Source organism: Haemaphysalis longicornis, unplaced genomic scaffold (genome assembly GCF_048455015.1).
Source record: "Haemaphysalis longicornis isolate Haplotype H1 unplaced genomic scaffold, Haemaphysalis longicornis Haplotype H1 scaffold_4, whole genome shotgun sequence".
Lineage (NCBI taxonomy): Eukaryota > Metazoa > Arthropoda > Arachnida > Ixodida > Ixodidae > Haemaphysalis > Haemaphysalis longicornis.
Genome location: NW_027526361.1, coordinates 90043126 through 90108505, shown reverse-complemented (window position 1 = coordinate 90108505; position 65380 = coordinate 90043126). Strand labels below are relative to the sequence as shown.

Here is a 65380-nt window from a genome sequence, read left to right as displayed (position 1 = left end):
AGGTCATTTCATTTTTAGGGCGCAGCCCTTCGGCGCCCGGTACCTGGGATTAGCGGCGGCGTAGGCATCCGTTGGCTTTCGCGTATCAAGGGAGCGAACGAAGCAGCGAAGGCAGAAAGAAAACGGAGAGGAGCGGCTGGCGATAGAGTGAAGGGGGAGGGCGGCCCGCTCGGCTCGGCTATGGTGTCATCTCTCTCACTGCCTCCCCCTCACACTTTCGCCATGTGTCGCCGCCAAGGACCGCTCTTCCCCAGCACTTTCCCCAGACGCTTCTCCGTGCGCAACTAGACGAAACACGTCACATTTGCGCGGCAGGTTCAAACACGATTTCAAACAACATGCTAGCCGGCGGCTGCGACGCGGTGCGAGATAACAGCACAGTAGCACGCACCGCCGTGCGTTCGCTGATCAATCACTTCCTTAGACGCAGCAGATAGGCGCTGTGACCGAGAAGGGCGCAGTTCGCGCTGTGCACAAATTTCGCTTTAGGCAGCATAGTAATTGTCAGGGCATGTTTTAGGGGCGAAGCTCCTAAAGCCGTGGGTCTGTCCATCCATTGTGTCTCGTGGTACGTGACCGCCTAGTTCGATGACTCACTCGCAGGGGGCGCTGGTGGGAGTGACGTCATGATGATGTCACTCGCACGTGACTGACACTATAAAAGGCAATCGCTGTTGACGCGCTTCCTCTTTCGCAACGAGTCACCGGATGGAGGAGGTGGTTGTTGACAAGGCTGCGGAGCGGAGGGCGCGCAGGGCGGCGGCAGCGCGCGCTCGCCGACAGGATCCCGCCGTGCGCGAAAGAGAGGTCGAAGCATCTCGTCTAGAAAGTCGCGCTTAAACCGCGCTTCGGCAGCTTCGGGCTGAGCTCGCTTGATGCGTTTTGCAGCCGCCTCGCGAGCTCTCACTGCATCGGGGTTTGCCTGCCGATACGAGCGCTTGCTTGCAGCCTCACGAACCCTACAACAACAACAAACGAACAAGAGCAAAATAAAAGTTGATTTGTACAATGTACGCACACAGTCTTACGTCTTTCTTAATGATGTAATGGGCGAACTTTCACGGGAGAGTTACGGTCACCAATGATCTCCCCCTCTCGAGCTTCGCCCCACTTATCATCATTCATTCCGTGGATATGGTGTGATTTTTTTTCTGTCAAGATCCCCTCCATTTTTTTTTTTTGTTTTTACTTAATGAGCATGCCGCGAAGTGCTTCCCCCAAGAAGCCGATAGAGCGTCGCGCCAACTCCGTACCGACGCCGGTCGAAGCAATAGGCCCTGTTGTGTGCTGCCACCTGGAAAATATGTAAAATTGGCCAGCGGAATAACTGCCACCACCCTGATACCAAGTCAATTCAGCCAATCCCAGAGGAAAGAAAAGGCGCGAGCTTTCCATCTATTTTAGGCATAGTTTCAAACTAATATATCCTCTACGGGAGCCGCGCTTTAACCAGCGTACCGTACGTCATGTATACAGAGGCAGTGTTCCATTTTTAGTAAGGGTGGTCAGCAAGCTGGAAAGTCACCTGTGGCGACAAAAAAGCACATTGTTGTAACTTGTAGTATAATTCCCAAAGTTTTTCTGTTTATGTGACCGCACAGCTATGAAGACGTGTTCATTAAACAATTAGTTTCATGGAAGACCAAAAAAGGAATCAAAGGCGCTTCTTTTGTTGCGGTTCTTCTCGTCAGGAGCGAGAAGAATCCTTGTCGCAAGCCAAGACAAGTAAGAACGAAGCTCTGCCAGCTGTTATGGTAACCACCATACCAGCACGGAACTTGATGGGAAGTTTACCTTCTAGTATATGCTAGTTTTAAACCCCGATTCAAAGCGCTGCCTGCCTGCTAGCGCCGTTTGATAGCTGACCGATTTTCGCACATTTTTTCCCAACTGTATGCGTGCAAGCTGTGACTCTACCGGGGCGTTAAAACTCCCTAAGTTTGAGGAGAGAGAGGGAGGGAGGGAGATCTTTATTTGCCCTTCAATAAAGGATTCTGCATTGCTGGGGTGGGGCTGCTGCTAGCAGTCACCCTCAAGGACTGCCTCAATGTGTTGAGGGAGGGCCTCCCAGTGCGCCTTTTCTGTGGTGAAATGTTTGTCTGAGGATGGGTACCGGCCGATGCATTCGTGAGCTTTCGGAGACTGATTTTGAGCTGTTTTGAGGGAGTTGGTTTATGGTTACTTAGCAAAGAGGGGAACAGCGACGTGACACTTCCTGACCGCATCCACCGTGTTGAGGCCAGCGGACCCAAATTTGCCGCCGAAGGAGAAAACATTGCGCCTCTGTTGCTTAGCTTGGTGAAGCAAGTGCCTGGTGCTAAAATCAGATGAAGTGATTGCGTATTTGGCATGCTCATTAATCATAAAAGGCTTGTATTAATCATTGCCACAGCGTGAATTTCTGCTTTGTGTTGAAAGGTACATGGACAAGTACAGAACAGTTGCGTTTTAAAATAGCATAGGTTTGTCAGTACAAGAATTCTTAGAACTTTTAACGGTGTACGTGGAGTCAACATTCCAAACTTGTCAGGGGGAAAGACAGTACAATACAGCGCTTGTACTGTCTTTTCGTCCGTTAGTCCCCGTCTCTGCGCTGTTTTTCCCCCTGAGATGTCAAACCAACTAGCCCAATCCCAAGCTTTCCCAACTTGGGATGATAAGCCATATATTTAGACTAACAAAATTTGCGTTGAACCTTGTCTAGTACCAATTTTCGGGGACAGTTTCTCAGCGTACCTTGACCTCATTCTGCATAACCGCATAAACAATTGTGAATCTCACAAGCAACTGAAATCTTCCGTTATGTTGATGAGTTTTAGGAATTTTTGACACCGACGAAGCCGGTCTGGAGCCGTTAATATTTGAGGTTTTAGATAAATTTCGTCGATGTTTAAGCCACTTGATCTAAATTTGAACTTCCCCTAGGAAGAACCATCAAAATGTTAGATCTGAAGCATCATTTTTAGCACAATCCCATCTGCTAGGCCTATGAGCTACGTGCCAGCAACCCACTTCCACCGTTTCATTATTCGCATTCTAGAATATTGAGACGTCTATAATAACAATGTGTTTTGAAATGCCATAAACAAGTCATGTTTTCACTTTATGCAAGACAACTTTTGTAAACAATTGTTTGTCCGGCTTAGGATAGCGGGTTATCATATAGATGTTAAAACGAAATTAACAGGACTGCCAAGCAGCTGTAGAACGCTATAAAGGTGATAAGACAGTTGTGATTCCTCACATGTATCCGATAGCCCACAATTTGAAAAAGATAGGAAAACGAGTTAGTGTGAGAGCTCTGTTTTCTGCGCCCAAAGAACTTTCCGCCTTGTTGATTGATTGTAGGGTTTAACGCGCCGACGCGACGCAGGCGATGAGGCGCGCCGTAGTGGAGGGCTCCGGATTAATTTTGACCACCTGGGGATCTTTAACGTGCGCCGAAACGTCGTACACACGGGCGTTTTTGCTTTTTGCCTCCATCATAGAAGCGGCCGCCGTGGCCGGGAATCGAACCCACGTGCTATAGTTGTAACGAGCGCAACGCCTTAGCCACTGAGCAACCGCAGCGTTCTTATTTTATTAGAACAACCACGGCGTGTTTTCCTCAGTGTGTTTGGGAGTTAATAAAATAGAAAGAATGGTGCAGTCTTGCTGCGTTAGGCACGAAAATCGTTTTGTAATTTGCGTTGAAGGCGTCGTATATTCGGCCCCGCCGTCCTGAGCGAAAAGTAATGTAGGACAAACGGGAAGATGCCTTAATAAAAGATTAAGAGAACATCACTCGAATGTACAGCCATGAACAAATTTACGGGCCACAAAAATGGCAATTTTTGGTTATTTCGCTTGCGGTAGCAGCCCACGAACTGCACCATGCATGTGAAACGTTGTATAATTACTAAAGTATTGCAAAAATACGTCAAATAATATTCAGTGGGCTGCCGTGTCGCGGAGAAATAACCCAAAATAGCTGCTTTCGTGGTCCGTAAAATTTTCATGTTGAAGTGGCCACTTAGGTCTTTACTGTCGTTATTGCAGCGGCTGCGCCCCAATCTTTCACGAAACAAATGTTATTGCGAAAGCCAAAGAGAACACAAATAGAGAAATCTCCCTCTCACAAAAAGAGATTCATTTTCTGGCCCACAGATAGTTCTGCACGAGTTCGTTGTGCATGGCGAAGCTGCTGCGGCACGTCTGCTAGGGTTATCTGTAGCAATCATGCCAGTCCTGTTCTTCTTTTTAATTTTTGACTCTCCAGGTGTAGATGTGACAACCCGAAAAATAAAATTTAGCTTCGAGTCACCGTTTGAAGTTGTACTTTTTTCTTCGTCTTTTGCATCGTCAGTTTTGCGCATTGTCCCTACTCGCAGAGAAACTCGTGGACAGTTTACTAGGGGCAGTCTAGTTATACATCTAAAAGGCGCCAATTCCATGAGAATTGGAATGGCACCACTGCCACAACCTCAGACGAAGACATCCCTGCATTCACTTCAAGTGCAACAGCAAGCCGCATTTTTCTAAAGGACTAACACATTGATATCATACACATGAGAAATATAAATGAGGTACATAAAGCAGTCGGGTAAACAATGTATTACTGGAAATATTTTAATTCGCACAAAAGTTTTTTTTTGAAAATTATTCAGCTAGGAGGTGGTGCTGGCGTCGTTTTGAAGTTTAGAGAGTAAAGCGCGCTTCGCTGAGGAGACTTCGCATGATGTCTTAAACATGGCCGTGTTCCCGTAAATCGAAACCGGGCTGAAGATAGCTGGTATACGTTCCTGCGTGACTGCCAACTTTGACGTGTACTGAGGCAATTAGAACTCAGCCGTTAATTTTTTGATGGCGCATTTTACGCTTCATTCCGCCTTTGCTAATGCCAAATTGCTAAAATTTCAGAAAAAAATGTTTTGAGGCTATTGCTGAAATTTCCGGCTGAATGTTTCGTGGCTGAAATTTACCTCAGAACACCATTGTCGACCGCAGTCGAAGCTACAATCAACGTTTGGGTGAATCAGACATCGAAGAACTCTTCCTCACAACGTGTTTTTGCCGCAGCGTTCGCGTATGACAATTATTACCAAAGTTGCGAAGTCGTAGTAAACCTCTGGATTACAGAAATTAGGCGCCAGTAATGGCCCATGGACTTCTACTAAAAGATAAATAAAAACACCAAGAATACCCGCCATGATCAGGCTACCTAGGACCATCATGAATCTTCGTAAATTACACATCATCATCTTGCTGCCAAGTTCCAATGCTCAGTGGCCCGCCTGAGTGTGTATATATATATATAGCGAATCAGAAAATGGGAAGTGAGGGGCTCGGTGAAATAAGACAGCTAATAAGAGTTGGCAGTCAAGAAAACCTCGGAAAGCAAAGGGGAGGTTGTGGTGGGTCATAGAAACAGATGAAGAATTTTTTAAGTCAGAAAGAAATGGGCGAAAAAATGCCCGCCGGGTGGGATCCGAACCCACGACCTCCAGAATACCGGTCTGGTGCGATATTCTGGGTATTCTGGAGGTCGTGGGTTCGGATCGATATATATATATGTATATGTATATACATTTATATATATACATTTTACTTATATATTTGAAACGAATATTTACAACGAAACGTGTTCGGTTTTTTTTTTAGTTTTAAATAAATGTTACCTTAAGGCCCGCGCTAATACAAGGGATAAAATCGACGCCTCGTCGGATCTCGTCTTAGCGCAGTGTAAACGAACAGCTACACGTAGCGACCTCACTTGACGCCCGCGAGATCTTCATTTTTGTAACTTTCCCTAACCACGGGCAGATGGCGACACCAATGCAACTAATTGAGTAAAGCTACCTTTTCTTATCGACTGTGAGGATCTCAAGGCTTTTTGCTGGCGCCGCATTGAGGCAGCGGCCGCAGAGGCGGGACGGAGCGAAGCAATTTTCTGCGAATGGACGGAGCTTGGGCGTAGTCCACTTGACCTGTGGTAACACAGTGGCATACTATGGACGCACGTACACAATAGTTAGCAATTAAGGTGTCACGTGGAAAATCGAGAAGGCCGGAGTTTATCCACGTAACGATCACAGGAAGCGATGAATGGTTGTTGCGGTTCAAGTGGTATTAATGCGTAGCAGTCTTTGCCGAGTACCCCCACAGCCACGACCGTGTAACGCCCGCACTTCCACAAAAATGCGCATATCACGGAAGTTCCGCCTGTAATTGCTAGAACAGCGTAAAAGAAAACGACTGGTTGCACGAAATTTTGAAATTACAAAATTAGAAACTACAGAAACTACAGATTTAGGGAAAGGTGTAGCTGTAGTCGTTATACTCGTAAATGGGGATCGAAAGAAATTTTGAAAAAATAATAATAAATAAAATATAAAATAATTACGGAAAACGGCAAACCGTGGAACGCCCTGCATTTCTACAATAAAGCAGATTTCGCCAAAGTTTCACATGTAACCGTTAAAATAGCGTAAATGGAGGATTTAGAAAAACCAAAAGATATGGCGGTGAAAAACCGACACTGAAGACAAGAGGCATGAGAATGCTACACATTGGTAGATGATTCCCGGAATTTCTGGGGGATTTCTTCAGATTAAGAACACTAGAAATCCTAAGCGTTCCATATGATGTAGTGAAGGCGAAAACATTCGTCATGTATTGTGGAACGTATATGCCGATATTGTGTGACCGCCATGCTTTCTAGCTCCTATTAATATAAACGGTTCAGAGTGCATCACCGAATACGCTGCACGTGCCCAGTGCTGCTCATGCGTCCTCTCATCATCATCATCAACAACACCATCACCATCACCATAATGATCATAAACATCATCTTTCCTTCGCCACGCTTGCTTCCCCTTTCTGTGACAATGAAAGAGGCTTGTACAATCACACTTGTTACCCCTACATACAAGAACAAACCCTTTCGCTAGAGAGAGAGAGAGAGAGAGAGAGAGAGAGAGAGAGAGAAACTTTTTTGAGTGACCAGATAGTTTCCCACAAGGTAGGCTTCTTCTTTGTCAGCCATAATCATCGAGCTGTGTTCCGTTCTCGTCTGGCATTACGTAAAAATGTGGTTCGAATCCCGCCCAGCGCGAAATTTGCCGCATTTTCTTTCAAGCCAGTTTGTCACTCTGTAGGCGCTCCTCTGATAGATTTGGTGGTACATTCCCACTATTCATTGGCCTGCGTTTTATCCTTTCAGCAGTCAGCCATTTGTCTTGCCGTCCGTCGGCCATTTTGTGCGCCACAGGCCCGTACGAACACAGTTAGCGAACGCTATTTCTTTGCGTCGTTCTCACTGCGCATGCGCCGTATGTTAAGCCGCTTCTGCGTTTAGCAGACGGAAGCCGAGCGGACGCTATTTCAGCGAAATAGCGTGCGTACGTGAGGCCGCTTGCGTTACCAACATGGCGGCAAGTAGCCCGGCAAGCATCCACGATTCCGCCTTTCTGTCGACAGTAATTTGCTCCCGATGAACCAAGTTCTTTGCCCCTGTGTTTTTAAATACGTCGAATGCGTAGCACATCGCCCCTCGCGCAACTCCGTATCGTCGTGTCATCGCTGACTGCCCCAACGAAGCTTCGTAGCCAGGCCAGCGACCGAAGCGGTGTGTGTGTGTGTGTGCGTGCGTGTGTGTTGTGGGCGCGTTCGCGATGAAATGCGACGCTGTGTTTCTGCGGGTGGACAGTGCTTCCCATGCACTGGATTATCTTTCTCGAGCGACGTACAACTCAACCTCGCATCGGGTATGTGCAGTGTGCGTGGCTAAAAGCCCTCTCGGCTTGAGCGCCAGAGTTAAGTGACTTGCTGCTCCACCCCGCAAACCGCGCGCGAGTGAGTGCCGAATTTACGACGGGCAGGAGGAGGAAACCGATCGCCGGTCGATAGCAGTTCAGACTTGCAACGCATGTCGTGAAGTTGTGTTCGTTCGAAACGCCCCTCTGGATTGTTTTGAAGTTGAATAAAATGTATGCGTCAAACCCGGGCCTTCGGTTCAGGGCGTTCTGTGTGATTGCACGAAAGAAGTTCCGCGGGACTTCAACGGTGTCTTAATGGAACGTACTCAGGTAAGAGAATATTCATGCCGTGCTGTGGCCGTGTTGCATTCCATACTAACGGGAAAGCGTTTGTTTACAATTGTTTGGATAATCGTAAAATATCCAAGCACTCCGCTCGCAGATCAGCCGGCGAGTCATTTCGCAAAACATTACACAGATGGCGCCGTATGCATTAGCGTGCTAGAATGCCTGGATGCGCACGCCCGCCCGGGCGGGCACGCGCATCCAGGCACCCTACACTCTAAGAAAAAAGGGTAGAAAAAGGGAGGAAATCGAGGCTTTTCTTCCCAGGACCAGCGAGATTCTTCCTTTAGTTAATAACACGTAGCGCCCTCTGTACGGTCTCGACGAAACACCGAAACAGGGGAGGAAATATTCTCCCCTGTCGTCTGCAATCTGCTGTCGGCGCCGACGCCGAAAACGAAACCGTTCATCGTTGCACTGTGGCTTTCGCCGATCGGGCGCATACGACGACTATGAGCAACACCTCCCCTGTGGTGTGCTGCTTGCTTGTTTTCTCGCTGTCTTTCTTTTTATTATTACCATGTGCCCGCCACGCTAACGCACGGCTCGCCAGCCGTGTGTTTGAAGCACATTCTGTGGGCACCGCTGCATGCTTGCTGTGTGCGACTCGCCTGCGCCCTGTTCAGCGTTACCACTGCATTTGTGGACGTTTTATACTGACGCCCAAGGGTAAAAGAGGTCAGCGATGATAGCTAACTGCCCCTTTTTTCGTCAACGAGCATGGACCGCAGCATATTGAAGCATCAGTTACCAACAACCATGGAGGAAAGAATACTTAGGAGAGGCCCCTAGCACCACAATGCATTGCGAAAAGTGTGGAGGAAGTCACGTGATTTTTCTTGAGCCCATGGACAATGTTGCTTACTTGTTTACAACTGCGGCGGCTAAATTTGGGCGAATAGAACGGACAAATTTTTAAGGCGCTTGGTATGTGGCTGCTTCGCTACGCTTGCAAACCAGCGCAGTCGCTACGACAAACGTTTTTAGATTAGGCCAGTTTGAAAACTCTGCCGTCGGAGGCGTCTGCGTTCGCCATCGCGCGAGCCTGTTGCTATGACGACGACAAACGCTACTTTGCCAGGCTTAAGAGCTGAAAAATCGTCCTGCTATCTCAAAAACAAAGGCCGTTTTTCGATTGAAACTTTGGGTGAGGGTTAGAATGGGCAAATTGAAGGCGAAATCAACAGCTTAGAAGATGACATCGCACCGAGGAATTAGCGACGAAGCTGTTTTCGCTTCGAAGCGGGAGGGCAGGGCGACGTCATGTTAGTCAAATCAAACCGGAGACAGCAAAGGATGATGGGACAGAGTGCTGGGCTCCGTGAGCTCAATTCATGGCGGGACTCGGCTTCACAAATGTGACGTCAGGGCCTCTCCTAACCTTTTCTTTCCTCCATGCCAACAACAAGAGGCCCCCATTCGGCAACATCTTGGCTGAATGGTTGCCAGACCAGCGGTGCGCTCTACGGTAAAATAGCGAAGGCGAGGCAATAAGTATCATTACCCAAACATACCTGCCGCACTGTTTCGTGAAACTTTTTTTCTTCTTTGAGCTATTTTACTGCTTCTTACAAAACCTATAATCAATAAAAGTTTGCAATTACACGGGTTACATTTGATGAAATAACAAAACCCACCTAAGGCATACGCACTGCCGTGGGTTATCGAAACAAGCAACGATCTCACTGTTCCTACCTGCATTCTCGGCGATCAGGGTTATAAATACTTTGTCGTCGTTTCAATGTTAAGTTGTGGCTTGCGATCATGCGGACATGTGTAAAGTGTACTACATGTTGTGGTGTAATATACGTGTATTATGCTTGTGATGTGTGTTGCGTGTATTGTGCGTTGGCAGTGCCTTTAATGAAGTGTATGTCGCTGTGTTGTGCTATGTTTCTTCCCAACATGTGCCCGGCAACATGCGGCCTCCGTGATGTTGGTTATAATAATATACGTTATCCATAAAGTGCCCACTTATGGTGATGCTTAGTAGCTGCCCATCCCCACCCCTACTTTTTTTTGCGTCATCTATCGGTCATTTTAAAACGTTTACGATTGCTTTACCTCGAGCACGCTAGAGGTCGAGCATTGTCGAGGATGCTACAGTGACGGATACGTTTTTCGTGTTGCCTGCATTGCCTTTAAGCTGAGATTTACGATTGCAGACGATCCGCGTTTTGATGCATCGGTTGTAGCAAGGTAAGGCGACTAACAACAACTGGTTGTTCTCAAACGGCCGCATTGGATGCTTGTGATCTCGTGTGAGGTGAACGGCGGGGTTACGAGCCTTTCGGAAATAAAGGCGGCATTTTTAAAGCAATCAGTATGACTTCTACTGTGTTTACGGCGGCGCGTTCGCTCTGAACGCGTAGGCGGAGCGCGCAGCGAGACGAATGCAAGTCGCGCATATACGATTGGCGACATCACTTGCTAACCGTAATTCTGGTGCTCGGTAGGTAATTTCTTTCTTATTTTAGCGCATTTTAAGCGCACACACACAGCAACCTACGTATTTGTACTTCCTCGATCCTCAAACCGATCAGCTCGCTAGGCCTTTCTCTCATGACAAGCCTTGCTTGGGTGACGGTGCCAGGGGAGGGACGCTCCTCCATTAGCTCACGAAAGGGGGAAATCTTCCTCCACTCCTAGGGGTAGAAGCAGCTCCTCCCTCTTAAAGGGAGAATATTTCTACCTTTTAGGGAGCAATATATGATACATTCCTGTTTCACCCTTAAGGGAGAAACTACCACACCCCTTTTTCTTAGAGTGTATAGCGTGCCGCTACGCATAACTGGTGAGACGCTCTACTAAAACTCCGCTGGCGGTGTTTACGTAGCGGGACGCAAAAATTTAGCGTTTAGCGTACGCAAAGGCAACAAACGCTGTACTAAAACTCTAACAACCGATCTTATCCTGTTAGAACCTTGCGCATACAAATTGGGTATCGAATGAATAGTTGCCGTTTGGGATAGCTGCGCTAAAATACCTGGGTTTGACAGGGGTGATTCTTGCCATGTCAGTACATACAAGCGCGAAAAAAATCAGAATAGAAAGCTGAGTATGCCGAGTAAGTGTCAGTTTGTCTTCCCTTTAGGTTGTTTTCTAATTCTGCTTATGACAATTCAGTGTAAGTTAAAATAAAATGAATTGAAAATTTTAGTGGTTCACGCTTTACCGTTGTTCTGGATATTTTCCGCTACGACGGCAAACATCGATTAGAAGTAAACCTGTTGTAGGTTGACATTCTAGTCAAATACTAAGAACTCAGTGGCTGTGATTCTGCCACGTGAAAAATCAGGAGGCGGACGTGTGACCGCAAACATTTCAAACAAAGGAAATATATAACTCTGAATACGCCTCACAAGCAACGCACTTTTTTATAAGGCGTTTTTATATGCCAAGCAGAGTACTCCTTATAGTGGGCGCGGTGGAAATCCCGCCCACTGCTCTGTGTCACAGCCCACTACCTTTGGAAGGCCGCCCATCACTCCGACTGACCAGTTTGAAATGCGCGCCTGAAGAACTAAAACTGGCACCGTGCGAAAGCAACGCTAGTGGCACTGATTGACCGAATAAACTTTATTGAAGTAAAGATGGAGGAAAAGGGGAACGGGAGAATCATAGGTGGAACCCTTTGTCCAGTGCTCCAGTGGCTTCTGCTCCCGTCTTCGCCAGGCTGATTAGGTCCTTTTGGATCTGTAAGTCGGGGCTGACGAGGGCGGCCTCCCGGGATTCACGGGAAGTCAGTGGCGGGTTCTTTTGGTGTTGGGCCCCTTCCCAGAGTTGTGGGCTTAGAAAGGTACTTCCGGAATCCCCCGAGAAAGTTCACAACATTACGTGAACCCCTGGACACGAGGGACTGCCGGGTGACGAGGCGGCGAACAAGCGAGCGTGCGACTTCACTCACCACCCTTCTGTGACTGACGCCTTACGATACCTTAGCACCACTACGTACGGGGAATACCTACAAAATACCAGAGAAGAGCGGGCTACATATCCAATCCCGCATCGCGAACTAACAGCAAGTGAAGCCCAGATACTACGTAAGATTCAAACGAATATCTTCATACATAAATCTCGCTGGGCGATGATTTTCCAACAATGGCACCCCGAATACACAGAAGACTGCAGGCTATGCGGAGAGACTGCTGCCCTCTTCCATGCCACGTGGGCCTGCCCACGCTAGTGACAGCAGGCCGCACCTCCCGCCATCTGGTTAGGTGAAAAGGAGTCTGAGTAACAAGTGACTGGAAGTCCCAGATCGCCACCTGCGTGCAAACCTTGGAGTCGATGATTACGCTTGTCGCTTTCTTATTTTGTTTAAGAGCTTCTACTTTTCACCGTGCTTCTTCTTTTCTTCTTCTTCTTAAGAGCTTTTTTCTTCTTCTTAAGAGCTTCTACTTTTCACCGGCACCACAATATGCAGTATTTTACCAGGGGTATTAAATTTTTGTGATGAAAATTTGAAATTCTTATTTTTTTTGTCCCCTCCTCTGCCGTTCTCAATATGTCGACCTCTCAAAAATTATTGGGGGGAGGCCTCATTAAAATCATCAAATCAAATCAAATTAAAGTCTATTAATTTCATGGAAGTATACAAATACATTGGAGTAATAGAGAAATAGACCCAAAGTGAAGCGCTGCCGAGGGGACCTCTTTTTATTGAATGTATTACAAGGGATTAAAATAAGCTGTTTAGCCTAATTATAACCGTACAATTTACAAACAGATGTACCAAACCGGCAGCCATATATTAAAAGAATATTACTTTATACACTATCACAAAGCAGCGTTTATTTTATTGTTCAGGTTATTAGCAGACTAAAGAAAGAAAGAAAAAGAAAAGAAAAGAGAAAAGAAAGGTTTGACTCAACAATGACTACTTTATAACACAGAAATACCAACGAGAAAAACACATGACTTTACAAATTACCAATACATGTTACTTCACCAACAAAATGACCACAATAACAAATAAGACCGCAAGAACATTTTAACCAGAATAAATATAACGGCATTTACTTAACGTAACATCAGTTAGAAATCAGGAAAGCGAACTACGGTAAGCAGAAAAGAATTTATTTCGTGATAAATATACCAGGAAGTTTTCAGCAGTTATTTACACAATATAAACGAAACAGACACCTCAAACTAGGAAATTTAGAGGTTGATTTGACTGTTACCGGGAACTCATTCCAGAATTTAATTGCTCTGAATTCAGCAGTTAGTTTTTCATAGTTGGTGCGTATTTTGGGGAGCAAGAAGTTGTTCTAAAGCGCGAAACGGGTTTTGTTGGGTTCGAAATGGACGTCCTTCCTAGAATATATATGAAGCTGGGGTTATTTATAACATCCATTTATAACATCCAAGTTATCCTGCATATAACAGGGATGTACGTCTTTTCGTCCCGTCTTTGTGCAAGCAACTTTTTCTCTTGGAGACCTCCCTAATTCTACTGATTTTGGTGAATTCTTGTATGGTTACAATAGTAATATTAAATTTTATTTCCCTCTCAGTGTAACTGCTGTGCATAAAAGCAGCTTGAAATGGGCCCGCAGCTTAATGGAGCTCAAATGGAAATCTGTGGGTTATAATATCTCTCTATGTTCTCTCCATCGCGTTCATGAGAGCGCCAAAAAATCGATAAATTGGGCCTTATGAGGCCCAATTTCCGCTCTACGTGCGCAAGCGCGTTGTGCGCAACCGAATCCAGGACAATTAATTTAATTAGGCGCATTAGTTCCCGTAGTGTAAATCTCCCGGACAGACCTCTTTTCTCAGGTGAGGAAAATACTTGCTTCTTGGGACTGCCCAAAGCAACAAAGACGAGTTCTTAAAGTGATACTTAACACAGTTCGTAAAATTCGGCTTTGTGGCTTCGTTTTGGAGTTGAACCGACGTAATTCCTTTTTAATGCTAAAACATTAGTTAACTATGTTGGTCGAAAATACGGAAGTCATGGCACACAAAACGGATGACGGATGGTACAACAAAATGGCCGACGCACAGCCCACCAAGTGGACGATTGATCAAAACATACAAAAACCGGCCAGCTGGGAAATGTAATTACAAACTTCACCCAAAGGTTCAAAAAATAGAGAACTCGGTGCTTCAGATTCAGTCCGAAATCCTTCCCCAGGGGTGACAGGGGCCAAGCTTCGAAGCATTGGTTTTTCAGCGAAGTCGGTTCCTCACAAATTTACTCTCTGCGGAGCACCCGTGTGGTTTAGAGAGTCGAGGGTTCCAAGGGAGCTATTCAGGTATTGTAGAGCTCGCATAAACGTGCCATGATTGCTTAGAGAGACAGCACGTTTCTCCGGGAACATCATATAAACCGAGTAATTATTTGAGTCGCGACAAAAATTTAGTAAATTCGACTCGCGATTGGACTAGAAGCAAGATCCTTCGGAACGCGGGGCGATAACGGCAGTCATGTACAACTACAGGCGAAAATTTAACATGGTACTTGCACAAGTAGCACTTACAACACTTGCCAAGCCCGTTCCCGCTTGTATAGCGTGTATTTCGGGCTGACAAAGGCGGTTGACTAAGCCTAGGTGTCATAGTAACCGAAAGAGCAAAAAAGCAAAGCCTTTTCTTAAGGGAAAGAAGTGAGGAGGCGAAGCTTTCGCCAATAAAACAGAAGTCAAAGTCAAGCTCCGAAATCCAAACCTCTTCCACCGTGTCGAAATGGCGCAGTCGCATAGACGCCGGCTTCATAACGCGAGGAACCCATGGATGTATTCCGACCACGGGAAGGCACGCTTTTTCCTTGAAACGCCTGGTGTGCCTTTGGGGAAACCCACTCTGTCAGCTGGCTTTCCTGCAGTGCGTTTTGGGCGTAGCGGTGGGGATTTCGGACTTTAACTTTCGACTTTGAAGACATTGGCTTTCGACCAGATCAAGCTTCGAGTTTCAACCATCTTTCACTTCACCTACGATCATCGTCATCGTCTGAGCAAGTGGGCTTTCTTTGCAGTGCGTTTTAGGGCAACGCCGCCATCAGCGAGACATAGAAGCCTTCGCTTTAAAAGCGTCGCAATGGGAAAAGCATGGTGATGATGAGAGGGCACATGCATGCTTCTGTAGGTACCTCGTGCTTTGAAAAGGAACGCGTTGCCTTCCACGTGACACTGTTTCTGTAAATTTCATCGGTGCTGTGTATGCGGCAATGGAGGAGAAGGAGGAGGAAAAACTTTATTGTGAGCCTGGTGATGTGGGAGTGGTTCCTTAGTCCAGGAGACCATGGGACGACCGTGCTGTCTTAGCCCTGGACATCAGCAGTTGCTGTGCATCCAAGCTGGCGCTGGTCGCCCGATTCTCCCACAGCTCAGGGAGGGAAACTCCGAACCGTCTTCATCGACACCAGCTGTGAAACATGGCGGGGCGCACAACACTGGCATATCCGTTCCAGGACTCAACACTAATTTTTTCGCATTCACATCCCTAGGAGTGCTTAGGTGTCCTAGAAGTTTTTTTTTTTTAATTATTGTGAGCGGGGCCTCGTTGGCCTGTATTTGGTGGCAGAAAGAAGAAAAAAATCATGCACCCCCTGCGTCTAACAACGACGATGGTTGAACGCCAAGCTTGCTCATGGTGGATTCTTTGGGTAGCCAATCCCATACTGCGAGTATGTGCTTCTGTGGATGTACGCACCACTTTTCTAGAATACCCCCAGCAACTCACGGGTGTGCACTCCGTAGGCCTAACTTTGGGGTTTGGGCTGTACGGCGCTAATCTGCACTCCAGCTTGGCGTGCGCTTCGACCACGTTGAAATGGGGCAATCAGATCGACGCCGGCGCCATAACGCGAGGGACCCAGGTTTGTTTCCGGCCACGGAAAGGTTTTTGTTTGTTTGTTTGTTTCACTTCACCCACGATCATTCATAAATTCATAATCATCCCCAGATGAAGTTCGCTTTCCGGCAGGGCGTATTGGCGTGCAATTAAAGGCAGCAGTGCGGACACTAAAGCTTCGATTTAAAAAAATATTCATATGCTATTCGCGGCAGTTTCAGCTACCGTTGAGCCGTCACTACGGAAGTTGTGACGCCCGCGAAGAGAACATGGTTTTGCAAAGTGTTTTTACTCTACAGGGTAATCAAAATTAAGTCAAGTTTTTTTTTTAAATTAGGCGCTTAGCTTTACGTGAAGACCACCTCTACAGTGAGGTTATGCGCCCAGCGGGACACAAAATTAAGTGCTAAATATTGATGTCGGGGGCTTAATTAACTAAAATTGATTAATTAACTTTTTAGTGGGTGCAGTAAGCAGGCATGTTTGTATTGTAAAGTTGGAGGCAATCGTGTTTCTACGCAGTTTCATTTGGCAGAATCCTTCTAGCGCATCCGCAATCCGAGATATCGAACCGCGAAGTTTATTTACCATTCGCATGATTACGCATCCTAGATAGCGAGGACCGACGCAAAGGTCCTCCCTTTTTTACTGTGTTCCGATAGCGGTTCCGCCTATTGCAGATTCTGATAAGGCCAGCCAAGACCGAAAGGGTGCCTGTTTTCACTTTTGCTATGCCTCCACCCCGTTGTCATTCTAAGCACCGTACACAGCAGGCACGTCACAAATGTGGGGAGCTTTGCGCCGGTCTTCAATGTCTAACATGCGTAATCATGCGAACGGCAATTAAACTTCGCCGTTTGATACCTCGAACTACGGATGCGCTAGAAGAATTCTGCCAAATGAAACTGCGTAGAAATAAGATTGCGTCTAACTCTTCTATAGAAACATGCCTGCTTACTGCAGCCGCTAAAAAGTTAATTAATCAAATTTAGTTGATTAGCCCCTGACATCAATAATTACCGCTTACTTTTGTGTCCCGCTGGGCGCATAACCTCACTGTAGAGGTTGTCTTCACGTACATCTAAGCGCCTATCTTTTGAAAAATCAGTCGACTGAACTTTGATCACCTTGTATATATGCCCTTATTTATCCCATTTCATGGGCAATATCAACTTTACTTTCCCCACGCACACACCGTAGGGGTTAAACGGGCTGGCAATTGCCCTGAAGATTTGCCAATATATCGTGTCGCCATAGCCAACTTCAGAAAATCTGCGGTGATGGTGGCGCGAGGAAACGGCAGTTTCGTGCGCACCTATAACGTCAATAACTTGTGCGTAAATAGGCACGAAAAGATCAGAACAAGGCTAAGAATGACATCAGCCCAGTTTACTGCAATAGGGCTTTCGTGAGTATGACTGGCGTCAACATAGCGACAACTGACCAGCTACCGATATTACGGCGCTGGCGTTGGTGACGCCTATCGTCGAAATAGAGCGGGAGCTGTAGAAGAGGAGGAATAAACGGTTACTGAGCTAAAGGGTGTGTGTACGATGTATTGGTCAACGTCCTACGTCCAGGAGGCCGCGAGCATTTGCTGACTAAAAGACTTGTTGCTCAAAGGCCTTGCCGACTGGTCAGCGCCGACTCCCACTGCTCAGGGGAGTGGACGGGGTCACAGTTGCGTTGGCAGGAATAAACGAAGCGATTGATCGTGAGAGGAGTCTCGCAGTAGGGGAAGTTGTAGGGGTAGTCGGATGGATATATGTGTGCGAGGATGGTGTTCTTGTACAAGGTTCCAGTTTTCGGGCTGCGCTGGATACATGCTTGACAGTTGGGTAAATAGTTGTGTTGCAGGGGGGGGGGGGGGGGGGGTGAAGTGAAGAAACTTTGGAAAGGAATGCCAATATTTTCTGCGGCTCGGTTTGACAACTCTAAATATATCCGCATTAATCCCATGCTCCGGGCGGTGAGGCGATTCCGTGCCGCTGCTTGGATACACGATTATCATGCTGATTTCAAGCTTGGTCGAAATCTCCATGAATTCGAAAATAGCGACGTGTATTATTGTGGAAACTTTGGGATCATGTTTGGCATTTCGCAGTTTCGATTTCAGTTTACCTGGGGCAATGAGTGCAGGCACACCCGATTCACAGCTTGAACCAAAGCGCAAATACAGTTTTTCTAACATTTGGAGCTTATATGGTAAGCAGAGCCTGTCTATTGCATTATGGCTTATTGCCAGCAGCAACAAAACAAAAAGTACTAAAGACAAATATAATTATTATTGCACTTGATTTGCCATTGTTCAATTTACTACTATGACTCAAAGACACCGATAAATTACCGGATGGATGTTTTAACAAGGGCCTAGTAAACATCGTGTGTGGTGCGTTATGGTTTAACGTTCACATTACATTAACGCCATCACATTCAAGCAATACTTCAGCATTACCCAGTAGTCACGCAGCTTTCTTTTATACGTTTGTTGCCCCGCATCGCATTAGGCCTGTTACATCCGGACTGCCAGCCATTCGATGTCCTGGGGCATCAAAATTATGTTGGGCTCGCTTTTCTGTAATTGCCGGAAGTGCACGAAAATCAAATACGCTACTGTTCAAGCAGGCATTCGTTCATTCGATATTCAAGGGTACGCACTTACAGGCGGGCTATGGGCCCACTTATTAACTTCGAATCGATGCAGCGGCTTAGCCGTAATTTTATGACGAAATAGCAATTGCTTATGCCGCTCCAAGGTTTATGTCTCACGTGCTAACTTACTCTCGGCCGATACCTTCGGGGCAACGATGCAAACCGGCTAGCTACCGTGGCACGATGAACGCTATAAACAATAAAGGATACCTTTACGTCAAGAGGAAAAGTCGCGCACCCGCTCTCACCTTGAACATGGCTTCCAGCCTTTGGGGCCAGAAATATTGATGAAGGCAGCTGGAAGGTGACTTGGGTGGCTTGTATTGCTCGAGGAAACACTTTCCTATTCTTCCGCGTGCCGGTAAATAGTCCCTCCATCTCAAGACTCGCATTACTCGATAATGTGGTTCTGTCCCGAAGGCAGAGTGTGCACCAGCTTGCGGCGAATGGCCACCTTCAAACCGCATTTCGTTGCTTTGGCACTCCTCGTAGCATCATGCATCGTAACGGCGGAGTACGCTCCGAGTGTACACATCGACTCCGGCATAGTGGTGGGACGGCGCATTGAAGTGAGCGGAGTTGAAGTCGACGCGTTCCTCGGAATACCGTACGCGGAACCTCCCTACGGCGAACTTCGCTTCCGTAAACCCCGACCGGCGCACCCGTGGGAAGGTGCGTACAACGCAACGAAGAAACCGGCGCCATGCTGGCAGCTGCCGTTCGACTTGTTCGGCGCCCTGGCGCTCTTGTACTCGTCGGTCGCTTCCGAGGACTGCCTCTACGTCAACGTCTGGACGCCCGCGAGGCGCGATCAGTGCGCCATTACTGGAGAAAACAGCTGCCCGGAGAAGCTTCTTCCCACGGTTGTTTTCATCCACGGAGGTGCCTTTCAGTGGGGCGACTCGGCGCTGTTTTTTTACGACCCGGCAAACTTTGTCGCTCAGACGAAGGACGTTGTTTTCGTGACCTTCAACTACCGGGTGAGCGCGTTCGGCTTCCTCGCCGTGGAGGGCAGCGGAGACAATGGGGCCAGCGGAAACATGGGGCTGTGGGACCAGAACCTGCTGCTGAAGTGGGTGCAGAAAAACATCGCCCACTTCGGGGGTGACCCCGGCCGGGTCACGTTGTGGGGACACAGCGCGGGAGCCATATCGGTCGGCCTGCACGCTCTCTCACCGCATAGCGACCGCCTTTTTCATCGAGCCATCTTCCAGAGCGGTGCGCCCTTCACGATGGTCCTTGCCAACGTGTTCGCAGGCAAGGCCGCTTTTGGTAGCATAGCCACAGCGCTTGGGTGCTACGACGTAACTAAAAACTCCAGCGACCACCTCCGCGATGCGATCGCTTGCCTGCGAAAAACAGACGCGCCGACGTTCTTTGACACCCTGTCGACAAAGCCTTTGCTCCAGCAGTGGTTCCTTCCGGTGGACAACGACGATTTCTTTCCCCACACCATCATGTCATCCCGAACGTGGAACAAATTCCCCATTCGGGACGTGCTAATCGGCACTACGGCCAACGAAGGGACGCTATTTTACAATCTCCTGCTGAGAGCGTTTCCCGCCCTGCTGAACGCTTTGCCCTCCGAAATTAGAGCAGTGGGCACCGCAGCGCTGTCGAGGTTGTTCGACATGCCCCTGTCGCTGGCGCGACGACTCTGCGACTCGTATTTGGGCGACGGCAGTAGCGACGACGATCGCACCGACGAACAGGCTAGAGACGCACTGGCAGCCATGCTCGGGGACTCTTTCTTCGACTGCCCAGCTCATGTGCTTGCCGACGCGGCCGCGGCGGACGGAGTGCGGGTCAGCAAGTACGTGTTCGTGCACAAGACTTCGCACAGCTTCCTACCAAAGTGGGCTGGTGTGGCGCACTCGGACGACTTGCTCTACACCATCGGCTCGCTGCCCTTCCTAAACGACGCGGATCGCTACACCGATCCCCTCGGCAAGCTCGGCAAGCGTTTCCTGCAGGTTATAGATTACACGAGGGAAGAAGAGGAGTTCATGAAGGAGCTTGTGGGAACCTTCGCCAAGTTTATACGCGACGGGTAAGTGAAACACGCTCAGAGAGAAAGGAGGTGATTAAACGACCGATGTCGGTAGAAAGTACACGGATTCGTACGTGCAACGGCTTAAGTGCAGGTCTTTAGTTGTTATTAGCCTACGTATCTAGAGGGATACAACTGTATTACGATTAGCGGTATAGACACTGACGGGATATTCCTATAATTTATTTACCTAATATCCATGTCACTTTTGTTACATGCGACTTATGCGAAGATGTGGCACTGTTCTTACCTTTACATTTCATTCTGACGCGTTGTCTGCGCGATTTCATGGGCTTTCTCCGCCCCAATAGGATTGTTGTTTTGGTAGTTTTAGTTTCCCCAACCACAAATTCAGTGTACCGTGAGCTTGTATAGCCAGCTGGTGTAGTGCAGTTGTAGTGTAGTTGTTTAGTTGTAATTCAGTTAGTGTACCGTACATGGATGCTATGATAATTCGGACGCCTGACCGTTCTTCGGCCTTGAATTACGCGTTTACTTTTGCTGTTATGAGCTAATCCTAAAGTACCGGTAACGTTTGTTTCATATTTGTGATAACTAACGAATACTTTGCTTTACGTGCCCCACCACGAGTCATTTTCATCTCCATGACACCCTATCGCACAGGCTTGTTTTATTATTGATTACTTTTCACTGTTTTATTCACTTGAATCCTTTGTTTCTTTGAACTTCAGTAATAATGTAAAATGAGCCCACCTTTTCTCGAGCGGTTTAATGCGCTAAAGCTGGGATGGCGACTTTTACTATTATCGTGCAGCTGACCTAAGAGATGGAAAGGTATCCCTAGATTTGCATTACGGTAAGTTCTCATTCGACTCTCTCTTCTGGAGTACTCAGTAAACTTTCGTACTATTCGACATCCAAATGCGGCGCGCCTGTTTCGCTGGTGCAGGCGAAAAACAAAACCTCCCGTGGGCACACAACTTCAGTACACCTTAGGTTTATACCGTGATAGAAGTTATTATAAAATCCCTCACTGGCGCGCTTAATCGCCCAGCTGTTCGAGGAGCCCTTTACCTTCACAAGGGGTGCATCAGCGGAAGTTTCTGAATCAACGTATCCATTGCGTGCTTTTCGCCCGATTAATTTATAAATATGTCAATGATGACAGTGGACAATCTTGACAGTAATTTTAACCAGCCTCTCTGCGGGAATAACAATTAATGAATGAGATGTTAAAATTAAAGAAGAGTAAGCACGAAAGCTGCATTTTTACGAAAAAGTTAGGATATAGAATACGACATAGCAGCACTGGAAGTCCGGAAGCGTTAACAATTGATTACAACGTTGTACCAAATATCGCTATGACAAAACAACAAATCATAATATTATAATATGCAAATGCATGCATAAATCTTTATTGAGCATAGGGGAATATGCAGATAAAATAGATCACAACGAAGCAGGGCAAAGAAAACTAGACCGTAGAACAGGCATGCACGTACTGAGGGCACATTTTAAGCAGTGTTAGATCTACATGCAAGGCGAGCCACCATGTACACGTAAAGCTACGCTGGGCCCGTTCCTTTCAGACAAAGAATGGGAAGGTCCGCGAAACAATTCTTCACACTGACGGCTCGTTCCTGGGGACAAAGCAAGAACCTTTAGCGCCGTAAAATGCCGGCTAACAGTGTGATTGAGAGCACAGCTGAACCTTCTGGGTGCTCAGGAGACAAGTAACAATAATAATCACAGACACTCTAAGGCAGGTCTGTGTGGCTCGGGGAGAACAAAAAACTCCCCTCACAGACAACCTCGAAGTGAAGGCAGTGTACGAGGTAATATAATAAATCGACGCACGCTACTTAAGAACAAACCAGTTTGGAAGGTCCCTTGCCATAGCCCGAGGCCTCGGTCAAGACTTGGGGAATATTGTTGGCTTAGTGCCAATGCATTCTGAGAAAGGTAGGGTCAACACGAGGGAGTAATCTGTTGCGCGCGCTTGGGTTTCCGTGGTCCACGACGAAAAGTGCACCTGCAGTTTTGCATCATGCCTCATTAACGATATCGGTACCATCATCAACAGGTAACACAAGTAATCTTCGAGACCATCCCACTTAGTATTCAGCGCCTGTACATGTGTTTATTGCCGCTGTGGGCAGTGTCCTTTCGCCGCGCACGTTCGCACTGCAGCCACAATCTCTGATCACAATCGCGCACGGCTGGCGGCAGCGAATGGGGGACTGCTAGCTTGAGCCTGTATGGGGGCACAACGTACGCTTCGGGTTAAAATAAATTGGGCATTAAACGGCGTTGCATGAAGGCCCACTGAGGGGCCCGTGAGGCCTGGGAAAGTCGGAGACGTTAAAGTGATTTGCGGGCCGAGGTTTTACGCAATGTGCCCTGTGGTTATTTTTCGAAGGGTCACACATAAACTTTACCTGTGTGATAGGCACAACGAAGGGGAATGACCAAGATTCCAAACAAGCGTGAGGTATGCACCTCAAGGTCTCGGCAGAATAAGTTTCTGCAGCAACCCCTTACGCAATAGTAGTGAAATAAGTAATACTGAAGCACAAAGCGCACTTATGCACGCATGCGCATGCTCGCGGAGGGTGATGCAGACAAGCTGTGCGATGCACTGTCTCGGGCACCCGAACAGCGAATGCCGGGAAAACGAGATAGGCACTCCGCTTCATGAAAGCTTAGGAACGCGAACGACTCTGCAGGCAATTTCTGACGTGGGGCTATTTTATTGAGAAAGCATTTTATGCCTCTTGAGTCGAAAAATCTGGCGTTGTTGACCTGCACAGAAGATGGTACCAAAAAGCGTCGCTAAGGGCAGCGCGTGGAGGGAACGCGTGCCGGCACGCGAGGAACACAGATGCATTTCGATCACGGAAAACGCTGATTCTAGGGAAGTCGGGGCGTTTAGTGAAGGTGACTACGTTTAAATAATTATTAAATTAACAAAAACGTTACTCAGGGCCTTTAGTCTTGCTTGCCTATCTCTAAGGGAAGCCAGAATTCTTTTTCATCCAAAGCACGGAGACAGACTGAAGTGCCCATTCGTCAATATGAATGTTACTAACTTACGGCTATGTCATTTTTTTCTTTTTGTCAGTAGACCCTCTCCCTCTAGACTACCTTATATCAACATAATGCGTGATTTCCTCTTCTCACATTCAACCAACCTTCAGCCATTGTCTTCACATTCCTCTGCGGCCGGAGATTCGTTGTGCTCTCACGTCTAAATATCGCGCTCATGCTTGGTGCATATGTGGTGTATATTGTACCGTACGTCTCATATTCAGTTCTTTTATCGTTTGTGATTCATCCTTGCGCGCTAGCCACGCAAGCAGCTCCACAAATTTACGCGTGTGAACAAAATCATTCCGTCAAACAAAAATTACATGGCTGTACTACGAGGTGGACAGGTAATTTGCGTGATTTTACTCCTTATTTCTGCCGCCCCTATTCAGAATTGTTTGTCTCATTATCCCTGCTATTTTGCAGCCTACCTAAAACAGCCCAATTACGCACTGTAAACAGTCGTTATGGCGAAGAACTCGGAACAGAAAAATGGCTTCGTTATAAGCGATACTTCGCAAGAAGTTGAGATAATTTCCTGTCACTGCACTGCAGCGAGGCCCACGAAAGACTGAAAAAAAAATGATTTCGTTATAGCGAAGGTTTACGTTGATTGCTTTGACGAGAAGCTGCGCCACTGAGATCATTCTTGGCGTCTGTGCGAATTATTTGCTGAACTTCATACGATCGCGACGGGAATGTTCAGCGTCAGCGCGTATGCTTCAGGCATCAAATTCATAGTCAAGTGTTACTACGTTCTAGTGTCCATTGTACGAAGTAACTATACTCGGGGACAACTTTCTGTGACAATGCATTGATTATTGATCATTTGATTAATTGATTAACTAATTAATGGAATAATTGATTAGTTAATTTATTAGTCCATTAGATAATTGATTGATTGATTGATTGATTGATTGATTGATTGATTGATTGATTGATTGATTGATTGATTGATTGATTGATTGATTGATTGATTGATTGATTGATTGATAATGTTATCTCCTGTGTAAGCTACCTTAAATCCTAGGGATTCTGGAAGTCCAATATTAACCCTCATGTAGATTTGGATGGATACACTCACATTCCAATACAATGTGCCGTATAGTTTCTTTTCCGCAGACCTTTTTTGCCGTCAAGGCTACAGAGCCGAACCACGCCGCTACACGGAGGAGGTGGAATTAGTTCAATAAAAATAATTTGATGGGTGTAACATAAGCAATTCAAAAATATCTAGTTCTTATTTTTTTAGCCTTGCATTTTGGTTGCGCCACTAAATTTAGTAGCCACAATATGTGAAACAGATGGCATTATTTTTTAGATTTCCGGGGGTTTTTTGTTGTTGTTGTTGCAGCGTTCGCCGCTGGCGTCGCACATATACGTTCTCTTCAGAGAGAGAGAGAAGAAAAAAAACAGCGTCCTCGTCGACAGCAGCTTGCTTCCGCTTCGGTAGCTCGCCACTTCATTGGCCCCGTAGAATTTCCAAGAAGCTTGAGAGCTAAAAGCTGTCAAAACAAACAAAGCAAGTGGTCTACGACGTGTACGCCCAAGTGAGATTGACGACGTCGGGAGTCTCCGTCGTTTCCACATTTTGTTCGTTTAGCCGGCCTGCCGGTGTTAGCGAGCGTGCTGTCGCACGACTCCAGGCGGAGGTTCTCAGTGGTACCCTTAAGTCCCCAGAGCGTAAAAGGGTTCGTTTGGCGACTGGAAGACCACCTAAAATTACGGAAAGACAAGAGTGCAGCAGTACGACAGTTTAGCCCTTCAAATCCCTCAACGCGATCCAAATGGGATTTGACTACTCGCCGTAGTGTGTGCGTGCTGCTCTTTGGGTGTACCGCGCCCGCGCTTTGCAAGCACGCTACACATGTCCATGATGCTGCCCAGTTTTCAGGTCCAGAAGAGTTTACATATCAGTGCGTTCCCTCAAAACTGCAGGGCTGATGAAATTCATGCCATTTCAGGACGATACAGAGTTGGGGAGGTATTGTCCATGGTATCATTTATTAAGTCGGTCCGAGTTCTCCAGTCAGAGCGTTGGCTTGTGCTTAGAAACAAAGGAAGCGTAGGGCAGGGGACGCCAATGTTTCTGCATGCTCAACCACAGAGTTCGCGACCCGCCGCGGTGGCTCAGTGGCTAAGGCGTTGTGCTGCTGAGAACGAGGTCGCGGGTTCGATTCCCAGCCACGGCGGCCGCTTTTCTGATGGAGGCGAAAAGCAAAAACGCCCGTGTGTACGAGATTTCGGCGCACGTTAAAGATCCGCAGGTGGTCAAAATTAATCCGGAGCCCTCCACTACGGCGCGCCTCATCGCCTGCGTTGCGTCGGCGCGTTAAAACCCTACAATCAATCAACCCAGAGCTCGTGTGAAGAAGTACACTGTAGCGAATGCGTACCTGACACGCGGAAAATGAAACCGAAACCCTGTATCGGGAGCTACTTTGGCGCAGTAACACCGAGCAGTTAGCTCTTCCTCTGCCCGTAGCTTTCTCTCCATTGCTACAGAACGTTGTCCAAGAGTACAGTTACTATTCAGTTGGTGGCATGCATGCATGCATGTACAGTCATAGACAAAGCAAACGCGATAACGAAAATATGAACCAAAACACACGAATAGCTTCATTTTTTTCCATGCATGTCAAATTGACGCGTGTATTACAGATACAAATTTGCGAAAACTGACTTTGCAAATATATACCAATTACGCGCCATCATTTCGTCTACACGAACGGTCTTTTTCAATTTCACGCGTTCTGGTTTTTATTTCCATGTTCGCATTTTATTCGTCCGTGGCTGTACGTATGGACGATCCAGGAAATCGATGTTTCGTTTTGCGTAATGAACGCATTCGATACTCCTCAGGGGCGTCGAGTTTCCTCCATTGCTCTGCCGATTGGTTTCAGGCGAATTACACAACCGCGCCGCAATGGCTGCTCATTCCTATTTCACGCATCGCGACTAGGAAATGATGTTATGACACCATGTGCCTAGCAACATTCCAGGGATATGTCTGCTAGCAGCAGTTACGCTTTGGCGTATGTAAATCAGGAGACTGCAGACTTTGTATTGTATACCCCGAGGCCGCGGGGTAAGATTCATGTGCTTCTAAGTTGTACCCCTGTCACGTGGGCACTTTCATTCGTGATTGAGTCGATCTGGGTCGAGCTTAATCGGAATCGAGCGGTGCAACACGGTCAGTTTCAATCGCTATCTAGCCCGATCACGATCGAACTCAATCCTGGTTTACCAAGCGCGATCGAGGTACGCGCTAAATAATGCTCTCGTCCGCGCTGTATAATGCCATAGAACGTGACAACTTTACCTACGCCACAAATTGTATCAAATAACTTGACACAAATAAGCATGCGATAGTATTTATATAGTTACGTATGCACACATATACCTATATACATGTATACATACATCGATACATACACACATATTTACACCTACACATACTTTAACAAAATTGAATTTTTGCATTCTCAACACTGTCCACTCCTCAACCCTTGTCAACGGATCAATTTAACATGAAAACAAAAATTGCGTCGCCTTGGCGCCGGCGGCTGTATCGAGTACAGCAGTTTTTTGTTAGTTCCCCTTGCAGTACTGTCGCTATTGGGACGAATATGACGCAAAAACACAATGGAAGCTATCCGCCGTTGCAAAAGAAAGGCTCACAGACACAGAGTTGCCCCCTTGCTACAAGCAACTACGCTATAATGGATGGCAAGGTTACTGGAAACTGGCCGGGTTACGCTACAATGAATGGCGCAGGGTTACTAGAAGTTCTTTGGCGCCATCTTACGTACGTGAGTGCAGCCAGTGCAACTGCTCAATCGAAAGTGAAACGTGCCGTGGCGATTTGTCTAGCGCACTCGAAAAGTCAGTCGCGCTTCTCTTAAATCCCCATTGAAAATGCTCGTGCGACAGGTGTATAAGGTAAGTGCTTCTAACTAAGGTAAGGCAACCGCGAGCTCCCGTTTGTCTTCCAGGAGCCCAGCACTTCCAACGGCTGGAGTGAAGTGGCCAGCATACACGCAGGACACCCGCCAGATGATGTCGCTGCAGCCGAACAACTTCACCGTGGTCCCGTCTTCAAAGACTGAACTCTGCCAGCTGTGGAACCAAGCGCTCTCGGTGATTAGGTATGCTTACAACTATTTGAAATTGACCTTTTGGAGAATCCCATAGCTTCACCTGTTTAACCCCGCCCTCTGTACGCAACGGCGGACCTGTTCGGAAAAAAATCTTTGCAACGCTAGGCCCGTTGTTTAGGTTCAGTTTCATGAGGACAAGTCGGTTAAGGCCACAATACGGCAAACACGAGGCTGAAAAGCGAGTGAGATGTTTTCTCAACGTAGCGGCTGCGGAAAATCAGAGCGCCTTGGGTAACCTTATGCTTTGAAAAAAAAAAAACAAAAAAAAGAGGACAGACAAGAAAAGAAAGCTGCAGGGACCTGATGAAAGAGTGTCTTTTTGTTTTACAACTATTGCTTTGTTCTGTTTTAGTGTCTTATCTTTGGAACAAAAATATTAAGAACCTCTCCGACAACCGCGTATAATGTTGGAGAAGCCACGCTCCGGCTCATGTTGAAGCCTTGCCTACGCCCTTTAATTTTGTGTTTGTGTCCCTATAGCTTTTGTGTCCCTATTGTGTTTGTGTCCCTTTGTTTATTGCCCAATCATTGCGGTCTGTCGGCAAGGCACACCAACGTTAAGACTTAGAATATCGCTAGATGGCCTTCCTTGTGCGGCCACGCTAGAGTTCCTGTATATAGCTCCCCTAGGGGAGCGATTTACAGGAACTCTAGCCACGCTGCAGGCATCTCTTCTTTCCAAGTTATCACGCCGAGCGCTGTCTCCTTGCATCGCAAAGCCCATTGTCATAGCAACAGATACAGTTCTTTGTAAAGCAAAGCTTTGCTACTTTCGTCCAGCGCTTTCGCGGAGGATGCGCAAGTTAACCTTTTGACCTTGGACACACCCCCGGCGACGCACCCCTCGCAGGGCATCGCGTGATTCGCCGGGCCTGCTGTCGGCGCTGCGCACAAGGCCCTGTTTTAAGTCGTTTTGCGACCTAGCGGCGGCGGCCGCTCAGCTGATCGGCAGCCGACCAAACCTGCCGCCTTCCACGCACGCGCCGCTGGGTCGTGTTCGGGATATGCGACTCATCTTGCGCCGCGTTCGTCGTGAAACAGGAACGCCGCGTTCGCCGAAAATGAAAGCGAGGCCGGGCCTCCTTCTGTGAGCGCTGCACGGGGCCGAACGACCTTGAGTCGTGGTCGGCAATACAGCTACATCAAAGGTTAACCGAGCGAAACCAAGACTGAACCAGTCTAAACCAAGCTTTTGCTTTGCATATTCAAGGTTAGCTGAGTTAAGCCGCAGCCATTTTTTTTTTCATGGCAACGAAGATGAGTCTTTACGGTGCTTTGCGAAATCACGGGGTATATACGAAGCCGTGTTAAGGTTTCACTGAGAAAGGTGTTCATTATTGTTGTGATGCCCCCAGCAGCATTGGCCTATTTCTCTCGACTGCAAAAAATTTCACAAGAGCTGTTGAGAATGACTGCGAAAGTGAGGTTACACTACTACCCATACAAAAATATTGTATGGTCGGCTATAGAAAATCCTTTTTATGGTCGTCTTTAGCTATTTGGCCCAATAATCTTTAGACTTTTCTATGGCTGTCTTTAGCGATTCGTATCGCCATTCCTATGGGTGTCTTTAGCTTCTTCTATAACCGGTTCTACGGCTGTCTTTAGCTATTCTTATCGACATTCCTATGGGTGTCTTTAGGTTCTTCTGTAGCCGGTTGTATGGTTGTCTTTAGCTATTCGTATTAAAATCCCTATGGGTGTCTTTAGCTGCTTCTATAGCCGGTTCTATGGCTGTCTTAGGTCTTCTTTGGATATCGCTATGGCTATAGAAGAATCTAAAGACACCCATAGGAATGTCGATAGGAATGGCTAAAGACAGCCATAGAAATGTCTAAAGATAATTGAGCCAAATAGCTAAAGACAACCATAAGAAGGTTTGTCAATAGCCGACCATACAATATTTTTGCATGAGCTGCAGCCAGAAGACAATCACCACTACTTGAAACACAGCGACAGCAGCAGCCGCTGAGAAATTATTAGCACGCTGCCATGCCGGCATAGAGCCTTGCAGATCTCTAGAACTTGTTCTGTGGCACTTAGGTGCATTCTGTAATATATGCTCCGTGAACACTTCAGCGATATAGGGGGATTGCGAGGTTGCGATTGCAAACACTTCGCCAGTTTTCATTCACAAAAGGCTTAAACACAGGCATTCAAGGAAAGCAAAATCAAGGGGTTTATTCATTCCATTCATCACATAAATGGCTACTATCTACGCTACTTCACCACCAGTAAACAGTTGTTCACATACGCCGATCGAAAAACACAGCACACGCATTCCAACACCCTGGCTCACGCTTAAGTGACTCGCTCGACAGCCACACTACGCGGCACATTCCCCGCGAACGTCCGCCAAGACACAAATACCTACAGGTGCTGGGTAGTCCATAGAAAAGAAAGCACTCAGAAGTCGTTCATTACACTCAGTACTCAACGCACACAGCTGCAAGTTCGGTGGCTAAAATGGAAATGCACTCTCAATAAAACAATGAAGATGGTCGCACACAATGCAATGATAAAAAAACGTTTTTCCAAGTTCATTCAATTAGTTCCTAGTAAGTTTTCTCAGTTCGCGAAAAAATTATTTTTGCCACATCACCGCGGCCAAATCTTCACTTCTGTCTACGTTGCAGTGCCCATGTGGTGCAGGGTAGTTTAGAAAAGTATTCGTGAACACCAAAAAAAGTCCTGCATTTCTCGCACTATAGAGTCTCTTCAGTTCGTAAGATCACTCACCCTAGAGTTTTGCGTATGATGAAATTCCTGTCACAGTATCGCAGGTATCCATTTTCGCATGACTTGAAGTTGATGTTGAATTAATCGTAACACTGTCACCGTAAACACCGAAATTCACGACACCAAAAAGCGACATCACACCATCTACACGAGCACATTGCCGTCGAGTCGAAATTCCCAGCACCAGGCAACACGTGCCATGCCCGCGCACATGAACAAGGAGACGAAATGTGGCTGACTGAGTACATCCAGGTATAAGCAGGTCCATCGCGATAGCAAATAGTGCGGAGATACATGCTCATCTTTCGATCTTTTTCTAACTTGTTTGCTGGTAATTTTTTTTTGGTAAGTACAAGATCGCTTAACGTTTTGTTTTCTTCATCCGAAAAAAGTTGTATCTGTTCTCAGTACTCAGGGAACATTGTCTGTCACTAGCATTGCTGCGCGCAGGAATACTAACACAGCGCGGGCCGCACGGCCGTGTCCTTCGGTACCCATCGCCAAAACCAGTATTTCAAACAAACAAAAAAAAATAAAACAGGAAGCAGGGGTGTCCCCTCTACCCTTTCATCGCTTCCCAGAATTTCTTCACCGCGCCTCCTTCGCCCGGCGTGGGTCGCTCTCCCCCTTTCTCAATGACTAATCTGAAAGTGGGGTCCGCGGGAGAAAGAATGCGGTTGTTCGCAGCTTCCACCATATTTCTGAGAGAGCGTACCCTGGGCCGCGAAAGTTATTTCCAATCTGCTTCGACGCTGTGAGGGCCGTTTTCAGAGAAGCCCGCTTTTTCACTTGACCGCGGCAGCGAAGGGCCACAGAGGAATAATTCTACGAAATTATACGTCTTTCGGTCAACGTTCATTTGCAAGCTTTGCGGACGCGCAGTATCCAAAGTTTCAACCTGAATTTGAGGTACTTTTCCCGTATTGTTGGTATAATAAGTACCTAACCTTATTGAACAAATACGTTCATATAACCGGCCGATCAACCTCATCATCGTTATCCAATCTGTGTTGTAGATGTAGCTAGGTAAATCATGAGTATAGGAATTTCGCGTCATAAGTCATATTGAAACCAGCAGAATAGGATTTAATGGTTGCTCGAATTATACCTTTATAGGCGAACACTTTTCGATTAGCGGCTGGAAACTTGGAGCCGTATGTTACTATGTAGTTAGTTAAAGAAGTCTTTATGGATGCAGGCTTGTCAGTTCTGCGCCAAACGCTTTCTTAATGCCGGCAAAATGTTGCTTAATTATCACACATCTAAAGGTTTACAGTTATATATTGTACTGTACCCAGCAGCAGAAGCTTTTATGGCTGCCTCACTTTAGCTTTAAAGCAACTTCTCTCCAATAGCTGGCAGAAGACATCCGTATGGTTCCAAGTTTGTAGACTTAGAGCTAAACAACGGCCCATAGCCAGCCAAATGAGCTTTTATGGCTTTTTCTCTATAGCTTTAGGACGAACTCTTTTCAATAGCTGGCAAAAGACAGCTGAATGGCTTGAAGTCTGTAGACTTAGAGCGAAACAACGGCCTATAGCCAGCCGAATGAGCTTTTATGGCTTTCTCTCTATAGCTTTAGGACGAACTCTTTTCAATAGCTGGCAAAAGACAGCTGAATGGTTTTGAGTCTGTAGACTTCAAGCTAAAAAATGGTCTATAGCCAGCCAAAAGAGCTTTGCCGCGGCTGGTCTATAGAACTAAAGCCATACATATTTCTTTAGCTGGCTACAGTTACCTGAATAGCTGTGACTCTATAGACTAAACACATTAGGATGTTCTATAATCGTCTAAAGAGAATTGTGTGGTTTACAGTCTTTAGTGCAGGATCTATAAAAACTTCAATAGCTGGCTATAGCCTAATTTATGCCTTTTTATGGGTGACCATAGAGACCCATAGGCGGCCATAGCTCACCATACATTTTTCAATAGACGCCCATAAGGCATTTTTGTATGGGTATCCTTAAAATGTTCCGGGAACGTACAAGCCTCTAATTCAGCGAGGGAGAAGTGACGTTTAAAGCATGTATGTAGTATGGGATTCATTTCGACACCTAATCTTGTTGCGATCAATAGTTAAATCCTTTACAAAATTTTCAACTCCGGCCTTCTAAGCATATCTATTTATTTCTTGTGAATTTTGTTCAAAATGGACGGAAATAAGTGCCGCATTTGGACGTAAATCCCCGACTCATTGGTGAAAATGAAAATCTATGTTCGGCGGCCGCTTTTCTGATGGAGGCGAAAAGCAAAAACGCCCGTGTGTACGAGATTTCAGCGCACGTTAAAGATCCCCAGGTGGTCGAAATTAATTCGAAGCCCTCCACTACGGCGGGCCTCATCGCCTGCGTTGCGTCGGCGCGTTAAACCCTTCAATCATTCAAAATTTATGTTTGCCTATGTCTGCCTCGTTAGCGTGACACGCGTACACAATTTTCTGCCTAAGATAGCATGGCAGTATTGCTGATGATTTCAAACCTTTCATTGCTGCCACTGTATTCAGAAACATATCCTAGCATTTCCTGCGTCGCTGCAGGATAACATGTTACGATTCACTGAATCTTGGTATGTTTGAGAAAATAGACGGGGTCATGTGGCCATGTGGACAATCGTGTACGTGTTCCTGAAAGCGGGAAACAGGTCTAGTCAAGGGATCAGAAACGGCGCGCCGCAGACATAACTACGCGTATTGTACGCCGCCGCTTCTCACACCCGCAGGTGTCTACATACAACGAGGAAGTTCTTCCACTCTAAGGTGTGCGTGCCATTTGTAACCAGAGAAAAAGATGTCGAATTTAGAGAGTACGTAATACCTTCTTGCTAAGTTAGCCACGAATTCCAGTGCTGGGCCATCCCTCCATGTTGGTATATGCTGCTATTTTCAATGTAAAAAAAAAAACGCGATAAAAGAAATTCCCGCTCGGTCTCCGTTTCGTATCTGAGCCTCCCGTTGTTTGTAACCTGCGCTGTAGCAAAACGTAAACATATAAAATACATGTCAACCAAAGCAGTCAAAGAATGCGCATATTCGAGAGTCAGCAAGAGTCAGCAAAGAATAAATTGGGTGTCGTTATCACCAGCTGATGTACTGTCCGAGTTGCCACAGGGGTATCTTTGGGGGCCGCTACTTTGTCTTATTTTTATGAATGATATTACACTTGGTTTTAAATCTACAGTGAGACTTTTTTCAGATGGTTGTGTTTTGTATTGCCCAGCCAGGTGCGTTGATGACACGACGGCGTTGCAGTCTGACTCGATAAGGTTGTGTATTAATCTGCTCGGTGGCAGATGAGTTTAAACCGAACTAAATGTTTTCTTGTACAATATACTAACAAAAAAGGTGGTATCCAGGCCTCATTACTTTAATTTCCACGTAGTACAAACAGTGGGTCAAGTTAAGTAATCTGGGGGTAACATTCACTGCAACATTAGATTGGACCAGTCTAGTTGACTTAATTGCAGCCAAGGCTTTACGCTTAATTCGGTTCTTTCAAACATATTTCAGCTGAGCGCCGCGAACACTCAAGGAAACTTTGTAAATTACAAATGTGCGCCTAATTCTAGAGTGTGCTTGTGTTGCTTGTGTTGCTTGGGGCCCTTCCACTCTATCTATTATTCTTTATTCTCTCTTTATACCTTTCTTCTGTCAACAGAAGTAAAGAAGGCTTTGAAAGACACGCAAGGGGGCAAAGCACCCGGTGAGGATCACATGAAAGCAGACCTTTCAAATGCTGGCAGGCAAATTTATACTAGAAAAACTGGCAAACCTGTACACCCAATGCCTAATGACCGCGAGTTTACCGGAATCTTGGAAGAACGCGAACATCATCTTAATCCATAAGAAAGGTGACAAGAAGGACTTGAAAAATTACAGGCTGATCAGCTTACTCTCAGTCGTCTATAAGGTACTTACCAAGATAATCGCGAACATAATTTCTGCCACCTTAGATTTCAGTCAGCCTAATGAACAAACAGGGTTTCGTAAAGGCTATTCAATAATGGACCATATCCACACGATCAATCAGGTGATATAAAAATACGCGGAGTATACTCAACCTTTATATATAGCCTTCATAGATAACGAGAAAGCAGTTGACTCGTAAATAGACTTAAATGGACGGCGACTCAGCGAGCGAAGGAACGGAAGATGAAAAATGTAACATTAAGGGACAAGAAGAGAGCGGAGTGGGTCAGAGAACGAATGCGTGTTAAGGACATAATGATTAGTAGAAATTAAGAAGAAGAAATGGACGTGGACAGGGCGTGCAATGCGAAGGCAAGATAACCGTTGGTCATTGAAGGTAACAGAGCGGATCCCTAGACAAAGGCAAGCGTGGCAGGGGGCGGAAGAAAGTTAGATGGGCAGATGAGATCAAGAAGTTTGCGGGGATAAATTGGTCGCAGTTGGCCCAGGACCGGGATAGTTGGAAATCTATGGGAGGGGCCTTTTCCCTGCAGTGGGCGTAGATAGGCTGATGATGATGAAACATTTTTTCTTTCTCTCTACTTTATCATTTCACTCCCCCTCTACTTCCTTCCCTTGCACTTGGTTGTATGCAGGTGAGCTCCATGCCGAGCTCATAAATATCCCCAGTGCACTTCCTTTCCTTTTACTGTCTCTCAATCCCCCCCCCCCCCCTTTTTACTAATGTACTGAATGAATAGTTGTAGAGGGTGAAAAAAGGGCTTGCGAGGTTTGTAACAGGTAATAGGATTTTAAAATAAGGAGTTCGAAAATTTCACTGAGCCTGGAGTGGAAATTTTTCTGCACGCTGGAAAGCTCTAAGACATAAATTTCTTTACAACATATCCCACAGTAGGACTGGAATGGACAAAGAACGGAACTTAAAGACGCCTTACTAAATGTCCGAACGACAAGATCACAGATATAAAATTAGAGGCTATAAGTGTCGATTGAATGCTTTAAAAACCATTTCTTTCCCAATTCTATTGCCGACTGGAACGCGTACGAAATTTCCAATATTCTCGGATTCTGATTTGCTAACAGCCATTGAAACAGCATTTTGAGGTGTGAAATAACCCACTGAACCACAGGACAGGGATGATTGGAGATTAATGGGAGAGGCCTTTGCCCTTCAGTGGGCGTAGATAGGCTGCTGCTGCTGGTGGTGGCGGTGGAAATAACCCACATATTTATGATGATGCATCCCCGGTGCATTATGCCTCTCCCGTCGGCCTACAACCACTCCTGTTCCGCGCCGCTCGAGTCGATTCTTTGCCTCCGAAATTCCTAATTTCATTGTCCCTCCATCGAGTTATTGGCCTTCCTTTGTTTTTAGACCCGCCTCTCGGTGTCCACTCTGTCACCCTGCTACTCCACCGATTGTTTTGTTGGTGTTCATTTTGAGCTATGTATTATTGCTGCTTTCGTTGTACTCCTGTATTTTGTACAGTCTTTACAATGCTGTCTTTTCAGTGTTTAGGTTTCTGTTTTAAACTGTAATGTGTGTTGTTTGTTTTGGTCATAACTTGCTGTATTTATTTTTTTTCCAACTGTAACACCCTACAGAAAGGCCCGATGGGGGATGTAGTACTTTCAATAAATAAATAAATAAATAAATAAATAAATAAATAAATAAATAAATAAATAAATAAATAAATAAATAAATAAATAAATAAATAAATAAATAAATAAATAAATAAATAAATAAATAAATAAATAAATAAATAAATAAATAAATAAATAAATAAATAAATAAATAAATAAATAAATAAATAAATAAATAAATAAATAAATAAATAAATAAATAAATAAATAAATTAAAGTTGCTGTTGCTTTTGATCTAAATGCATTTAACTTAGAGCGCAGACGTTTCCAGAAATTTCCAATCAAACCTAGAACATTGTTGATCAAATCAGAACACTTTGAGGTGAGTAACGAATGGACTGCACGATTTCCATATCAAACGAGATGGTCGGGTGTGGCTTAACTCCAAAAGAAACGAATGAATGCTCCCCTTTCCGCAGGATAAGGTAACCATGCGTGGCCAGGTACTGGCAAAAAAAAAAACGCAAGAACAGACGATTCCCGAAGCCCGTTAGCGGCAGTATTATGATAAGATCATCATCATGTGCCGATTGCCACCGCGAGAGAATAGTTTAGCTACTGCCGTATTTGTCTGGACAGGGGCGCGGACAAAGTTCACATTTTACGGAATGTTATGCCAAGTGCCGTACAGCTCTAAATGTTACATCGTGTTTTTCAACTCAGCTTCCAGGGTATTTCTAACTGTTGCATCTCGAAATGAATGTTGTTACAGCATACAAAAAAAAAACTATTTTTTAAATAGCAAGCAATAAGCCTTCCTGTGTATAATCGAACACTATCCTCCGCGTTATTTCTTTTTCCATGCAGTAACCCTGCCATCAAACCTGAGATCGCCGAACCTCCCCCAAGGCAAGCAGTAAGCAATGAGGCTTCGAAATGGGGCCACCATCCAGACCACCATCCACGTTCAGCGTCCTGCGTTGTAACTTCGTGGAAACTGTGCATAGTCTTAGTTCTTGCGTGCTTAAATAAAATTTGACCGTTACAGCATCTCGCGCGTGTTGATTTGGGCGAAGTTGTGAATCTTCTGACTTAAATTTCTTGTTTATGGTTTCCATCTACAGTTGGTAGAGTCATGAACTCATGAACGGTCTGTAATGGGACATGGCGGACAATGCCCCATGGGGTCCGAGCCCACCATCCAAGACAACAGGGAGGACGACGACGACAAAGGGGAGGCTGGTGGACAGCGCGCATGCGCTCTGTCATTGCCTCTTGTAAATAATGTAAATAGATTGTTCGCCTTCCTCATCTACCACGGTTCGTCTCATCTCTGTCCTGCCTCCACGTAACAATATTTTCGTCATGGCGTTTCATTTGTCCATGACTGTACGCGAACCACGTTAGTTTCCAGATTAACAAGTCGGAATTCCTGAAGTGTACTGCAATGTTTTCTTGCACAATTAAGATTGTTTTATAGCAACGAATGGGAATGTTCTTTAATATATAAAGCTTTAAGAGGCGGTTCCAGAAACGTAGAAATTCTCTGCTCGTTGTGACGAGTCACTCCGACGATCTCTTATACAACAAAATTAGAACATTTCAAAACGTTCTTCTCATACGTTTGTAATGTAGTGTTAAGTATAGAAAATAACGCTTTCATAAAACGCTCCTGCTAGGTTACTGAAATAACCAATGAAGGAGCATTCAACCTGAAGGAGCATCGAATGTCCTAATCCGTAGAGTAGTTACCATTGAGAATTTGTTCACAGAACATGTTTCCACGAGTTATTTTGAGCGGAATATTAGTTATATGAAAATCTATATGTCAGGTCCCTCACGGAAATAACGACCGCAAAGCCCAAGAGAGCAAAAACGACTGAAAATAGTAACAAAAACCTGTGGGAGAGCGCTGCTGAAACATTTCCTTTGTTGGAGACTTCACTGTGAGCCGTCATTAAAGCCAGTTATTCTGTCAAAGCAGAGGTACAGCTACAACTGTTTTCCTGTAAATAAGACGAGAAGACATGTCTGGATATGTTCGCTTTGGTTTATTTAAACAGTAACTTATTGCAAATACGTTCGTAAATGCGTAACACACATTTATGAACCGATATTCTTTGCGTCTAGTAAGGGTTCAAGTGTTCATTTTGGGTTCCATTATCTTTATCAAAGATCTTATTAATATGATTTATTATCAGCGTGTACAGCTTGTTGAAACTGCACTTCCATTAGAGCGGTAGTAGTATCTTAGACATTTTGTGTACTAAGTAGCGTGAGTGGACCGCACATGCATTGTAAGGACATCTTGACGACATTCACGGAACCATTACGCCAGGACGGAACGTTTGTTAACACCTCGTGATAGAGGGAAGGGGGGGGGGGTGAAACCGACAAGACAATATGCGCCAGTGCTCAGCTTCTGTGCCAGGTGTCGTCTCCTAAGGCTTTTGTGGCAGTATTTCCTTTCACTACCGCTCTAAAACATCCAGGCAGAATCTTTTTCGGAGTATTGTCTTTCAAGGCTAAGCATTTCTTTGTCTTGGAAGAATTCACTGGTACGTTCATGTATTGTATGTGGGTATTCCAGTTTGTGTGAGTGTGCGTGCACGTGTGTGCGCGCGTGTTTGTATGAGTACTCATGCGGGTGTGTGCGTGCCTGCATGTGTTTGTGTGCGTGTGTATGTGCGTGTTTGTGTGCGTACGTGTGTGTGCAGTGGCGTAGCGCCAGAAAACGTATTTTTCGATGGTGGGGGGGGGTATTATACAAAGCAGGTAAAAAAAAATAGAGAGCCTGCATTCAAACGGTACACTGTCGTTTTTCTAGTGCAATAAACCAGCACTCGTCCTGTCTTTGTTTTTACATTTTAATATATCGATATGGTGTGTAAATCGCATTGACAAAAAAGGACGAAAGTAGGGGGAGGGTGCAGCGCTCAGAAACTCTCGCAGGGTGCCCTGCCCCCAAAACGCCCCTGTGTTCCTGTGCGTACGTGTGTGCGTGTGCGTGAGTGTGTGTGCGGGAGTGTGTGTACGTGTGTCAGTATGTGTGTATGTCTGTGCGTGTGTGTGTGTGTGTCCAGCTTCTTACGCTAAGGGCAGCCGTTACGCCGTACTGAGGCCCACATATGACATGCCTACAGAAGTACAAATAGTACATTAAAACACGGATTAAAGCGAAACGTTTCTTTAGTACTGTTGCGACGCTGATTCCCCGAAAACTTGCCTTTGACCCTCAGTCATCGACTTGCCACGAACCGGCGTATTCACAGTGGCGAACTTGCTGTTACTTGAACTATGCGCCTTTCAGTGACTTCGTGACTTCTCAAAGCGCCAACCGGCCAGCGGCGGTGCTAACAAAAGCATTGCTTGGCGCCCTGCACTGCAATCCTCGGTGGCGGGCCCGCGCCTCATTGTCTTGGCCTTTTGTGGCGTGTTGTCTTCAATAAGCCATTCAAAGAATATTCCCGCGGAGGGATGCAAGGAGTCTTTGTGGTGGGGCAACATCGCCAGGACAGGGGAAGGCTCTGACCATGGCGGATTGCCACGGCGGGAGCAACCTGGCGCTCACCTGCCCAGGAGGGGAGGGGTATCTCGTGCGTGTGCGCGCGTGTGTTTTGTGTTTTGCGTGGTGGCGCTGCCATCAGTGCCATGTTCTATGATTGGTGCATCCTGACGTCAACCGGAGAAAAGGGGTGAAGGGGAATGGACCCAACGTGCCCTATTTAATCTCGCGCGCGCAGGAGCGCACTGCCCGCTCTCATACCAAGATGTAAATACTTGTATATAAAGTTTTCTTCTTCGTCAACTTGCCCGTCATGACTGCCCCGGCACTTCACCCACCTCGGCCCACATCGACCACGCTACCATGGTTCGCAACAGTGGAGACAGCGGTGAAATTCCCAACAGTCAGCCCCTGAGAAGTCAGCCCCTGGCTTCCCAACAGTACCCACGTGCGGTCATAAAAAGGTTCCTCTCATCATCTGCCGGAGTGTAGATTAACTGTGAAGTACGAAACGAAAAACCTGCGTCATTCATATCTCTCTCGTTACCACGTGAGACTTATTTTTCAGACTGTGTTATTTCAGGCTGTTATTTTTTGGTTATCATCGTTCCTTTGTGGCACGCCCTGCAAGTGAGATTAGTTCGCCGCCGCCAGTGAATCGGTCCCGGTTGCAGGGTATGTCGGAGTAGTATACTTCAGTAGATGTGTTTACATATCTGCTCGGCGGAGAACAGTGTTATTCAGGCAGATTCGTAGCCCTTTTGTTGTAGACGTACCTCGCAAGAACTGCCGACAACGCTCTCCTCAGATCTCACCGCATGCACGGACATATCTTGTCGCTTGTTGACCTTCGTTGCGTCGCGGTTACCGACGTGGTGGCCAGCGCTGTCCGAGTGTCGTTAACCGTTCTGAGACTCAGAAAACAAGAATCGTGAAATGCGTTACACTGCAGTAGTAGCGGTGATCTGTATTCCTCGTACCTGGCCGATGAAGGCAGATTGAACGGATAAAGCAGCAGATCAGTGAGCAAAATGGTTGCAGTAGTTCTTTTCCCCGTTTCTGTTTATTTCATCAGAACGTAATGTACGGCAGAAGCTTTGAATTAACGGTATAAAAGCGACAGCCCGCAGTTATCACCTTCGATGCAGAGGTTCCTCAGCGAATAAAAGTCACAACGACATTCATTCACTGAGAAAAAAAATACTGAATCCTTTGTAACTTCGTCCCCCGAACTTTTACGCCCGTCATCAGTACCCACCGACGTCACCTTCAGCAATGGAACCGGGTTGCAACATGAGGAAACTTTACAGGTACGTGCGACCCCTGCCTCTTTCTTTTTTTTACTCATATTTTTTTTTGTACCGCGATTCAATGACACACCCTTTTAAACGCTTCAAAAGGTCCGGATTTCACGCATGCAATGGGCTTTACAAACACGAGAACGCGCGAAAAGGCGGGGAGGTGTTGGTAAAGAAAGCGATTGAGGCTCCGGGCTTTATGAAGGATGCTGCGCTTTCCTTCATTCCCACATAATAGAGCGGCCCAAACAGGCCATTCGAAGCGCGGTAGACATAAAAGACGCCCCCGAAGGAGGAGAAAGCAACTGTCACGCACATTACGTTGACTTTTCTGCTTCTTCGTTCGCCTCTTTCTCCCATCCTTAGCACACCGAAAGGCTGCGCGCCCTGCGTAGTTCCGCAGCCGGTAGAAAAATACAGAGATCTGACGTATTGACCTCGAAGTCACCCGACGCCCTTGGGGCAAGAGCTTCCTTGTTTGGACAAATTGGCAAAGAAATGGAAGCCCCGCGAGCAATGGTTTTGTTCCCATCAAGGAGAAATGTGGGAGCCGGAGACACTTACGGAACATTTACCGAGCCACCTTTACATTCGTAGCTCCAGACTCAAGTCGAAGACAGAGCTGCTTCCTAGCAAGTTCAGGATGCAAGCGAAACCGATCGCGTGCTCGCCACACAGAATGCATCCTCAGTTCAAACTGCTAGCGGCTATCATCGCTGTGTTCGTTCTGTGCTCGCTCCGACAGTGCTCGGCGGATGACGTCAGACCCGCAGTGATTATAAATACCGGACAGGTCACCGGGAAGCAGATCCAAGTAGGTGGTCAAACGATCGACGCGTTTCTTGGAATACCGTACGCCGAACCGCCGATAGGGGAGCTGAGATTTCAGAAACCGCGGCCTCTCAAGCCATGGAACGGTACCTACAAGGCCGTTGAGAAGCCGAAGCCATGCTGGCAGCTACTGTTGCCCCTGTTCGAAGGGGTTACGCTGGACTACTCGAATACTGCTTCGGAAGACTGCTTGTACCTCAATGTGTGGCGACCTGCAGCGACCCAGTGCCAAACGCCGGATTCATGCGACGAGAGAAGCCTGCCCGTCGTCGTGTACATTCATGGCGGTGGATTTCAGTGGGGCGACTCAGCTCTGTTCATAAACGATCCCGCTAATTTCGTGGCTCTTACTGGAGTGGTGTTCGTGACGTTCAATTACAGGGTTGGTATAATGGGATTTCTGTCGCTTGAAGAGTCCGAACTGCCAGGTAACATGGGTCTCTGGGACCAGAACTTAGTTCTCAAATGGGTGCAGGCAAACATACGAAACTTCGGAGGAGATCCAAATAGGGTAACTCTAAGCGGCCAGAGCGCTGGAGCGGCGTCGGTAGGACTGCACGCGATTTCCCCTCAAAGCAAGGGTCTGTTCAAGAGAATCGTCATGCAGAGCGGAAGCCCGCTGTCGTTAGTGATTGGCTTGTTCTTCAAGGGCGCGGGGAAGTTCACGACTGCCACGGGCTTCCTCGGATGCTACAACTTGAACAAGACGCTGAACGAGCAGAAGAAAGAGATCATGAGCTGTCTGCGGGAAATGGAGGCTTCGGATATCACGCGAACCGTGCAAGGCTTCGACCTTATCAAGCAAATGTTCTCTCCCATTGACGGTGACGACTTCCTGCCGGCGGACGTTTTATCCGTGGAAGCATACCAGGAACTGGCCACGACCGAGGTCCTCTTGGGTACAGTGAAAAACGAGGGTACCGTGTTCCTCAACCACCTCAAGCTCGCCTTTCCGCACTTCGCGGACTTACTCGAGACCGACTACAGGCTGGTGGCCATCCTGGTGATGGTCCAAATGCTAGACATTCCCGTATGGCAGAGCCGTAGGATTGTCACCGCCTACCTTGGTGGTCCTGACGAAGAGCGTAAGACTATGAAGGAAGTCGAGACCATCTTCGGCGAGATGTTCGGCGACATCACATTCTACTGCCCGACGCAAATATTCGCGGACATGCTGGCACAGCAGCAGGGTGTAAACACGTACAGGTACGTGTTTGTGCACCGTCCGTCCTACAGCCGCTGGCCTGAGTCCGTCGGAGTCGCTCACGGCGATGACCTTCCCTTCACGATCGGCTCGCTCGTGTTTGTCAACGACACGGAGCGCTACACGGAGCCTTTGGGCGACACGGGAAGACAGATGCTGGCTGAAGCCCACTACACAGCCAGCGAGAAGAGTTTCATGGAAGAAATCGTCACGGCCTGGGGGACATTTTACAGAGACGGGTAAGGCTCCTCCTTTCTTGCTAACAAAACGGCGCCACATTGAATCTCTTATCTTGTAGGTGTAGGATATTAATGAGCAAGTATTGTTGTCGGTCGTTCTAATATCATCATTTCGCTTGTGCACTCCATGCAGTAGGACCTCGCAAACTTATTCGAGATTAACTAAAGCTTTCAGGTAATTGTAGGCTTCGTGCCTAAGCATACGAGTGTCAAACCCTAAAAATTTGTGCTATACGTGTCTGAATCCTCGGTGACGTGAGCGCCAAGCGGAAAAAACAGTGAAGAAAAAATAAAAGCCCCTTTAATCTAACGAGAGAGACGGTTAAACACGAAACTTTCTCTGCACGAAATTAAGTTAGTGGGCGTTTGCGGTTGATTTGTTTGAATTTGATTTATTTAGCAGTTCGGGTTTATTTATTTATTTGTTTAGAAGTTCCATTCAACGGCAGTCAAAGTCAGTTCAAAATCCAAACTGTTTCGACCGTGTCGGAGTGGCGCAATCGGATAGACGTCGGCTGCAAAACGCGAGCTACCCAGGTTCGATGCCCACCACGGCAAGCGCTTTCTTTGGCTTTTGAGGCGCTTGATGTGCCTTTGTGGAAACCCATGACCATTATGTGCTCTCTCATTGTGTGAGTTGGCTTTCCCGCAGTGCGTTTTTGCTTACGGCCGCCACCAGCGAGGCAAAGCGCGCTTCGCTGTAAAAGGACTCGTGTCGTCAACATGTGCGGGCGTGCGTGCGTGCGTGCGTGCGTGCACGAAATGTCTTGAGCACGGGTGTGCACGTGCTATGTTTCATGGAACGCGTGAGGCACGAACAAATAAAGGGAGCTCAGCCTAACGTGTAAGACTTCGAGGTAGCGAAGCTGTACGCAACTTTCACGACCATCCCGACGGTTTACGCACCCGATTGCAGCCGATTTGGTTCTTCTTCGCTGCCACAACTATGGTGGTGGTGGTGGGGGTGGTGGTGGTTGTGTGGGATCAGGCGGGGTTAGCCTGGCTGGATATGCTCCTCCTAATTAGCCAATGGTAGTGTCCTTTTACCACGAGTTCGCCAGTTCCATCTTTTGAAGAAAGCTTAGGAAAAGGCGCGACACGTCTCTGCGCAGCATATAATGTCCCATTGGAAAGACGTTGTGGTCCAGAGTGCTGTGTGGAGCTGCCAGCTTCCGAATGGATGATAGCATTGCATTCCGCTCCACATCATGCTCTGGGCAACACATTACGTAGTGGTGTGCATCCCCTGTCACTGCACATGACGAACACTGAGGCGATCGCACGAGGCCCACCTTGAATAGCCATGGTGTGGTCTTCGCTTTGCCCGTTCGGATGCGGTACAGCAATGTTGCCTCCAATCTGTAAGTCCCTTAGTGACGCAAGGCTGGAGATAGAGATTTCCGAACGACTTGAAATATTCGGCCACTGTTGGCCTGAAGTCGTTCCAGTGATTGGGGGAAACTTTAACAGTCGGTGCAAATTGCAGCGCACTCCGTGCCATTTGATCCGCGGTCTCATTGCCGCAACTACCCGCACTCCATCATTGTTGTTATAAGTGCGAGCTTCCTTCATTTCTTTTTTTTTGAAGTGGTATTCCTTAGACATCACCTTCGGGGGGCGTATGCTATGACGTGCCTTTCTGGTTCCGAGTAAGTGTTGCCCCAATTACGGCGAACATTGGAGTTTTTCTCGTTCCGAGCAAGTGCTGACACGCTTACGGCAAACGCTGGAGCTTTTTTGGGGGGAGAGGGGGGGGGGAATCTTGGCCATTCTCCCTAAGTTGCTATGCTCGTCTTGGCCCGTCTTGATCGATCACCCCAGTGGGTATGCTCGGCAATTTCTTGCTATTTTTAACATCGGACACGAAAAATTATGATTTGCTAAACAGCTTCGCTGTAAAACGTACAGAAAATCGGTGGTATAGAAAATCGGAGCGCGATCCTGCGAGCACGCGCAAGAGGAGGGTAGCAGCAGAGCCGGAAGAGTGTTCTGAGGAAGGGCGACGGACCCGATAACGTTCTCAATGTGCGTCGCCTCGTGGGCTCAGAGTTAGCTTTCACATTGCTACGAGTGGCGACGCACCAGGTTAGAGTCTTGAGCCGGATAGACCGGGAATGTACACCACGGCGGGAGAGGCTTGAGCAACTCGAAATGGCGCTCGCTGTAACCGCCGTCAGGAGAAAGCAGCCATGAATGATGCTGCGGTAAGGGTCCGACGAGAGAACCATGAAAGTTCAACAAAACATTCAACAGCAGATCAACAAAATGTGCCCGCAAACTTTCTCCTTGAAATTCTTAAGAAGTTTTAAGTATCTCCATATTTTTGGCGTAAAGGATTGTTACGGCTTTCGCCCTAAAAATTTAACGCGCTATGTTTCCCGGTTCAAATCTTACGTGTGCTAAAATCTAGTGATCAGAATGTTGGGCTGGCTACAGTCTGTGGTATGTTGGTATCGTAAAAAATAAAATAAACAAACGCATAACCATGAAATAGGACCTATGACGAAAGATAATGAATACACTCCCGTGAAATTTCCCGCTACCATCCTTAGCTAACTTAAATCGACAATAACAAAACATTAGTGAATATTCGCGTGCTTAAACCCAAATCTGCTTTATGGCAATTTGTTTGTCGTTCGTTAGATGCCACTCGAACTGCTTTAATGATTTGGTAACAGGTTGTTGTTGAGCATCCTCTGACTATTAAGATATTCATGGAAGCATTGTCGGTCCAAATAACATCAAATTGCGGTATTCTTTCGATCTTGTCGTACAGTGAAGAGATGCTGCCTTTCCTCCGCACGACCAAGCCATAGGAAACTTTCCCAATCATCAAGCGTCAACTTCATATCACTGGTTCTTGCAGTCATCGTTTGCGGATGAGCGTTTTGGCTCAATCTGCTTTCGCGACCGACACTTTTTACTCGCAAGCCAAAATTGTTTTTATTCCGTCTACTACGTATTTTTTAATTCACCTCAGGTGGCTTCCACTCAAACCAAATAACTCCTACAACTCTAGTTTTCGTTCACGTCATAGACGACAACAAATAACGGGACCTCACATGAGGTGGCTGGTTATTTTAACTTCTCTTCAAGCTCGTTAGACTGGCCGTCTCCAACGCGTGCATGCCCCAGACGCACGGGAATTGCTTATCAAATTGCTTATCAAATATAAATTTGATAAGCAATTTTTGTAGCAAGTTCTCAGTAGCTCTTACTTTTACGAATATGACCCTCTCCGGAAAAACACCGTTGAATTTTCCTAGCATTTCTTCTTAAACACAAGAAGCACATAATTTATAACTACATAAAATTACTAATAGGTTCTAAAAACTATTTCATTATGGCCCTGTTACAGATACGTTTTAGCGGTTTTGCCTAATACTGCATTTCTATTAAGAAGCAGGAGAATTGCTTTCACCATCATTCACCATCATAATTTGATTATTCTTCGCCAGTGTACATATTATTCAGGTGCAATGTTTCTCATGTTTTTATCTTACGCAAAACAGGAGTTTTCCTGCAGTAGGACGGTAAGTTGGGCTAGTCAGTTCAAGTTCATTGTGTACAAAACGTCGCGAGATAAACAAGGACGACAGAAGGAAGAACGAGGACGTCAGCGTTGTGGTGTAGATCTCTCTTCTATTGTCCTTGTTTATCTTGCGCTCTTTTCTCCACCAGGAAGTTTTCCTCCGTCGTCTCGTCAAGCAATTCTGAATCACGGATAGTGATCCCAACACTAACAGATTTTTTTTTTTTCGGAGAGGGTCTGCGGGCAACATAAAACCCCCCATCGTGTAGCATGTTGCTCAATAACACATCATACGTAATCATCAGAGAAACACCTGTTGCAAAAAACCATGCCTCTTAGAACGCGATTCTTAAGAGTAGCAGTTATATCTGTTGGCACAGTGGTATCGTTCAGAACTTATATAGAAGTGATAAATGTTTATGTGCTACAAAGCGGCAGCTTCCCCGGAATTTCTCCCCCTCATGACAGCAAAGCAGCGAATCTGCGAATTCATTGCGAAAGGGTTTTCCAGTGAATAAGCCCTCGCACGCACTTAAACATGTTTGGGCTGCAAGGGGGAATAGAAAGGATCTAAAAAATTTTAAGGAAGCTTACACTCACGCGTAAGACTGGAATGGCGAAGATGTTTAGGCAAGCATTGCCGGACACATAGTTAAGTTTCAGTATCATTGTTTATTTGCATAGTTCCGGCGCTAGTAATCGTCGTCAGATGCATCGAAGACGCCGCTGTCTTCTTTTCGGCCAGTGGGAGATGCAAAATCAACCTCAATCAACTTCCACCAGCTCAATTGGCGAAGCTGCCTGTAATTCTGGCAAGGCTTTAACCATAGCGAAGCTGCATGATTTCTTTATATGTGAGCACTGAAGGACACATCACCACGTATTAGTACAAGTTTGTGATGGTTTATTTACATGTTCAGTCATTGATATGCGCTGTGTTAGTAGTGGTTATCGTCATATACACCGATTTCGTCGTGTCCCTTACGCCAAGCATTACATGCGCGCTAGAGCTTGACGACAACGTTGCAGTTTTTTTTGCCAAAGCCACTGCGCGCGTCGAGAACGCTCGGCGGTCGCCGCGAGGCACGCGCTCACGAGCGCTACGCATTTTCTTCTATTATTTTCTGCAACACCGTACTTGTGGCTTGTACAACAGCTTCGCTGCTAATTGGTAATTTTGTGTTTTGGATTCTCCTCTGACTTCCCCTGCGCAGCGGCATGCAAAGGTTAGCTTCTCTGCATTGCCATAAAGTTATGCAATAAAGCCACTTGCAAGAAGATCGTCGCTCAAAACAAGCGACTGAGGCACTTCAGGCACGATGTTAAATTTCTCTGACAGCTTCCTTTGTCGTACCCCCTTGCCCCCCCCCCCCCCCCCCTAGACCCCTCCAATTGTCCTGTTTGGGGACCCTGACTAACCAAAGGAGCTCAACGTCCGAAGCATCCCTGAGGGTTCCAAGAGCAGTAGGAGAAGTGATCCTACTTCTCACCTTGCACGAAGGCGTTTCATCCAACTTTGTCGCTAACCTGAGCAGTAGATGGCAGACGCTGCCCTTTCATCTTATGTACTTTGCTAACGCGAAACGGGGAATTAGAAGAAAAATGATGGCACCTCTCTCCACTAGCCTGTAGAGCGTAAAAATGTTCGGGGTCCTGGTTCCACTTTTCACTTTTTTTACTGCTTCACGCAATTTTCTGGGGTGCACCACGCATTTATTTATTTTATTTAGTACATACTGCAGGCCCAGTTTGGGCCCAAGCTGGAGGGGCGATACAGCGCCCCTCCTGCTTACCTGCCCCTCCTGCTCCTGCTATACCGTAAGAAATAAAGAAAAAACTTTGCTACGGTATTCAACTACCATGTGACCCTTCTTCCAGGAAACCTAAGGTGCCTTTGACCGGAGGCAAGTGGCCAAAATACACACTCGAAGATCCCGAGGTGATCTATCTCGAGCCGGACAACTACACCACCATTCGTGAGCCGAAGAGAAAACTCTGCGAAGTGTGGAAACCTGTGCTTCTTAGGCAGTAAGTTGACGACGCTCGAAATTGCAAATACAACATGCGCACCCTGCTGATAGCATTGAAAAGACAACCCGAGTTGAATTATCACCGCACGACGTATTTATCATTCCGAGCACTCAGCACCAAAGAATGTGAAGACCACCCATAGAGACTCTATAGACTACCAAGGTTCACCTCTTCAAATCTAGTGTTCGAACGCTTCCCACCTTGCGGGGGCGTTCAGTAAAGAGTAATTTGGTAAGGCTGTCTTAAGGTTACAGCTACCGGACAATTATCTTTTTTTGTTCGCGTTTAACATAACTCCGCTTGAAATGTGCATGCCTTCCAAAGTTCTGGCATGGTTGGTTAAGGACAATCTATTTTTAAGCGAAGGTTGGTCTGTATTAGCTTGTACCTGACTTATGGTTTGGCGTAAATACTTGGGGAACAGACTATCTGGTACAAAATTGAATAGAACGGCATGCGCGGTTGTGTGGTGCGGTGTGAGCAGCCCTTGCAATTACTCTTACGTGGTAAAGGTGAGGAAGATATAACGAGGAAAAAGTAGGGAGGAGAGAATGCTCCAGTGGGTGACCGCGACTCTCCGGGTCGTTAGCAACTCGAAGCTGTTGTCACGCACGAGGAAGAAGCGGAGAAAATATATAGCAAACTCAGCGGTGCCTGAGAACTTCAGCAATCGGCATCACCTAGCCTTCCGTGTAAACCCCCCTTCCCACAGTCAGTGCCAAGGTCGAGGGCAATTTGAAAGCGTAAGTGGCCGCGAACAGGAAGAATTCAGCTCTCATGTTTTTGTTTTTTGCACGAGAAAAAGCAACAATATTGGCGTACTGTGTCAGCCTTCCTTAACAAGGAACGAAATATTATCGTCATTGATCATGCAGAAAAAGAATGGATATTTGTCCGGTTGCGGAGCGATTTTACTAGTCTAACCGGGGTGCTGTTTTCTGCTGAGCCAGAAAGTGGAAAAGCGACGTCTTTACAGCCAGCGCAGAAGTGACGACAGCGAATTTCGGATAGCTGATAGGCCTCTTTTATTTGTCATTTTTAGACTGCTCAAAACAGCTTCAGGGAAGCCTCGTATTTTAATTTCCCATAGAGTAGCCATTGCGACCACAGTTTTGGACTGCCCAAGAACTGTTGAAAACTGCTGCGGAGAGGCAAATGGGAGGGGCCAGGCAACGGTGACACCTGAAAAGCAACTCACAAGCAATCCTAGACTTTATTTGTGGAGCCTTTTTCACACCTCAGAGTGGCCTCTGAGGGGTAGATCACCTACTAGGCGACGACCACCTGGGGCCCAGAATGGCTAATGGTTACCCTGCGACTGGTCTAGAAGCAGGGAGAGACATAACTCAGTGAAGGGATGAAGCAAGAGAAGTGACGTATGAAGGAACGGATTCGTTAGGCCGCCCGTGTGTACGTGCGCACGTTAAAGATCCCCAGGTGGTCAAAATTAATCCGGAGCCCTCCACTACGGCGCGCCTCATCGCCTGCTTTGCGTCGGCGCGTTAAACCCCCACAATCAATCAATCAATCAATCGATTCGTTAGGCCCGGGTCAGTAGCAGTTGGAAGTCCATGGAAGGGCCCTCCGTACTGAGGGGAAACATTGCCTTATTATTATTAGCATTAATGACAGTCTCTAGTGTGCATACGAGTTCTCACATTGCCCTTAAACTCTGCAGCCTATTTCCTTTCCAACTATAAATAAAAACTCATCACCGTAGTCCATTAACTATTTTCGGCTCGGCGTGGACCCAATCGTGCAACCCATTCTACTGTAGTTTGTAAATGGTCACAAAAACGTCAAAATATTCGCGAATCGCTTTTTGTGTCAAGCACATTTCCGCAACGCCGATCTTACCGCAAACTCTTGGACGAATGCCGCAGCCCCGCCCAGTTTCGAAACACGTGCTTTCAAGTGGGGGACGGCTCTTGTAGGCTGGTCTCATCAGGCCTCACGCAGCTATGATTGTAGTTGTCCTAACACCGCTGTCGTGACACTAGACAGCGCTATAACCCTTATTCAGAGCTCACCGTATGTATACAAGGTTTCGTAGCTACCCCTGTAGGCGTTCTTCAAGGTCTTACTAAGTGTGCGGAAAAGATGAAGGGCCGTTCCGGAACCACCTTTAAAGTATTACCATCTCTATGTCGATAATACGTATGTGCAATCCGTGCTTTTTGCCATTCTTTGACTGCGATTTCAGATCCAAGCCCGAAGACATCTCTTTTGTCACGGAAGAGGATGATAAAGAGAACTCCAACACTATTGACTCCGACAACACCGGTCAAACGACAGCGAGCCCGTCCACGTTCCTTTGCTCTGCACTTATCTTGTTCATTTCTTTCGCGGGCCTAACGCTCTGTTAGACATTCATTGTGTGTTATGTTGATCATGAGTGTTTTGCTTTTTCTTGCATGGGTGTTTATTACTGAACCCAAACTCCAACATCATTGACTCTGACTACACTGGTCAAACGACAGCGAACCCGTCCACTTTCCTTTGCTCTGCACTTATATTGTTCATTTCTTTCGCGGGCCTAACGCTCTGTTTGCCATTCATTGTGTTATGATGGTGATCAGTGTTTTGCTTTTGCTTGCATGAGTGTTTATAACTGAACCCATTTCATGATGATGACGGTGTTGTTGTTTATGGTGATTGTTTATGTCCTCATTGAAACAGGACAAAAAGCCTGACCTGCCACTCAAGCACTTAAGCCATGTAAGGCTTGAGTGGCAACTTTGTATTGACCTGATCGGGCTCGGTCATGGCGGGTATCTCAAAGGGCCTACGCCGTCCTTAAAATTTACAAGCCTGTAAAAGAAGAAATAGCTAAACAAATAGCTCTTGAATTAAAAAAAACTTGGGCGGTTGATTCAGGCTTATGATATAACAGCGCGTAAACAATTCGAAAAGCAAGAGGGGAGCGCTTTTTTTTGTGTCTTACTTTCCGTCTTGTCGTCTATACGCTCGTACATCATGAAACAAAATGAAAATCCAAGTTGAGCTGGTGGCCCTTATTTAAAAAAGGGTTCTTCTTTTTGCACCTACATATCTTTTGCTACCTGACAGCCGATGTCCTGCAATAGCTAATGTAGAATCTCTCATCATCAGCGTTTCGCCGAGGACACCACTATCATCGATGCCTTTCATCATTTTGCGATCGGCATGCGCTCGCGCTACGACTTTTAGATGCGACTGCATCTCTTTCACTCGCCTTGTCCATTCACTCGCGGCGTTGTCGCCATCCGCCCCTCCCCCATTCTCATCGCCGCGCGAGCTGCGATCTCCGCCGCTCACCCCCTCTCCTCTCCGATGCCCCTCTCTCGTCCACACCCCTCCCCCTACTATAAAAAAATAATAGTTAGCGGCGCCCGGTTTCGATCCCACGACCCTGTGGGTGGAACGCGAGGTACATGGTGCTCTTCCCACTGCGCCGCAAAACCGAGACAGAATGAAATGCTACGAACGCGCCTTGACTCCTTGACTCATTCAAACTACGTCAAGAAGCTACTGATACAACGCATGATGGGGCAATGATTACCACTTGCAATAAAAGAAAAGAAGCTCCCACTTACAGCAACAATGATGGAGTAAAGGTCGTTGCGTCAGCGAAGCCCCAAGCATACCACTTAGAGAGATTGACCAAGATTGGCCAATAAAACATAATAATAATCATAAAACATAATAATCATACGCGTTCCCGACACGTTTCACGCGATTTCAGAATCAATCCAACAGAAACACCAAGTGAACCCCACGATGCGTCGCATCTACACAGTGTTCCCCTCGCGGGGAGGTGGGCGCAATTTTTTTCGATGAACATTAAACCTTCCCACCGCTCTGTCGCTCTAGCCCTCTCTCGTCCTCAGGGGTTAAAGAATCCCACAGCTGTTGTCCTGCTAGAAAGAGACAGTTCAAGTCGCAAGTGTAATGTAAAGTTTATAACAGATATCTTACACACGCACGCGAGTAACAGTCAAGCGTTTTGAATAGATGCAACAACCACATTGCGTGAAAGGTTCAGTAAGCTGTTCTTGCTCATTTTTGCCCACATAAACGGTTATTTATTTGTTGCCATACTTTTTACGCCGTTCTTTTTCTGTTTTTTTTTTCAAGTGCTCGAAGGGGAATAATGACAGCCAAATAGAACTGACCAGCTTTTCTGCACAAATGAAGGATAGTATAATTCTTCTCGTCAGGCCTGTTGTCGAGACCCTGTATATAAATGATTACTAGAGCATCTTTATAGTTCATGATTTGGCGGAGCTCTTAATTGCTAGAACTCAACGCGCCCGTAAACTAGGGCAGCGAGCAGTTTCGAACTGCGGACAGTCTTCTTACCCAGTGAAACGGAAGGTGACCGACAAAAATTGAAATTGGATTTTAAGATTGAAATTGGATGCAAGGCAACGAGTTAAACATAGGATGCCCATGTGTCTCGTACGTGGGGAAACTGCAAGATGAGAACATTAAACATGAGTTTGGAATCTAGGGAACGGTTTTTGCTGAATAATCACGACGAAAGGCACCGCGAGATTTAGTTTAGTGAGATTCTACTACGGCGAAAGGTAAGTGTACATTTTCAATACACTGTTATTAATTATCGCAAAAAAGCATTCTTAGGAGCGCTCGTGAGCACCTTGATCGTTAGAATTACGACCCTTCCCGAGTTGTGAAATAGGCACCCCGTCTCTTTCAGCCTCCTTCCACGTAATTTCACAGCATTCTCGGGAGTTATAATTTTGCCGTAATTTCCTTATTTTTAAATCTTGGGAATACTAGTAAAAGCTAATAACTTTCTCGTATCTCGAATTGCTGAGCCAGTTCCATTCTGTTCCTATAATTCATCAATCGAGTAATGGAGAGGCGCAACCTGAAATGGCGCTATCAGGCTAGTCGGTAACTGAAAAAATAAAAATAAAACGCGTCGCCAAAGTTGAGGTTCAGCCGCACAAAGCTTGGGGAAATACCTCCTGAAGAAACGACTCCAGCAAAAAAACGGGGGCACGGGCTTAAGCTTAACTACAACCGCCCTTACTATTCAGTGGTGCTTCATAGTATATGCATGGTCACTGAGTAGTGACCATGCTTTTGCTACCGCGTGGTTTTTGCTACCGCGTGGAGCTTGAGGAATTCATGTTGTTGTTAAGCTTGCTTTGTTTCGTTCCGCAGTTTGCACGTGCTTTTTTACTATGTATCTTTCGCATAGCTTCCTATAGCTTCGCACCGGCGTCATGTCGCTGTAGTGACTAATTTACACAAATGCTGAGCTTATCTGCCTATATCTCCATGCGCTGCAGCGGAATACGAAATCGCCCACGTTAAAATAAAACGCTATCGTTTGGACACCAGCTTAACAGAACAGCCTATGCATGTACAGTAGAATCTGGATTAACGGAAATCGCTTAAACTGAATTAACGCTTAACGGAACAGTAGGCTGTAAGTTGGTTGGTTTTGTATTCAGATAACGTAAAAAAAAAAAAAGCTCTCAGTAATCGGAACTTAAATTTCTGCGTCACCGTGTATGCGGAACCAGAAATGGAACTTCTTGTGAAACTCATTGGCATGAGAATTAGCTTTTTAAGTTCCTGCTGCCTTGTTTTTTTTTTTTTTTTGCTTCCTTTGTGTTTTTTAGCCTCCTTGGTCTCGTAAGCCTCGTCTCGTTAGTGGTCAGCCGTGTTAGCGCAACGAATGTAACACCGCAGTTCGTGTTGCAGGCGTTCGGTCTCGATTCAAGACGCCGCGGGTTACAAGGCTCAGCTCCTGCCACCTCGTTCGTGCCATCGTGGTGCTATTCGCGCATCATTACCGCGTTTCCGCCTTCTAAATTCGGTGGCTCGTAAGCACTCGTGAAGTTGAGGCGTCTAGCCCAAGTGAAGGTGCAGTTGCAAGGACTCAAACAAAACTAATTTCTGTATTCTGTAGTGCACAGCAACTCATTGTTGGTAAATCAATGTTGTCCATGCTGTGCCTAACTCTTGCTGTTTTCTTGCTTTCTGAAAAGCTATCAGCTACATTCGCCTTCTAGTGCTTAGAGTTCCATGAAATGGTATTAAGAGTGTGTACGCACATAAATGTGCACTTCCACTCATCTCTCTCAGTAAACGAAACTCCTGTTAAACGGAACTAATTTTTTCGGTCCCTTGAAGTTCCGTTTATCGAGAGTACACTGTAATTCTGCAGTGAGGAAGATCGCAATCTCTTCTAGGTTAGACTAATTTTTTTGGTTGGCTGTCCCAGAATTACTGAGCATTACCCGTGAGTATCAATGCCTATTCAGTACCCCCACAATGTCTGTACATCCCGCTCGGTATCTCCAAACAAGCGAGCGTCGCCGAGGTGTACGCAATGTCACCCAAATGCATGCCACGAGTTCCTAGTGGCTGCCTTCGGTGCCGAATGCAGTTTCTAGCTTTTTTGAAGCCGTCAGCATTTGAAGGCGTCAGCCAGCGCCCTGTCAGTGCCCTTTCTGTAGTTTCGTTTCCCGCGTTGTTCTATACCTCAGCATTTGATCGCTCTTTCGGACGAAAACTAAAGACTCTAAAATAAAGATATGAATAACTGGAAAGTGAAAGCACCGGATTATATGTCTATATAATTTTAAAACCGAAAGCGACGGCAGTATAAACCAATCATGTATCTACGCTATGATTCTCCCGCCAGGGTCTTCGTAAAAAAGATAGAAATGACACATGACGTATACGACCGGTGTCGAGAGTGCAAAACGCGTGACGACCTGTCAGCCGGACGTCGAGACGTTCATGAAAGGCCCTCTCCTAGGTCAGAAAAGCAGAAGCATTCCGCGCAATTAGCGCAAAACGACAGTGAACATCCTTCGATGAGTAATTTCATCAAGCATCCATCCAACTCCGCCCATTCAGCGCCTGGCCTTTAAGAAGAGGTACAAACCTCTGAAGGCACGCAGCTGGAAGACAACGTGAAACCGAAAGGTAACAGTTAATTTCGACCGTAATGAATTCAAATGCAAAAAATATGGGTATGCAAAGTTATGCTGGGTCAGAATGTACCTAGAATCGCATTGCTTGTTCAATGAGCACTGTGATATTATCCAACTGAGAAATTGTATTAACAATAAAAACAAAGTATTGCAGAAATGGCGACCATGAACCCCTTTTGAGGCGCCAATATAAAATAAAACAAGACTTCCTAATGCTAATTAAAAAACATGAATGAACCTATAATTTTTGGCAGTCATCGACAGGCGGGGTGGCTAGCAAGCTGTCTATGTAATCTCAGTCGTCCAGCGTTTTGTTCGGACAGTAACAGCTAGTTTCGTTAGTTTCTTTGTGTATGGCTAAAGCTTTCAACGTCACAAGGTGTGAAATTCGCAAACGTACCTTGGCGTTCTTGCTCATGATCTGCAGCGCTATTAGTCTCCTCAGAAGTTCTGGGTTCTGCATTGAGTCTGGCCCTTCTGCCAGTAGATAGAGGCGAGAAATAAGTGAAGGGGTTTGGCTTTGACAGTTAACCAAAGCCGTTTCATCGAAGCTTTTTCATCAAACGTCGTTTATCGACGAGCGTCTCACCGAAGCCGTTTTATAGAAAGTGCTTCACCGAAGCTCTTTATTGGACCAATTTCGCAATAGTTCCTTTTATTTTCACAGCAACCCCCTCTGTTCTTTCACCTTTCTCTAACGAGCAAAGTTTTGTTGTTCTGTTAATTCTGCAGGCGCAACTGTTATAACAAATCTCCTTCTCGGTCAACCTGTCCCTCTAACAGGCACCATTTACGGCATTCAACGTACCCATATATTCTTTTCTCCAATCTTCTTTTCCCAGAATTGCTGCTCAGTAAATGCCAGTTTTGTTCTACACACGTACGAATGTTTTTGACTCTATTAATTCCAATTTCAGAAGAACAGCTTGAAAAAAAATACGTTTCTCTCCATCAATTTCTGCATTTCTCTATACTGATCGGCACGGAGTTTTGTTGCTAGGGGTTACCGAGCCTACTCTTAGCCGTCCCGAAGTCTGTCTTAGGAACTGGCGAGAACGAACTTAGTCACCACAATGTAGGTGGGTCCGTTTCGGTGCCTCACTTTTTTTCCCATTTCTTTTCTTTTCTCGCCTGGCTATGTTCACCCTCATCTGGAGGAGTAAGGCCCACCCTTTATGGGGCTAACCTCTTCAGTATATATTCAGTATCCCTCCCTCCCTCCCTCCCTCCCTCCCTCCCCCTCTCTCTCTCTCTCTCTCTCTCTCTCTCTCATCTCGCCTTCTTCCTTTCTCTTTCTTCCTTTCTTACCTACACAGGTCGCTAAATTTCAGTCTGCGCACTTTTATTTTCTTTGGCTCCAATAGAGTTGTTTTCGACTACATTCTTACTCATTGTGCCGTGAAACCAGTTGTTCTGACCCAGAACTCAACTTCCAGACACGTGTTCAAAGGCAAAATACCGGGTGCAAGATAGCAATCTTCTCCCTTTATTTTCACGCCCTTCTTGTTTAACGACTCTGCTTTTCATTCCTACGGATTGTTAAGCTTTATCCCACTGCTTTCCAAAAACATTTTGACGCTGGAGAGGCAAACGAACACAGCTACTGATGAACAGCACGATAGCGCAGGCTGACTCATGTTCGCGGTGGAAAGGCTTCCTCTTGGTCGCGCCGTAAAGGTCTCAGGTAATTCGATTCACAGAAGTGCGTTTTCAAAACCCCTTTATATTTGTTGGCACGCTTTCTTTTTTGGCACTCCTCTATCAATTCATAACCCGCATGTGTTTAAAAGACAATGGAATAATTGTGCTCAGTTACGTGTTAAGACGCATACAACCCGAAGAGAGGTTCAAGGGAGTGAATCGCATGCAAATCACATGGCTATAAGAACAAGAAAAAAAAAAAAAAAAGAGTCCGAATCACGTGATCATGCTTATAGGTCGGGCAACATATAAACTTGTTATACCGGACACCAAGTCAATTAAGGCACTGCCGTGATAGTTTTTAAACGGCCGCGAATTCGTGAAAATGAGCTATCGAAACTCTGTGTGGGAGGGGTTAACTTTGATAATCTGGAGGCCGATTTTGTCATAATATACGGACAAAAACATACAAGTTTGAAAGCCAGAACATCAGTGAACAGAGAAGGAATATCGTAATGAAACAAGGGTGATCACGAGCAATGAAAAGTACTCTGCAAGAACGCTGAATCCGTAAAAGCGCGCATAGAAGAGCGCTTCTTCTTGTCTATTTTTTTTCTTCTCCTGTCCCTGCGTTAGTTCGCGCTTCCCGCCAATGTAATGTATTACCAACTCGCCTAAGTTTCCGCTCTTGCGCGTAAATGTGTAAGGAACTGATTTCAACGTGGCAAAAAGTGAGACAAGGAATTAAGGGGGTATTGCACTGCTGACAATTCATTGGCGGAGGAGGACATTTCGCAGATCACTACCTTCGGAGCTATTGCACGCCCGACTTTCCGGTCACACTCTTCCTGCGAAGTTTGGGGAGCTACAAAATGAAATCTTCGAGGCCTTTTATATTAGTATGCATGAGCACACCCCATCTGGCATTACACGCAAAAGGAAAAGCCTACTTATAGCAGCAATCATATTCCCTGGGCAAAGCTTCGCCATTCGTATATTTCCTGACGTTTCAGCGTATTTATATCTACCTTGCTCTTTTCGACAATTGAGACCTAGTAGATATCTAGCGCCCGTTCTTTGTAAATGTTCTGTCTTGCGCCCCGTCTTGTCGCGCTTTTTTTTACCCTGTCGAGGTCTTCTAACCAACTATAGCCCAAATTTCTTCGTTGGTTAGAAACTGATTTTATGCCGGTGCGTGAGAGATTGAAGATACTTATTTTTTTCTAGAAAAGAGTCTTTATGGTGGCATCCTCATTCCAGGAAAGCATTGGCACGGGCATGATAAAATAGAAACTTGGGTAGATCAGGATAGCGAAAGGACAAAGAAAATAAAATAAAACACTGCAAATGGTCATGAAAGTAACCGAATCTCAATTTCGATAGAACGTACATAGATGGTGCGATAATCAGGCGTTTGATAAACTGTCTGGGAATACAATGGGGGCATTTGTGAATTGAACTCGATAAAGAAAGAATAAATCAAGTCTAAATGACACAGTACTGCAATAGATAACAAAAAAAATATCGCTTTATGGTATACGGAGCTTCAAAGAAGTAACGAAAATGTTAAAAATAACGACGTGTACAAACTGCACTCGAGAACGATATTTAACTTTGAAATACGCACGTATTAGCTACCACATCCCCGTCGCCAAACTTCTGCTGCACAAAAAACCCAGGCAATACAAAGCGGGCGTGAGAAAATGCAGCACAAACGTATACCTACATCCACCCATGCGCCCACAGAGCGCCTCGCGACGGCCGCATGAGGGGTATCCAGCGCACGTAGATGCAGAGAGAGAGAGAGATGGAACTTCATTCAGGCATCCGGCGTGCAAAGGACACGATTCCCGGCCACGTAGGGCTCGGTCGCGTCCCCTCTATCTAACCACCCTAAGTCGCAAAAGTCCTAGGGCGTCGGGCTTAGACCCCGAGGCGGTTGGTCTCGGCGTCCGCTCGAGCTACTCGGAGCGCTCCCGGCCGCCACCGTCGGCCCCCGACCCCCACCTCCCGCATGGGAGGGCGGAGTGCCGGGAGGGACGGGCGGGCGCGGGGCCCCCTTTCGCCTTTGCAGAGCCAGAGCCGCCTCGATCCGCTGGATGGCCCTCCTCTGTTGTTGGGGCTCCGCAGAGCCCACGCATTCGCGCACGTCCGGTGGGTACGGGTCTTGTGGGTCCTGTCTATCCCCCCCACCGTCGCGCACTGCACAGTCACAGCCCCACATGATATGGGTCAGGGTCGCAGTTTCGCGTTCACACACACTGCACCGAGCACTCTCGTAGAGGTCCGGACACACGTGCCGCGCGAGCGCCGGCGTCAGAACAGTCTTTGTCTGTAATTGCCTGAGCTTCACCGCCTCCGCCCGAGACAGGTCCCGGTGCGGGAGCGGAAAAGCACGCCTCTGGTCCCGATGCCAACGAAGCACCCCGCCGTAGTCGGTGAGGGGCTCCGCTTCTTCGTCGTCGTCGATGTCAGTTGTTTCATCGCAGTCCTCGAGGGATGACGACAGCGGACGGGATGTCGCGACCCGGCACGTGGCGAGACCACGGGCCGCAGCGTCCGCCTCCTCGTTGCGGTTGCATAGTCCGGGTACCAGCTCCCGGCCCGCGTGGGCCGGGAACCACTTGATGATCGTAGTCTTCGTGACCGCCTGCGCTGCAGCCCCCGTCGTCCGCCAGGACTCCAGGAGCCGCACAGTGCCACCACACACCACGCCGCGAGCAAAGTTGCGGATGGCTGTCTTTGAGTCACTGAGCACCGTGCGCACACCGGGCAGGCCCAGGGCCAAGGCGATCGCCGCCTCCTCTGCCTGGTTCGCCGACCGGGCGCACACGCTGCCCGCCGTCAGTAGATGCAGAGAAGGTGTTTCGACGCCCATCCCCCTATTCCACATTTCAGCGTCCAAAATACCACTATCAGAATGAAAACACGGGTGGCACGAGTATACTAAAACAAAAGGCACACTGCAAGCTATATAAACCCTGGTTCGAATGAGCCAGAGTCAAAAAGACGGCAGGTTCGGAGTATAATTGTGATCACTGACGGATTCGCTTGTAGAAACAACACTCTAGATCCTATTTTTATGCAGGATAAAAAGCGTTCTTTCTACCAATGACTTGAGGACGGCCTACAATACAATTACAAACATGCCAGCTTGGAATTTGAAAAAGTCAGAGATGTGTGAGGGAAGAGCAGAGGGGCGACCGCGTTCAGTGAACGCGTGCCCAGTCGACTGACAGAGAGCACATAACCAGCATGGAGAGATGGGAATCAAAGGGGGGGCGCCTATGAAGCTCCGCTTTGAGAGCCAGAGACGCCTATCAAAGCGGAACAGGAGCGTTTAGCGTCAAGAAAGGCAGCGTTGGTGACCTTCCAAGTGGTAATAACGGGGGGAATGCACGTGAGCTGGGGTGTGCCCGAAGACACAGAGAAAAGGCTGCCACGTACTCCTTGAATGGAATGGGTGTCACGTCAACACTGCCAGGGATCTGGTGGCGGCACGTCCCACAGACTCTTCCTACGAAGGAAGGCAAACGCCGCACAGACACCCGGCCGACGTGAAGCCCTTTGTAAGAGAGGTATGGCGTCTGATAGAGGTATGGCTTCAAGAGAGGTATGGCGTCCGAGATGGCCTACAGCTCCTGTCTACTCTTCCTTAACTTTGGACAAACGGCACTCTGGTGGCACCCACAAACGCTGTTTTGGAGGCCAGCCCATTATTTATGTGGTGTTCTGATTCACCGAGTGGAGCGACAACTGCCCTGATCCCGCTACAATTCCATAGATCCTATAAGGAAGCTGGAGTTCAGGCATCACAAGTACTTCACCCAAAGAACTCATCGCGACTTTACTAGGCGCTGGAAAACGTACTTGGGATCACTCAATGAATAGTCAGCCATCGGGATAGGTTGCAGAGAATTCGAGGGGGGAGGAGAGGCGTTAAAGCGATCAAGACGCATAGACAGGCCCCCTCTCTCAAGGCCGTGCCAACCTTACAGGGCCAAAGAAATGGCTGGGTGTCTATCATGCCGATGTCAGAGGAAAAACCTTCGCCCTACACGGATCACGCCATCACTCCTGTTTGGAGTTATCACGAGCCAGAAACGTATCCTAGTGGAGGACCACCCAGTTGAAGTCACGCGCAAGGCCAACATCAAAGGGGGCACTACGTGGACGTCGATAGAGAAAAAGAATGAAACTCGCTCGAAGTCTCGATAGGTGCGGCCATGAATATGCGTCCTTAGAGCTTCCTTAGAGCGCATGCTTCCTTACAGCACAGGGTAACCCAGCCCCAAGCGAGGTGTCGAAATGATGGCAACACACACGGAACTACATAGCTCCAGTAAAAGCGCATCCGTAATCAAACATCAAACGAGGGGAGGTGAGAAAGTCAATACACAAATGTCTTCTGGAGACACAAAACGACTATGTTAAGATTTTAGGTAAGTCGATTACGGCAGCCCACTTATTAATAGGACAAAAACAATGAACATTAAAAGTAACCACACTGACAAATGTGCATGGTACCGAAAACGAAAGCGGCGAATTTGAAAGTCCTCTCCGTTCTGTGTAGCCAGCATTCTTCCACACTACATTTTTCGAGGGGATCCTCGAACCTTTTGTTACTATTTCTAGCACTCCCAGGCATCGAACCACGGCGCTACCTGCTATCGCGGCCGAATAATGGTTCGCAGAAACTGGCATCCAGTCTTTCGGCGCGCGGCGATGATTATGACGCGGAGCTATTGTTAGCTCGGCATTTGAGACGCGATGTTAACGTCACAGGGCTTCTCCACGGGGGTAAATCGGGGTCCGCCATTGATCATAACGGTTGTGAGAAGAAACTGTTTGAGAATTGCCGAGGCCAAGGGACAATTCTACATTTACGACGCGTATGAAGGACAATTTAAATACAGCAGGAAACGCCCTGGCCTAAATTGGAATCTACCTCACTGCATCTGTACGCAAAGAGCAACCGTTTAGAATTGGCGCAAAGGGAAATCTTTCAGTAGTTTTTTTTTTGTTATTGGATTTTGTACCCTTGCACCAAGAAAGATATACCTTCTGGCCAAGAAGCAGGCATAATATATAGGAGTATAATGTGGAGCTTCGCAAAAAAAAAGTTTACTTATGCAGCTATTAGGAGACAAAAGCCAAAAAAGGTCCCTTTTAACACTTGTAAACTTGGCCATCACAAGCGAAATATCTCTATGGCTTAATTTTGCGAAGACTATGCAAATAATCCGCTCGAATGGAATAAGCAATGTCTCCATTATGAATGGGAGGAATGACAGCCCTTCTAAGAGCCGCACTCCAGTTACCTGAAATAAAACGTCCCCATCGTTTGCCAAATTGGCGAGAACTATGCGACCTCTTTGGTTGAAAGGACTGTAGCTACGGCCAGACTTGGCTCCGAAAGCAATATTTGTTTTTATTTGACCTCCACGCGTAAAGCGTTTTTCTTGGCATTGGCGTGTTAGGCAAAAAAGGCTTTGAAGAGCCTTGGGAGGAAGGAGGGCGGCTCTATTAACCTAGTTATGACTAATAACTTAAACAAAAGGAGCAAAAATGAACATGAAGTATTCGTACCTGATGACTGCTTGACTTCTTTCCATGCCTTCAACTGCAGGGTGATGCCTTGCCATTACGAGGCTGAACTTTGTTTTGAACGTTGCTCTGACGCAATCATTCTCACACCGCATGATTTGAAATAGAGTGCTTGTATCCTATTGGAGCTCTGGACCCTTGATTACAGCACGTAACTTCATCAGCTTCGTCACAACTTTACAAACAGATTTAGTGACAAACGGCTAAAGCACAGAAAGAAAATAGAAAGACAACTGCATTTTAAACATACTTTTATAGGAGTTTCCCATTGACTGTGATGTAATTCAACAGATTCGTCAACGTTTGTTCAGACGACTTCTTCACTCGCATTATTTGGGTGCCCCATTGCCCTAACTATGACGTTAGAACTTCGAGTGATGCTTTAACGCCTGAACCAGTATGATATTAAATTAAATAAAATTAGCTTTTATTAACAATCGTTAGCAAAGACAGAGGAATTTCTTATCCTAGACAATTCTTCACCATATGTCTACAGATTACGGTATGTCCTTCAACTGAAACCTGACCCTACGAATCAAAGCCTCCGCGCCGGGTTTGTGGCGATGCGCAGAGAGTGCCGCTCAGATTTCGGATAGCCGACAATGTACTTCTGAAGTACTCGAAATAGAGGAGCGACTGTATGTACGCCCCTCTGTATGTACGGTTTTGGCGCGTGTTGAAGAACGTGATTTGGCATAAGCTAATTTGTGGTGCCCCACTATGATGCACAATACATTCCAGGTGTCTCTTTGGGGCTAAAACCCCTTGCCTCCAGTTTATTTTAGGCCTGCGGAAAATCATCGTGAACATCTTCACCATAAGGCAGTTTTTGCTCATTGCAGGACGAAAGCCTCCCCGAGTATTTTTCTGGTCCTTCAACAGAAGCACATTCGCCCTCTCCTTGAGGAAAAAGGTGCCATTAAACCGCCTTGACTCCCTCTATTCTTCGTTACTTCAAAAAGCTTCAGCTGTCCGTATAATGTTTCTAATTGCTCATGATTTCTATGGTGGCCTCGCCATTATAACACCCACCGGGATGCCCTTTTTCTTCAGGGAAGGAGGACAGGACATCGATTCTAACATGGCGCACGGCCCCAATGCGTCGAGAGAGCAGTTCCTCCACTGCTGATGCTTTACTCAAATGATGATGTGGTTCTAGTGCGACAGGAACATCGTCAAGGGTTTCGTTTTAAAGCGAAAGTTTTCTTACTGGGACCCGTGAAATGGTGTCAAAATCCAATGCCCATCTAACCCCATAGACCGGTTGGCCGACCGAAAAGCTCTGATAAGATCTCTGCACACACGGCGCTTTCGTGAAATCGGGCTTCTATTGTGTCAAAACGGTTACTTCAAAATCGCCAAAAAGAAAGGAACAATTCTATAGAAGGCAATACAGCATGAATCATGAAGGAGTACTTTAGTATACCTTTGTCTCATAAACCACGAATCGGTATACATTTAAATCGTTCGTAGACGTGTTTACTTAATACTCAAGAAATGTTCGCATGGGTTAGTTCTTGTTTTGCGATTTCCGTCTTTAAAAGGTTGAGAATCGATTGGACGCAATTTCAGCGAAGGTTGGACGGACTTTTAGCGAAGGTTTTGACGCACTTGTGACCCAGTCTCAATGTCAGAAAACTTTCGCGCATCTCTCAACTTTCTTCAGGAAGGGACCGGTGAAGGTAGTTTTGTTATGCGTGTGAAAAACGCCTTGCGGCAAAGCCCACTTCATCAGGAATGATCAGCAGAAAACGACTGTAACTCTTGTTCTATCAGAACTTCCCCCAACGCAATTGTACGACAATTGGATCTAAACACGAATATATTATTCGGCTGAATTTTACGTATTTTTTCACACAGGAAGTTCGCAGAAGTTGCAAATGTTGTAGAATTACCATCTACTGTCCATACCCGGGCTCCCACGGACGAAAAACGGACAGCGCTTTGTTTTATGCTAGGATAAAAAACCAGCCTTTCCAAATTAAGTAACCACGACGTCATATACGGCGTCATCACCAAATGGTGTGACATTCTCTAGCCAGCTGTGAGATGTGCATTTTATAAATCTTCGCTGGTTCTCTATTTTTCCCAGAGTGCAATGGCTCCTAATTTCTTAGAGCTTGTTTCCGGCAGCTGATGTGCCATTATCTTGCAGATGTTATCCACCGTACGTGGGGCGCAATTATGGAGGTTTCGCGAGATCTTTGGTGCGTGCAGCATTACCTGCGTATTTTTTATGTTTTATCCTGCACTTTTTCTCATGTTTTATCTTCCGCAGAAGGCTTCCGCGTACACCCGCAATAATGGAGAGGGAAAATCGAGCGGCTGCCAAGCGGCTGATCTGATTACTAAAACCTGTAACCAGATTGTGCTCGCACGACTTATTAATGCCGATTCAAGGCAATTCCAGCTATTCCCCTCTCTATCAGTTTGGAATGGGCGCTGTTGAATGGTAGTAGGTTTCCTTTCTCTCGTTTTCCGAATGCCTACGTGTACT

General features: G+C 46.5%; 1 protein-coding gene across 1 annotated transcript; it reads left to right on the top strand.

Moving 5' to 3' along the window:
• The first annotated feature begins 18817 nt into the window (after window positions 1-18817).
• Window positions 18818-51089, top strand: LOC144179834 (uncharacterized). Its single transcript, XM_077708264.1, has 6 exons — window positions 18818-20580; window positions 27624-27776; window positions 36904-37066; window positions 41276-43113; window positions 48524-48673; window positions 50880-51089. Exons 1-6 carry the CDS (start codon window positions 18932-18934, stop codon window positions 51040-51042), a joined length of 4116 nt encoding a protein of 1371 aa, XP_077564390.1. The 5' UTR covers window positions 18818-18931; the 3' UTR covers window positions 51043-51089.
• The last annotated feature ends 14291 nt before the right edge of the window (window positions 51090-65380 follow it).

What these genes read in the sequence shown, in the direction of transcription:
- LOC144179834 (XM_077708264.1), top strand. Translation starts at nt 18,932, where the DNA reads ATGTGGTTCTGTCCCGAAGGCAGAGTGTGCACCAGCTTGCGGCGAATG. An exon ending in GCCAAGTTTATACGCGACGG is followed by an intron (nt 20,581 to 27,623) that starts GTAAGTGAAACA and finishes TTTGTCTTCCAG; the next exon opens with GAGCCCAGCACTTCCAACGG. An exon ending in AAACCTGTGCTTCTTAGGCA is followed by an intron (nt 48,674 to 50,879) that starts GTAAGTTGACGA and finishes CTGCGATTTCAG; the next exon opens with ATCCAAGCCCGAAGACATCT.